At 44.6% G+C, this 72089-nt stretch overlaps 1 long non-coding RNA gene across 1 annotated transcript; it reads left to right on the top strand.

The window, feature by feature from the left end:
• The first annotated feature begins 50830 nt into the window (after window positions 1-50830).
• Window positions 50831-54579, top strand: LOC129145761 (uncharacterized). The gene is made up of 3 exons (XR_008551781.1): window positions 50831-50899; window positions 51323-51470; window positions 53276-54579. It is a non-coding gene; the product is annotated as an uncharacterized LOC129145761 (long non-coding RNA).
• Window positions 54580-72089: the final 17510 nt, after the last annotated feature.

Raw genomic sequence — 72089 nt, 5'->3', positions numbered from 1 at the left:
ACTTGGGGCAGCTTTTAGGCCTCAGTGGCCCTGACTTGGGTCAACCCTATTTGTCGGGGCATTTACCACGAGAGGATGGGCACCCTTGGGTGTTTCATTGGGAAACTATATCCTTTCTCTTCTCTCTAAGCACATGAATCCAATTAAAGAACTTTTACACCAAGAGTGAGCTTTGTCTCTATGCAGTGGATGGGAGAACCCGTTCAGAGATGCTAACTAATCCTTTCTGCCTCTTCCTGTATGTCCTCCGCATATATGAAAACCTATGTGTAAGTGTGCGTGTATGTGTATGTGCATATTTGTATTGGTCTTTAAAATCAGTACTTTTAACTCTGCACAGTCACAGCCCAATTCCCTTTGTTTGGTTTCATGTCCTTTTCTACACATGTGAAGTATGTCCTCCACAGAGAGCTCCACGTGCTCATGAAGCCATTCTGAATGGGTGTCTGGAGAAATCAGGTTAGCTAATAAATAAGTGAATGCAGGCTGGAAGGAGAGGTTGTTGGGAAAGCAACAAGTGGCGAGTGGGTATTTGGGGAATGGGAATCACAGACCGGATGGAGCCCCAGGGCACTGAGTGCAGCGTTAAGAGGAACTGAGAGGCAAGTAGGAGCGATACAGTGTGGCCGGGGACAGAACAGAAGGACAATCATGTGAAAACTCAGCTTAACTGGTCCCGACTGATCACCACCCTTCACAGTGTCGCCGTTGGATGGCATGGCAGACGCAACCAAATACCACATGAAATGGGAAACAAGAAGGAAGTTAGGTCAGTGAAAGTTTTTCAAGATTAAGAAAATTACAAAAGAAAATTGTATCCTCCTGCTAACAACCCAGCATGCTAACATTTGCAAATCCAAAATTCACAGTGATGTTGGAAGGCAAAGATGACACCATACAATTACCTTTGAACCATGCCAATGTGGCTGACATAAAGAAATGACATAGAATTAATTTGCTTTCCATGGAAATTAACTGGAAGAAAATGGTGAAAATTAAATACAGAGCCAATTCATAATTTATTTCATGTGGAAATTCACATAAAGAGAAAGACTGAAAAGATCAATTTCCTTTCCTTTCAACTTCTGGTTGACAAAAAAACATGTATTCAGGATCAAAACCCTAAAAAATCAGCTTCGGTCACCCAGGGGGTGGGCCAGTTTTATCAGATTATAATCCTGGTGGATCGTGTTTCTCACTCGGTTACGGAGCCTTAACCAGGCACCATGTGTTCAACATTATTAAAGTCAACCCACTTCTTTGCACTGTGCGTGAGAGACACCACTCAAGGGAGCTCGGGGGCATGGCTGGGCCCAATGTCACAGCCCACTCAGTGCACCATCTTCTTCCATTTCCAGTGACCTTTCTAAAGTGAAAATCTGATCATCTCACTTTCCCCCTTAAAATTTTTAAATTGCTCTATCTATTGCCTTTGGAATATAGTTCAAATTGCCTGGTCTGGCATGAACACCCTTTCTGAGATCTGCCTCCTTATCTGCCCTCTCCCCTCTCTGGCTCATCCCTCATTTCCCACCTTCTGCTCCAGCCAACCTGCTCGGCAACCAACAGGTATTTACACCTATTGTCTCCTCTACCAAATGAAATATGTTTGCTTTTGCCTTTCCTGGAGTACGAGTTTCTAATTTTTCAGGATTCTGTATAGATGGAGGGCTGTCCTGAGAACACAGGGACTACCCTGATTACCCTCTGTGTTCCCAAGACCTTGGTATCTAGCCATTTGGTCGTGAGTTAGGATGATAGGTTGACGTACACTCGGCAGACTCCTGCATAGCCTACAGGGTGGAGACTTTTCTACTTCACATCTATGCAAATGCTCTGCTCTCTTAATTGCTACACCTGGGAAGGGGGTGTCTCAGAGAGGTTTACACTATGTTCAAAATATTATCACTTACCAAGGGAAAACAGATTACTGTTTACCAAAATCTTCTTTTTCTTTCCTTTTCAGAAAGTGATTTACATATGCAGAAACATCTATGGATCTTCACCAAAACATCTACGTTTCTAAAACATCAGGGAAATGAAGAGGATGGCTGTCTTGGTATTGAAAGAGTAACTGAGAGATCACAAACATGCTCATTTCTCCAACGGGGAGTTAACTGCCCTAGAACCTGCTTCATGCTTTGTGGTAATTACTGAAACACATTGTTCTTTAAAATTCTTTCCTGTAATCAAATCCTGTGACACGATAAAATTGGGGTGTGTTTGGAAAGCACAGCATTTCCTTTTACAACATTTTTAAGTTTGCAAAACATCTTTAGGAACAGAGGTCCTCTAGAGAGATTGTTCGACTCACACAACAGGAGAATGCAGCCCAGTCAGCTTTCAGCAAAGGTTTTCTTTCTTCACATGCTTTTTGTTGGTCTTCAATCATTAATTTCATCATTTAAACATTTTCTCTTCTCAGAACATCAAACCTGTGAAAAGATGTAATTGGAAAATTCTGTTCAAGACATTTGAACTCCTTAAGCTTCCTGAATTTTACTCATTACAGTAAAATGGTCTGCGGAGATCAAAGTCTGTCTCCGTGAGTTGTGCCAGCACAGCTGGCTTGGTTGGGATTGATGCAAATCCCCCCTATGCTCATCAAATGTCAAAGGTGGGGGTGACGGGTAGGGTTGAACCATTTGGGGAAAAGATAGTCAAGTGTTGACTTTGATGAAGGTGAAGCTGGTTGGAAAGACATGGCTTGAACATGTGGCCAAAGCGTAATCACTGTTAATCAATTAACCCAGTGTTCCCCATTCTAGGACTCACTGAGTCTCCATCCTTTGGAGTGAGTCTCACTGAGACTCCTTCCATGAGTCGGAATCAAATTTGATGCATCCAGTTGTAAATAGCTGCTGTTTTAAGAAATAATAATAGTAAGTGGTTGCTGTTTTAAGATGCTTAAATTGGAGAGTAGTTGTGATACATACAGTGATGGCTGGTGCACTGAGTTGTTTACCCTTCAATTACAGTCAGAGAAACTAGAGAGTTTCAAATTTCCTTCTCTTCCCCTACTCTTAAAAGGGCGGGAAGCAACCACAGAATTGTATAATGAAGGAAGGAAGAAGGAAGAGAGAACAGAATTCTTCTAGCCCACAGGTAGACAGTCCTAAAGACATTCATAGGTAGATCAGGTCTTGTGCAAATGTAGCAGCCATTAATGCACTAGCCCCACCCAAGAGCAAAACAATATTTGAATGAAAGTCCAATCTACCAGATTCCTATGCAGAAATTTCTTCTTACATTGGGAAGTGTCTGAGAAAGTAGGGAGACAATCTTAGTTTCTTTGCCAGGAGTTATCTTCCCCAGAACTACAAAGATAAAACAAGTGAATTTCTTTTCCATGAACTATCATCCATCTGGAAGAAGGAGATAACGTGTCACACACCCAGTGTCAACCACATTAATTTATTGAGCATTTTCTGTATAAAAAGTATTATGCTAGGAGTCTACCATGTGACCTGTCATCTGCCCACCACTGTCCTACAAACTGACCCTTATGGTGTGTGACGTGGGAACACAACCCTTGCACATGAAAAGAAATCAACTCTCTCGACAGGTTTTCAGGAAGCTCAAGAACACCGAGACAGCAAACTCAAGGACTGGACTGGAGTCACATACTTTTCAAGCACAAGTCCCACGTCCTCCCACACCATACTAGATAGGTATATCCCAGGATATACACACTCACAACCTACACAAAGGGATGTGTGTGTTTCCATGCTGGGTGCTCAAGGAGAACAGATGTGTGAAGTGTCTCTGTTGGTTTAAAAAGACAAGGCTGGGCCTCTCTGGTGGTGCAGCGGGTTGAGCACACTGCTGTGAAGCTGTCCGCAGCCTCTGCAGGGTGGGTTCGATTCCCAGCAGGTCAGGAAGATGCCCACATGGCACGGGAGACCTCTCCTGTCTCGCCCACTGCTCCCCTTCAGTCTGTCTGCCTGTTCTGCTCCCCACTCTGTCCTGGTGAATCTTCTCACCCTCCCGCACCTCTGGCCTCTAACCCAGTTCTTGTATAAATAAAAATAAATCTTTAAAAAAATATAAAAAGACAAGGCTATTTGGAGAAAACAAGATATGCGGTGAGATCTGTGACTCGCACCAGAGACCACCTCCAGTGGCTATTGTGTGAAGGCCACATGGGGACCCGACCCCTTCCGCGACACGGTTCCTGACCTCGCCATTAACTGATCACATGTGGGTGTTCACCTCAAGTGACTCCCTTTCTGGTCCAGCTCCTTTCTCACAGCAAAATGCCCACTGCTTCCTTTTCCACGACTGTCTGAATAAATAACCTGCCAGTTACTAGACCAAACTTACACCCGGGACCTGCCTTTCCTTTTTGTTCTGAAGGTGGCACGCAGACTGCTGATGAAGAGACTATGCCAGAAGGCCAGTGACCTGCATCTTTTGAGCAGAACAGCAATTACGGTTTGCCAAAGGCACAAGAAAGTGGTTTTTGCTGTCTATCATGACAGAGGTGCCACTTCTTATGCCTTATTTCAAGTCGTTCTGTCCAAACTGGATGCTGAACACAGATTCAATGAAGAAATGGAAATAAAGGTAGAGAAACAAGCAATTTCCCTTGATAGAAGCCATCAGGGTCGCCTATAACAACTAGGAGACAAACTAAATTACCCTGCGTCAGTGCAGCAGCGCAACCTAGACAGTGATGCAGATTGGGGAAACCTGATCGAGGCAGCCTTGTCAGCCTAAAATCCTTCAAAGATCAAAAGGCTCAGACTCTTAAGAGTAAATCATTGCTCTTTCCTGACGTTATTAGCTGGTAATGAAATTAGAAATTAGATTTGAGTAAAAATAGAAGTGTAAAACTCTCCTCTGGCATCTTTATAGCTTAAGAATTTAAAGTATTTTAAATTTCTAACTGCTACATAAATTACTTTCATGTCCTAGATGATACCTGAGTTTTTGCTGATTACTCCAAATAGGATTTTCGAGAATTCCTTAACTTTGAATCCCGTTTTTAAAACACAAATTTAGAATTCAAAAATCTACTACTTTCTGCCCAAAGCATATCCTATTTAGAATCAGGGGCAGATTGGCTCTAAACCAAAAATCTTGTCTAAAAATCAACAGAAATACAAATTGCACATTTGAGGTAGAAAAGCTCTTTTTATATAGGACAGTCTTGCATTGCAATAACTGCCTGATATAGTCTTCCATAACGCTCTTTTAAATAAGTTTACATTAATGATTTAAACCATCTTGACCCACTGCAACTTGACCCACTGCAACAGGAACCAGCACTTTGTCCAAGTCTAAAACAACGGAGTCTTTCTGATCTGCTTTTCTTACATAAGAGAAATAAATGTCACTAAGACTTCGGCATTAGACATTGAGATTCACTCATTGACTTCTGAGCCTCTGCCCTATTAGAAAGAGGCATAAATCTTTACCCCCGTCTGGTGGACACTGTAAAAATGTCAGTATTGATGACATGCCCAGATTAAAGCCAAGTCTTTTGAAAAACAATTTGTTAGGGGACATTAAGCCAATTATTGATTATCCAAGATAATATAGAACAGGGGGAATGTCACTTATCAGACTAACCTAATGTTTTGTGGATTTGGTGAAAATTTCCACTTTCAAGCAAATGTTCAATAAGCTTCCTTGACACAGATATATTTTTAGCCCCAGTATGTGTGTTTTTATTATAAACAAATGCTATTTCCCATGTAACAGACAAGCAAACATTCTAGTAGCACTACAATTACTTGAGGAAATAAAAGTTAGGGAAACATATCTGGAAAAAGCATTTTCATATAAATAAGCATGTGTAAAATTTAATCTGGAAAAAAAAAAACAAAACACAAACGCTCTCAGCCAGTTTAGACTATGCCAGATGAGGAACACGGAAAACCTTACTATTTAAGTGTTGAATTGAGTTTTATGCCATGCATGTTTTATAGCATAATCAATCTGTCTTTAATAAATGTTATCATCTCTAGTTTAATCCTTATGAGTCCTTTCGCAAACCCATATATTAACAATATTGTATGAGTTTCCGCAACTCAGCTGAAAAACCATGAAGTGTTTAAAAGGGAAAGAATGTGTATTGGAAACTTCGCATTGACTTTTAATTTTTAGTTTTAAAATTATTTCAATCAAACTGTAACCATAAAAACAAATTCAAGTGGAGACTTGAGTGAGCAGTTACCTAGATAGTTCCTTTACCAGGTTTTCTCACAAAATAGTAAGAAGGTTAGGGAGCTTTTGATGATTTGATGATGCTGTATTTTTTTCCTCAGCTTCCATTTCTCCCACTGCTGAACAATGTTCACAGATTTCTAAGTGTTCCAGATATGCAGAACAAATTAGTTGTGTGTGGACGTGCATGCCATATTTGCTTGTGTGTGTGTATGTGTGAGGGAATAGGAATGTGTAAGATTTATCTGCAATTTCAACATGTGAATATCTTCTTGCCCAGAGATCACTGCTATCTCAATAGCTAGTTTCTCTCATCTCATTCACAGCCTTCCTGATTTCTTATTGTTACTTCCAACAGGTTGATGGTCACTTTACTTATTTTTAAACAACAACACTCAAGGAACACCAGGTTCGCTGCAGATGTGAACAAGTGTGCAGCTGCTGGAAAGTAACAGCCGACAATTCTAGAATACAGAAAAGCCTGCCTTATAGTTAGCTTGTTTCTCCTCAGGAACGCCAAGGGAATATTTAATGAATATACACAAAAGCCAGGCCTGCTCTTTCCTCAAGATTCAGGGATGATAAGGATTAGGTCAGATGACACGAGGCATGACTCCAACCCCGTCCTTTATCAGACAGAGGGTGTGAGGCCACGCTGCTGCTTTCTCTGCCTCTCCTCGTAGCGAGCTGGTCAGCTGGACTCTGTTTTATGTAATACTTCTATAGCCTCAGAACAGGCTACTGGCCCTTATGCAGAATATGATTAAACACAAAGCTAGGTTTTTTTGTGCTATCAGGGGCGAGTCTTACTTACTGAGACTCTCTTCACTACCAAGTCCACCTTTTCCCAGCAAAGCCTTGCCGGGCTCGGGCTCGGCAGAGCCGTGCAGACAACGGGCATGCCCTGGTGACGGAAGGGATGCAGCCCATGCCTCCCAGGACCTGGTCTCGTGAGAGGGATGCATGCAAAACCAGTGACAAGCCAGCTACGAGGATGACCTTCTCATGCTCCGACATGCAGCCAAACCCTCTCCTCCAAGCATGCAGCAAATCCTCCGGAGAAAGTCACTGCAGAATTCTTGCCTTTCTCTCCTATACGATCATATTTTTCCTCGTTAGAGAGCATTTCCAGCAGCACACACCTGAAGGACCTCACCTTTTCTAACCTTCTGCCTTGACACAAAGTCTCCATTGTTCGCCACGCCTCGCACAGCAGATTTCCTGCCCAGGTTGTCCAATTCCAGGGCTTCCAGAGCCTCCCCCTCACCGGGCTGCACTGCACCGCCTCTTCTCCTAGGAATGGGGCGAAGAATTCATGTGCTCCTCGGTCCAGTGGTCCAGTTCTCGGCCCTCAGCTACTCCAGGTAGCAAGAGTTAACCCCTGTGCTTCTAGACACATTCTTCCCTTGACGTAAGGACTCCAAAGCCTCGTTTCCTATTACTCGCTGGTCTTCTAACCTGAGCTGAAGCAGACCCTGCTCTCTTGCCTAGTTGTCTCCCACATCCTTAATCAAATGAGAGCCTGGGTTTAATCCTGGAATATCTTTTCTTTGCTCTTAAATTCACTCATTTAGGTGTTCATGGCTAAAACATCAGTTTGTTGGGGACTCCCCGGTGGCGCAGCGGCTGAGTGCTGGGTTGCGAAGCTGCCCGCAGCCTCTGCAGTGCCGGTTCGATCCCCGGCTGCTCCCCGGCCACCAGAGGAGGGTCCCGCATGGCGCGCAGACCCCTCCTGCCGCCCGCTGCTCCCCTCAGCAGTGTACTTTGGTCCTTCTGCCTGCTCTGCTCCCCGCCCTGGCTCTGGTGAATTCTCTCACCCTCCCGCGCTTCTGACTGTACCCAGTGCATGTATAAATAAATAATCTTTAAAAGAAAATCAGTTTGCAAGTAGCTCCCAAATCTATATCTTTTTTTTTTTTTTTTTGAGGTAACATTGGTTTACAAGACCATATATGCTCTAGGATTGCAGGTTTCATTCCTCATGAAATGTACGTCACCACACCATGCCCCCAGCTGAGCATCGATGCCTCTCCACCATGGTTTATTGGCCTCCACCCTCCTTGCTCTCCCCACACGTCCTCTCTGATCACCCCATTTCTGCAGTCAGATTTCAAGGGTTTGTCTTGGTTCTGTTTTGTCTGTCCTTTTGCTTTGTTCCTCTGTATTCCACATATAAGTGAATTCACCCAGGATATGGCTTTCTCCTCACTATGTCTCCGTTTTGTCTCCCTTCCAGTTCCATCCTTTGTAGCTAGTAGGATTCCATTGAGTATATAGACCACATCGTCTTTATCCACTCATCCGCCACGGGGTCTTAGGTTACTTCCATAACTTGGCTATTCCAGTTAGTGCTGTAGTGAACACAGGCATGCACAGAGCTGCTTGAACTAGTTTTCTGTGTTATGTAGATAGATACCTAAGGGTAGAATTGCTGCATTCTATGGCGGATCTATACATTTTCAGAGACCCCCATGCTGTTTTGTACAGGGGCTGGCTGTGTTTACATTCCCACCAAGAGGGCACGAGGCTTCGTTCTCTCTCCACATCTGCACCAACACTTGTTTCTCGTCTTTTCAATGACAGCCATTCTCATCACTGTGAAGTGATATCGCATTGTGGGTTTGATTTGCATTTCCCTGATCAAAAGTGATGATGAGCTTTTACTTCATGTACCTGCTAGCCATCTGCATGTCTTCAGCAGAGAAGGGTCTATTCGTTTTTTGACTGGGTTGTTTTCTGTTGTTGAGCTGTATGAGTTTTTAATACATCTTGAATATTTATCTCTTGTTGGGTGTATGATGTATGAAATGTTTTCTCCCATTCAGTAGGTGTCCTTCTGTTGTAATGACAGTTTCTTCCCCCGTGTAGAACCTGTTTAGTTTGATGTAGTCTTACTTGTTGAATTTTGTTTCGTTTCCCGTGCTGTTAGAGTCAAATCCCCAGCGACAACCCTGAGGTCAGTGCTGTGAAATGTATAGCCTTTGTTTTCTTTTTATATTTTATAGCTTCACATCTTACATCCAAGTCTTTCACCCATTTTGAATTATTTTTCGTGCGGTGGGAGATGGGTCTAGTTCATTCTCTTGCATGTGACTGTCCAGTTCTCCCAAAACATTTGTGTTAAAGAGACTTTCTCCATTTTATGCTCTTCATTCCCTTTTCATGAATTAACTGCACTTATGAGTGTGGTTTTATTTCTGGGCCCTCCATAATATTCCATTCATCTGTGTGTCTATTTTTATTCCAATACCACAGTATTTTGATTGATATAACTTTGTGGTACAGTTTGAAGTCTGGGAACGTAACATCTCCATTCTTTTCATTGGGATTGTTTCAGCTATTCACGGTCTTTTGTGGTTCCACACAAATATCAGTAATATTTATACTATTTCCTTGACATAGGAGTTTTAATAAGGAGTGCATTAAATTTGGATATTGCTTTGGGTAAGATGGCTATTCTAACAATGCTTATTCTTCCACCCCATGAACAAGGGTTATCTTTCAATTTCCTCTTATTTCTATTTCTTTCAACAATGTACAGCATTTTACCTTCTTTGTTAAGTTTGTTCTTTCTTAGGTGCCTAACTTTCTTGATGCTTAGTAATTGTCTTTTTTTCTTTCTCTTCCAGTTTGTCGTTTATATAAGCAAGCAAGCGATCTCTGTACATTGATTTCGTAGCCTACCACTTTACTGTACATATTCTTCGTTTCTAATAGCTTTTTATTTTTTTATTTTTTTTTTTTAAAGATTTATTTTTATTTATTTATTTATACAAGCACTGGGTACAGTCAGAAGCGCGGGAGGGTGAGAGAATTCACCAGAGCCAGAGCGGGGAGCAGAGCAGGCAGAAGGATCGAAGTACACTGCTGAGGGGAGCAGCGGGCGGCAGGAGAGGTCTGCGCGCCATGTGGGACCCTCCTCTGGTGGCCAGGGAGCAGCCGGGGATCGAACCGGCGCCGCAGAGGCTGCGGGCAGCTTCACAGCCCAGCGCTCAACCGCTGCGCCACCTGGGAGGCCCTCTAATAGCTTTTTAGTGGAGTCTTGGGTGTTCTAGGTATATTATCATGCCATTTGTAAATAGTGATAGATTTACTTCTTTTCCAATTTGGATTCATTTTATTTCTTTTCTAGCCTAATTGCTCTGACTAGAATTTCCAATACCATATTGAATAATAATGATGACAGTGAACATCCTTGTCTTGTACCTGATCTTAGAGGAAAAGATTTTGGTTTTTCACCATTGATTATGATGTTGGCCATGGGTTAGTCATTTATAGTCTGTATTATGTTGAAGTGTGTTTTTTTCATCACTGTTTTATTAAGTTTTTTTTTAATCAACATGGAAACTGGATCTTGTCAAACGCTTTCTCTGCATTTATTTATATGATCATATGATTTTTATATTTACTGTCATTGATACGGTCATTTGCATTAATTGATTTATGCAATCATCACTGCATCCCTGAATAAATTCCACTTGGCCTTGATGCATGATCTTTTTAATGTATTGTTGAATTAGGTTTGTTGAGATTTTGTTGAGGATTTTTGCATCTATGTCCATCAGGGATATTGATCTATAGTTTTCCTTTTTGATGTCTTGTCTGCTTTTAATGTAAGTGAAATGCTGTCCTCATAAACTGTTCCCTCTTATTCAATTTCCAAATCCACATCTTTTGCCTAATCTCATCTCGCTCCAATTTCAGTAAATGTATTTATCTCCTGGAATCTCTACTCACATATACAATAAACACATCCATAACTGAACTTCTAATAAACCTGATCTACTTCAGCCTTCTCCAAGTTACCCTTACTATAAGAGTAACTCCATTCTTCAAATTGTGCAGCCTGGAAACTTATCCATCATTCTAACCCTCTTTTTCTTATCCCCACTATTAATGTATCTGGAAATCATGTAGGCATGTGCTTCAAAATAAATCAAAACTCTAACCACCTCTTGCCACTTCGGCTGCCAAATCCTGTTCTGATCCATCATGTCTTGTCTGGATTCTTACAATACTCTTATAATAGGTTTCTCTGATTCTAGTCTTGCTGCCCCCTGCCCCATTTATTTTCATCCACAAACGTTCAACAGTCCCCCATTTCAGCCAGACTGAAGCCAAAGTCCTCATCAAAATTCATCAGACCTTCTGTGACCTAGTTCTTAAATGCTGTTTTCTCGACCTTTCAATCTCATCTTCGATTACCCTCTTCCCCATCACTCGTCAGATATACTGGCCTCCCCTGTGTCCTGGGAACATATCACATACACTCTCACCTACTGACCTTTGTGATGGACGCTCCTATGCATGGAATGCTCATCTCCCATCGCTCCACCTGTTAACTCTCTCACGATGACATTTCCTCCTTGAGTCTAACCTGAGTCCCTTCAAAGATTACAAACAGAACATTTTATCACTCTTATCCTGTATACATGGATCCCTTTAAGAACATTTTTGACTTCTGTCCCTACTTAGTAGAATGCAGGTCACATCATCAGATTTGTGTTTTTCAATAATCACTGGCTGCTGCTTCTGCTCTGTGTCCTCTCACATGGTGACATGGGAATTCCGTAAGGCTGGGTTGGAAAGAGACATCCCCATGTTCCTGAGTTTTTGCTTATTATTCAACCCTTGATCTTATTTCCAATTATCTTGCACACAAATCCGATCCAATAAAGCTGGGTGATTCACTTAAATTTTTATTTGACAGGCTAATCTACTCAGATAACAAGTTTGCTGTTGTTTCATTTATGTGTCTGTAATTTCTTTTGCTTGGCTATGAGTAATTCAAAACTATATGACAGTATTTTCTCAGCCCATCTCCCCCTACTCATCCCCCCACTGTCAAAAGAGGGAGATCATGGAAGACAACATTAATCGGGAGGCCTTAAAGCCTATGGTGAACAGTGCAGAGGTGCTGATCGCAATAGGAAGTTAAAGGGCTAAATGAGGGGAAGTGGCATAGGAAGGGAAGAAGAGAGTGGCAAAGGGAAGGTGAGAATACTAAAGGCAAATTTGCCACCTGGCACCATATAAAAGATAGGCATTTTGTTGGCCAAAGTCATTGACTTGTTAGTTGGAAATGCCACTTCTTACCTTTATGACTTCTGGCGAGATATCTACCATCCCTGAGTCCTAATTTCCTGGAATTGAAATAGGGATAATATTACCCACTACACAGAGGTGTCTTCATAGCCTGAAACGAGATCACAATGTGCGAAGCATCTAGTTATTGCTGGCATTTGATAGGCACTAATCAGTGGTAATTCTTCTTCTTATTGTCTTTATTACTGATTTTCTCAGGAGCAGTTGGAGCTAGTAATGTGACTCAGTGCTCTTCAATCATTTCTCTATTAGTCACTGTTATTGCATAACAAGCCACTACAGACTCTCCCTGGCATACAACTCTCTGCTTTCATTTCTTGCTCAAAAGAGGGCAGGCTGGATGGGGGTGGCTGCTCTATACTGCAAGGTTGCAGGGGCTGAGATTGACAACCCAGGTGTGCTGCCATGGCTCGCTCCACAGATCTGACCTCTCTTCACACCAGTAGGCTGGCTGGACAAGCCCATGTCATGGCAATGGGGGGCGGACAGAGGGGAGCGTACACTCAACTGAGCAAGGGGACTGTTAATATCCTGCTGGCTAAAGTAAGCCAAGTAGCCTGGCCAAAGCCAGAGGACAGGGACATATTCTGGGTCTTTTGAGGGAAAAGCTGAAAAGTTGTATGGCAAAGCATATCAGAGGGGGTGGGAGAGTGGAGAAATTGGGGCCAAATAATTCAACTTTCAACAATCAGTCTCCAAGACACAAAGTAAGACAAGACAGTGGTGACACCCTACTCTTAGATGCACAAACGGAATCCTATGTTTGATACCAAAGATCAAATGAGCAATATGCATGAGTTTTAATTAGAATTATTAAAGCAGGGCCTCCCCTGGAGGCGCAGGCTGTTGAGCGCAGCACTGTGAAGCTGTCTGCAGCCTCTGCAGCGCGGCAGACCTCCCCTCAGCAGTGAGTATATTTCATCGGTCTGCCTGCTCTGCTCCCTGCTCTGTCTCTGGCGAATCCTCTCATCCTCCCGCATATCTGGCCTGTACCCAGGTCGTTGTATAAATAAATAAATAAATCTTTTTAAAAAAGAATTATTGAAGCAGTTTACAATGTAGAAGCAAGATTTAATGCAATAAGAAAAAAACATCGGCATACCTCTATTGCTACGATTATTTTTGTGGGATACAAAAGAAAACATAAACCGGCAAGGTTCTTTATTATTGAGTTATTTGTCCAATAAAGATTTATTGAACACCACCAATGTGCAGGAAGCATAGTGTATCAATAGGCAATGATGTGTAGCAGGAGGATGCAGTAATACATGAAAATGGACATTACAGTATAGCAGGGAAATTAAGACGTGCAAAGATGAGAATAACACAAATTAATACAAAGGGGAAAGTGACATAAGAAAGGTAAGGGAGAGAGGAGACAATTATTTCCAGTTGAGAAGATGCATATATATATATATATATATATATATATATATAAAAGAATTAGCTTAAAATATATGAATATTGACAGAATATATGAATATTGACAGAAAATCATTAAACCAGGACAAAGACACCAATTGAAATGTCTTTGATTTTGTGTCAGTATCTAATGTTGCAATATGACCTCTTGATATGTGTGACTAGGTAATAAGTCAAAATTAGGACTTCAAGCTTTGTAAACAAAAACCAAATCAGGTCCTTTTAAGGCAAAATTGGAAAGGAAAAAGAATCCGAACAGGATTGAAATGGTTACCAATGAGAATAGGTTCCCATAAGTCAGCTGATTCGGGATAGCTGTGATCTCTAAGTCATTATTTCCTGTCTGCCAGTTATAATTTTATTTGGTTGGATAATCACACACAAGCCTGTGTTTTAGATGAGGATTTTTCATTTTGCCTAATGATGGACTGGAGAGGAAATTCACTTTTGTCCAATGAAAAATGCTTAGAAAAACATTATAACTTTGGTTTTAGAAGGTTAATCTTAGTAAAATAGATAGAAAATTGTGTATTTGATTTAGTATTATTTCACCATTAGAAATTAACCAAATCATGAGTGATTAGGCTCCATGCTAAGGATTATTTGTCACTTTCTACAAGCTTGTTAAGTTATTAAAATTCTGACGTACAGACTCATGCACGGTAAATTTTTAAACAGGAGGTAAAATATTGAAGCTCAGGGTATACTTTAGTTCGTGCCAATTTTTTTTCTTAAAAAAGATGAACAAAAAGTTCCTAAGTTTAATTTAAGCAGGTGTGATAATAGCTAATGATCTTTTCTATAAAGGGAAGAATGTTTCTTAACTTTCCAAACACAATAGCATGGTGAAATTATATGAACCTCTGGAAAGAAGTGTGAAAATAATTGCATTGGAGGCTTAAATATAATTCTGATGTCCTAGAGCATGTTCCTTCAAATTTAAAAGTCCATTTTCTTGATTTATAAAATTGATGCATTCCTAAACAAATTTGTATAAATCAAATCTTATTTTACCAATGACTTAGGTAATCAATTTAGAATTATTTTTGCTTCAAAATTACCTGTCATTAGCAAGAGTTCTCAACATTTCAATGAAAAATATTTCTCCCGTGGGCCTCCCCGGTGGCGCAGCGGTTGAGCGCTGGGTTGCGAAGCTGCCCGCAGCCTCTGAGGCGCCGGTTCGATCCCCGGCTGCTCCCTGGCCACTGGGCGAGGGTCCCACATGGAGCGCAGACCTCTCCTGCCACCCGCTGCTCCCCTCAGCAGTGTACTTCAGTCCTTCTGCCTGCTCTGCTCCCCGCTCTGGCTCTGGTGAATCCTCTCACCCTCCCGCGCTTCTGACTGTACCCAGTGCTTGTATAAACAAAAAACAAACAAATAAATAAATAAATAAAACATGGCTCTATTAAAAAAAAAATTTCTCCCTTGTCATTCCTAATTAAATCAGAAAGCCCTAGAAGAAGTAGATATTTTAGCCCTGCTTGATAGCCGCGTTTGTTCTTATCTAATTATATTTGTTTGCATTTCTAGAAAAACATTGTACTTATGGGGATAAATAAGACTGGGAGATATTATTAATGAGGAGGAATTAATAAATGAAAATAGAATAGATCACTTCTATATGCATTGGTGGATATAGTGGATCCATCACTATGGATAAGGATACTATACGATAATTAAAGAATTCTACATTCAAAATTTTAAAGCTAAAATGTGCAGACATATCTGGGTATGGAAACAACTGTTTACACTTCAGCCATCATAAATGCTTTCTGCAAATACTATTTATGAAATAAGTACTGGTTGTACATTGAATGTTGTCCAAGTAGTCATGGTAAAAATTGCAGTAAAACACCACGCAGTAAAACACGGCACTGTTTGGTTACGTTGCCCAAGAACTGATCGGGCTGTAAAATAGTCAAGGAAACATTTATTCAGGCATAGGGATGACTCCAGAATCCGGGTCCATGACTGACTGAGGGGTGGCCCGGAAGAATGTTCCACTGGCTGCAGGGAACCGGGAACTTTTATAGAGAAGTGATGCGAGCTTGGGTCACTTGTTTTGCATCTTTCGGGACAGTTATCAGGTTCCTCGTCTCTCACGGAGTGGCTGGCTAGGCTCTTCAGACAGGCGCTGCAGTGTGGGCTTGTCCGTAACAATCAGCACAAGGTCTGTCTCCTGGTCCCCAACAGCAGGAAGCCAGGGAGCTGCTGAGTCAGGCTGCCTCTCTCGCCAGGGAGCTGGAAGCCTGACAGAGTCTGATGTCAACACTTAATTATAATTCCCTGCCTCCCTGCTCCTCTCCAGGGCTCTACCCAAAGAAAACTGCCTGCATCCCATTCTAAGGGCTGGTTAGTTGTCCCTGGGGTTAAGTTTGATAGTCTCGAGAATATCAAACAATACATAATTTTGGCTGTAATGTTCTGTATACATTCTGATATTGACAAGAAGAAAAATATCTCATAATTATTGCCATTGCCAAAAGCCCAAAGACTATGTCAGTTATTAATCTAAACTCTTTAGAGGTACCATCTTATTTATTTCGTACAGAAATCCTGGGAGACAGACCTCACTACTCCCCCTTTTGCAGATGAACAGACTGAGGTACAGAACTGGGAGGCCTTCGCTCAGGCCTTTGCCATGGCCAGCACAGGGTCAGGATGGGAATGCAGACCACCTGAACTCCGGAGCCCAATTTCCTGCCTGTCATGTTCCAAGACATGCTCCCATTTATTTATTAGAATTTTTGAATCTGAAATTTAGAGACAAGGATGGAAGAAGTCAGCCTGGTATACTTCTTGGTAGATTTGTTCTGTGGTAGGAAAATCTGTCGCCTGCGCACGTCTGACAGACGTGGCAGTGACGCCCCTGGCTTCTAGAGCCGGACAGCTCTGAACCAGGCGGGGGTGCCCCAGTTCCCAATGGTTTAAGACGCAAGAGTGAAATAAAAGGGCAGGTGTCAACAAGCCATGAATTCGCAGGAAGGAAGCCCCCTACCCCAGATGGGCAGAGTCTTCTGTGGGACTTTAGCCTTTAAAATACCTGAAAGTGACAGAAACAAGGCCTCGCTGCCAGGGAGTGATGGCGGCACTGCCACGCAGCCGAGGTCCCCAGGCTGACCAGCTGGCGTTCGCCTTCCAGAGAGCGGAGCCCGGAGCCGCGGGGGCTGCTGCAGAGCAGAGGGTGAGCCCCACCTTCCCAAGGTGTTGCTACCCCGGCTGTGCTCCCCTCTTCCCGGCGCCCATCCAGCTTTGACAAAGCACAGAACGAAAAGATACTTTCTTTGAAACAAGATGGATGATGTCTTGTGAGTTAAGACACTCTGTGAGGAAGCCAACGCCTGCCCTCGGCAGCCTGGGTGCCAACGAGGAGAGAACAAAGGCCTGCTGATGGCTTCTGTTTTCTTTCAACTGTCAATCACTCATTTCTTATGTGAATTTTGTTCTTATATTATTCCTGGAAGTTGATTTGAACTGAGCATTAATAAACCTGACATCCAGATGCAGCAACTTATGCTTTCATGTGTTCTGGATAGTCAGACGTCTTTTATAGAAATTTTCTTGGGTGTGGGGGGCATCCAATGGAGAGTCCCTTTTTAGGAGACACTCCCTAGATCTTAGAAAAATGAGAGCTGTCTCTGTAGTCAGAATAAACTCTTCCAACAACTATTTTAAACACACAGGAAGAAAACACCACTTTTAAAAAGCTCTTCACTGATTTAGTATTTATTTCTTCTGTAATGAATGGTTACTGTGTATTTATAGGGAGCTAGGTCCATTTCTTGGGCTCTGGGAAATAGTGATAATCTAGATGACCTTGAAGTTTATATTCTAGAGAGCAGAAATAGATAATCGATGGATGTTTACTAATCAATAAAAATGTAAGCTAATCAAGCTAATCAGGGAGTTATGATTAAAAATCACCCCATTGAAAGATGTGTCGGCTTTCCTTTCTATTTGTTCCTAAGAAACATGTCTTCTAAATGTAAATTTTAAAAGGTTATGCTATTTCTATACAAAGTCCAAATAAACAGTGATACATTCTCAGTGTCACACTTTCCATGGGTCCACGCGTGGATTGGCCCGCAGGCACCCTCACTCCCGCGCCACGGCTGAGCACATGGCACGAATCCACTGGCAGGAAGAGCAAGAAACAGCCTTCCTCCACACTCACGCACCATGGGGCCTGGCTGCAGAGAACGCGGGTGATGGCTGAGGCAGGCGGGCGGTCTGGGGCTCAGAAACCAGACCCTTTGGTGTGTGAGCGCCGGGCCCCAGGCACACCAGGTCTTTACTGAAACTTCCCTAGTGACACAGCCCCGTTTCAGAGGAACAATTTCTGATCTATAAGTGTCATCATGTCCCAACGATCTCAGAAGCCAAAAACAAAGGCATCGGCACTGCCCACGTGGAATGCTGGCGTCTCCGTTCCCTCTACCTGGAGAGCCCACCGCAGCGCAGGGGGCTGCACCGCCTGCAAGAAACGGGTGACGGCCACGGGGCCCGGGCTCCGGGGTCCGCTCACTAGCAGACAGGGGAGCCCACGGGAGGGTTCAGAGGAGAGCGTTTAAATGATCTACATGTTTCTGCATAAAGACTGCTCGGCTCAATTTGCCGTTGCGCTAGGTAGGAAGAAAAGAGCGTATGTCTCAAACCAGGCCACAGCACACGGTATTAGAGATGGGGGTCAGGTTTCCAGGGGCCACAGCAGCAGCAGCCTTGAGCTCGGGCAGGCAGGGAATCGGAGGAGCAGACAATAGTCAGGCTCAGCTGGGGAGTCTAGACTGGTCCAAGGCCTGGGCCTGCGGGATCTGGCTTCACCCATGGGAAGGGTGGGGGCACGTATCAGCCATTGTCAGTAACTATGGGGTTGAGCCACTCACTTCTGCCTGGGGCTCCCGGGGGCTGTGCTGGCCGCTGGCTTCTTGGGTGGTGCAAGCTGCTGGGGGCATTGCAGAGCAGGGCACTGGGAACTGGGGCTCCTGTTGCAGAGTGGGTACAGACAGCCCTAAATCCTCTCCTTGCTTCTCGAGGTCCCCGCTTTGCAGTGTCCGCACGGGATGAGACCAAAGCAGGCCCGTCAGTGCTCTCTTAGCTGACTTTCAGGATCCGACCACACCTTCCCAGCATCTGTAAACTGCCCAACTCTCGCAGCTTGCTCTGGCCGTGGGGCACTATGTGACTCTGTCTGTGCCATCTCGCCCCAAGCCCTGCCCACCACAGGGTCTCAGGCAGGCCCCAATTCTCGCTGGCCAAATAAATACACCAATTTATGAAACAAGAGCCAGGTGTATTTTCCCAGCTTGGGACGAGCTGAATCATGTGATCAGCACGTGGCTTGATTCGTGACTCAGGGATTAGTAGGACTCGCCAGACAGAGTGGGATTTTCTGGTGACAATTTCTAATCTCTGATTCCCTGCATTCTAACACCTCTATTTTAAGTCTTTATTGCTGTTTTGAAGTTTCCAAGCTAAAATTGAATGTAACATTAGAGAATAAGAATGCCAGAGGGGCACTTTGAGCTTTTTTTTTAAAATGTGTGTCTCTTTGGAAGGTCTAGGAGATGACCCTCTGAGGTCAGCCTGGGGCTCCTCAATTGACCCATCGAGCTTCCGCTTCTGCTTTCCTGGCCTGCAGCGCCTTCCTGCCCCGACCCCGGCATATCCATCCCTCTCTCGTTTTCCAGGTCATTAGCCAGCAGCCTGCAGAGAATCACCAGGTGCCCACCGGTGCTGTCAGGGGATCCACACTCGCCCACTCCTGGCGGAAGATCATTTGTCACCTCCCAACTCACAGCACAGGGAAGAGCTAAGCACAAAATGCGAAGCCATTTCTGTCCACTCACTGGCTTTCATCAGCCGGGCCGTAAACGCCCGGAGCCTGAGATCTTTCAGGTATTTATGTGCAACTTTAACAACGTAAATGGAAATGGAATAACTATCCGGAGCTTAACTTTATTGCTGGCAATTCAATTCCAAAGACCATGTATTTAGTAGATACTCTGTGATTAGTCTTTTCCCTTCTTACTGAAAATGTTGGCTCTACATCATGGTTAAGAATTAGAGACAAGTTCATATACTCGACCTACTCAAAAACTGAGCAGACGACTCAGAAAAGCATATTTGAACGTAAAAAAATTAATTCTGGGGCCTCTCTGGTGGCGCAGGCGGTTGAGCGCAGCACTGTGAAGCTGTCCGCAGCCTCTGCAGTGCCAGTTCGATCCCCGCCAGCCTCGGAACAACCCACATAGCGAGGCAGACCTTTCCTGTCTCCCCGCTGCTCCCCTCAGCAGTGTATTTCGGTCATTCTGCCTGTTCTGTCCCCGCGCTGTCTCTGGCGAATCCTCTCACCCCCCGCGCATCTGGCCTGTACCCCAGCTCTTGTATAAATAAAATCAATCTTTAAAAAAAATTAATTCTTCCTTCAGTAATGAAAACACTAGACCAAAAGGTGTGATGAGGAGGTTTTGTAAAGGGTGGGTGATTTTGTCTGGATCCAACAGCCTCTGTGCCTGGACACAGCCACCCTATTATCATGTTCTGAGGTCGTCGAGAGAGGAACAGAGCCAGGGTGCCCATTTAGCAACTTCAATTCTAATGTCTCGCTCCTGAGAGCAGTGTGAAGGTAAGGTCGAGATTCGGGGACACTCAGGACCAGGGTTCTGTTTCTCTTCTGACTCAGCCTGGGGAGAGGGCACAGCGTTTAGACCTCAGCTTCATTTCTCACCTGTAAAAGGGAAGCACTTCTTCATTTGGGTTACTGGTCTGCAGTGCATGGTGGCTTGGAAATAGTGTTAATGCGTGAACATGAAATAATACCTATTATTTTTTCAAGACAATGTCAACATTCCTGGTCACTTATAAATCCTTTCATATGTGGGATCATCTTTTTACATTTCTTCTGTATCTCCTGTCACCTTCATTTACTTTCTAACTCTTAAACTACAAAAGACAGAAGAGACTCTGTGTAGACATAATCCATTAAAATGTGTCTCCTTAGTCTCTGCTTGGACATGTGACCTAAGATGACACCGGAAAACAAAGGGAGACCATGGACAGTATAAAATATGCTTGTTTTTTAAATCAGATTTGGTTTTAAATCTTAGGTCCACTTTTTACTAGGCTGAGGAGCCTCAGAGCAACCATCTTAATGAGCCTCAGCTTCCCGACGAGCAAAGTAGGAATACATAAAGGAACTTAACTAGTCACTAAGAGAGGAATAGAAAATTAAGGATGGTTACTCTGTAAAGTGAAATATTACTCATTGGTTAAATGAAAAGAATTAACTAACTAAATGACTACACATGCATCCATCCATGTATATCATACACATAAACATACATGTATACTTTTATATTTGTATGGATCATAGAATTATGGTTCATATATGTGATACACATACATCCCTATATATCCTTATGGGCATCTATGATATTGAATGAAAAATTCAATATATAAACTAGTTTGATGAAATTTATACAGGGAAAACAACACCGTTTATAGCTGCGACAATATTTTACATTGTGACACATAAAAGTAATACCACTTTTAAAGGCGGGTATTTTAAAAATATCAGAGTGTATTTTAAAGTTTTAAAATTTATGAAATTGTGGCTTTGGGGAGAATGTTGTAAAGGGAACAGGCAGGGTGTTTGTTGAAAGGAATTCTGTTTTATGTCAAAAATGTTATTTAAGGAAGAAAATAGTGCCAAATGCTATTATAGGATGACAGTTGTGGGTACAGGATTTTACGTTTTTGTAATATTTTTTTTTCAAGTCTAATAAATATTTTATTTTATTTTTTTAATTTAAATTTTATTTTTATATTCCCCATACAATTACAACCCCCTTATTTTGACCCCAATCCCTCCTTTCCCCGCCCCCCAACCCCCATAGAGTGTCTCTGGTTTATAGTTGCTTGTTGATTTTGATTTTTTCTTTATTATAATTAGTCTTTTTCCCGGTCCCTTATTTAGGTTTTTCTAGATTCCTGCTATGAGTGAGACCATCCGGTATTTTTCTTTTTCTTTCTGGCTTATTTCGCTGAGCAGGATCCCTTCCAGCGCCATCCATGTTGCTGCAAATGGCATGAGTTTATCTTTTTTGAATGCTGAGTTATATTCCATGGTGTATATGGACCACATCTTCTTGATCCAGTCATCTGTTTTTGGGCATTTGGCTTGTTTCCAAAGCTTACTATTGTAAACAGTGCTGCTATAAACATAGGGGTGCAGGTGCCCCTTTGAATTAATGATTCTGTGTCCTCCGGGTAAATGCCTAGGAGTGGAATTGCTGGATCATATGGAAGCTCCATCTTTAGCAGACTGAAGAATCTCCACACAGCTCTCCATAGTGGTTGGACCAGTTTGCATATTCTTCACATGATCACAGCTGTTAAAAAATTAAGTGAGGAGGGCCTCCCCTGGTGGCGCAGGCGGTTGAGCACCGCGCTGTGAAGCTGTCCGCAGCCTCCGCAGCACGGGTTCGATCCCGGCCGACCACAGAGACCCCCAAATGGCGAGGCAGACCTCTCCTGTCTCTCCCGCTGCTCCCCTCAGCAGTGTATTTTGTCAGTCTACCTGTTCTGTTCCCTGCTCTGTCTCTGCTGAATCCTCTCACCCTTCCACGCATCTGGCCTGTACCCGGTTCTTGTATAAATAAATAAATTTAAAAAAAAATTAAGTGAGGATCACTTAGGAGAAATTAATATAACATGATAAGTAAATTGATACTTTGCAGGAAGGGCCGCTGTCAAGTCGCAGGGAGTCAGGGAGCCCTCCCAGGGGTTGTGGATGTCCAGCGGGGGGGAGGCGGGCACCCTGACTGTCACCCACTCACAAATGTTTGTCTTGATTCATTATCTATCAAACATCAGACCTGCCTGCATAAAAACACCAGACTTCTCCTCCTCCTCCCCTTTCTCCCTCCTCCTGAAATCCAAAACATATTCAGACACAACTAATTTAAGAGCTGAAATACCTCATTGTTTCAAAGCACCCACTTCTCATCCGAGCCAGAGCACCTCAGGGAAGACAGCTTCTCTCACAGCTTGTGCTTACTGTTATTCACAGCGGTACTGACACATCTAAGCAAATCCAAAGTTAATGCTTAACTTAGATCTGAACCACAACTAGGCTGGCCATGACCAGGTATCATGGATACGATTATTGCTTGTTTCCTTCAACCTGATACTATTTTTTCCAGCACCGGTGGAATCTTGATGCTATGTCTCTTCCATAAACAGAAAACCTTCCCACAAACACAAGGGAGCAGTGAAATAATGTTATTAAACCACAGGGAGATATTTTGTCTTGCCAAGGCTCTGAGCATGAGGCCTCTGAGTTCTTTTAAAAAAACTTGGCGATGATCAAATACTACCAAATTGACTCTTTGATATAATTAGGATGAGTCACTGAGTGGTTCAAAGTAATTTAGTGTTATATCCACAAATTACCCAAACCATTATCCATGCTTCCCATGGGGAGTCCCTCATTTGGAAGTCACCAAAGTTTAGCCCAACACCCCCGGGCACCTGCTATTCCACATCACCTTTATGTTGCCTATGTAGGTCCTGCAGCCTCTCCTATTTGAAGAGGAAAATAGGGGCTGATCTGATCAAAATTAAGACTTGGAAAAGTGGAAAAATACATGAACTTATAATTGACAAACAAAGCTACACAGCTGACCTTTAAGCATATGAGAATATGATCATTCACCTCCAGTGGGACCGACATGCAAATTAAACCACACTGAGATACACTTTCATATCCAGCAAATAGGCGAAGATTGACAACAAACCCCTCTAAAGTCTACACAGGCTTCCTGCCCCTGTCTTCAGCCCCCTCCGTGACTGGGGAGGAACTCTGGCTCGGGAGCGCTCCAGCGGTGGTGTAGCAGAGACTCCCTGCAGGAGCCAGTGGGGTCACCAGGACCAGGATGCTTCCACAAACCTGGGCCTCTGAATCCTTCCTGACCTGGAGTGTGGGTACCTGAAACCCCAAACTGAATGCCATTTACTGCACACAATGCACAGTGTCAGACCATCTCGAGCACACACTCCGTATTTGGTAAAATCTGCCCCAATTTTTAAACTGCTAATTATACTGTGAATAGCAACAAAACTTGCTTACATATTGGTGTGTGTAGACTGCATCTCTAGGAACGACAGCACAAGATGCTGGGAGCATCTACACTGTCTTACAGGCCTTGACACCGACCACAGTGTTGACCAAAGTGTGGACCACAGGCTGGCTGGCCATAGGCATTTTAGATAAACATAGACCTATCAATGCACGCACATATGTACCACATGCATGCTTTCCAACACATGTGTGCACACACATACAAATTCATATACACATATGGAAATGAATATATGTATGTCTACATATATATTTGAACAAAAGACTCTTGATTCTCTTTCTTCTGATAGTTCAGAGATTTCTATTTAGACTCAAACTCAATGTCCGTCAAAGAATACGCATGAAAAAATTTAAGGCTTAAGCTACTTGATTAAAAATTCAAATTCTTGTGTCCACCGCAGTCTTGCTAAGTGAGGATCTCTATCTGGGGCCTGAAAATTTATGACTCTATCAAGATTTCCCCACTTGATGTAGTTTCAGGAGAGCAAATATGATTTACTGCGGCTTCCTTCGTGGCTACAACACGCTTGGCGCAGAGGAAGCGCTTGTAAATATTTGTTGATGAATGAATGAAAGGGTCTGCCAAGAGCGCAAGGTCAACTCTGCAGCGTCAGAGTAAGAACTGCCCCTATCGAGAGGCGGCTCCAAGCACGAGTGTGGTTCTCAGCCCACAAGGCAAGTCACGGACAAAACAATGCTGCCCGGGGTCCGGCTGCGGGGTCACCGGAGCTCCCTGTGGCTCCGGAGCTGTTTCCCCTTTGCCCATGGACTGAAGTTTAACATTTATGTTCATTCCCAGCCTGTTATTCTTCAATAAGCCAGTCACTAGACCTGTCACTAAAAAGAAGCAGTTCTCGATGGGGAGAGATTTTTCTCCCCAAAGGGCACTTGGCAATGCCAAGACATCTGGCAATTTGGACTCATGATTACTGCCCAGACAGGTGTGCATGTGCGTGTGTGTCTAGTGTGTAGAGAGCAGAGATCAAGCACGCTGCCGTGCCCGGACACCCCACAGTAGCAAGGAAGGATCAGATGTAAAATGTCAACAGCGTTGCTATTGACAAACTCTAGCTCAGAACAATCGCTGGACGCTGGGCAGCCTGTCTCAAATAGTACCCACATCAGAAATTATTTCTCAGATAACACAGCGCACCACCCCATCCCCGGGCCCGCTGCACTTCCCCTGAGCTGTTCCCAGCACATTCCCCCGCATCGTCATCACTCTGTACAGACACAGGTGGACTTCCGTGCCGCTCATTGCCCTTTGGGTAAAGTCCAGCGTTACACCATGACCCTTTCCTTGAAGCTCGCTCTCCTCTCTTTGCATGGTCTTTGGAAATTAGCAGAACACGCCAAACATTTTCCTAAATCAAAGCTTCCCTCTTGCCCTAGAAAAACCTCCGCCTCCATTTTTGCATGACTAATTTACAGCCAACCACCCATGATCAGCATCAGGCTCCGAACAGGGTTTTCCATACTCTTTCCAGTGCCTACCTCAGTGAGTCTCTACCACACATGGCTTCTGTATTCATGTCTTATTTCCACCACCCTGCCACCTTGCTGGCTTCGGCACACACCTCACCGAACAGGTACCACACAGGTCTGCCGAGCCGTTCTGCCAATACATCTACCCTTGCCTGACACACAGTGGTCACCACTTAATGAAGGCACGGCACTACCTACATTACATGCATCCCGGACCAGATGGCAGAGGGACTGTGTGTCGCAAACACTCAGAGAAGCAAACCCTGGAATGCACACAGACCATTCAGTGGGAACAAGACGAAATTAACCTTCCCAAACAATTCCACCCTGGAAATCTAGATCAGTGTTCAACAGCACGAGGCCTCAAAATTTCAACTCAAAACAAATCGAATAATTGGAAGGAGTTCCATGTTTAATTAAACATCATCTCTACACCTGGGTCCGCTGCATACCCTATTTAGTCTGTTAATTCTGTTGTGTGAAGAGCGCAGCAGAGAGCGCCTACTGAATGATTTATTGCCTCAAACAATGTGAATTCTTTGTTTCTGAAGACACTTTGGGCCTGCTTGAGACAAAAGAGATAATTGGTCTGTCCAAAGCATTTTGGTTGTATTTGTTCTTTACTTTTGCTGTATATGAACACAAAAGAAATCACTTTGTTTCATTTCTATGGATAGGTTTGGACTGTAAGTTAAATTATGTTCTTTGTTCTTTGGAAAGAAACAACTTTCTGCCCATGGAGAGCAGCCTGTCTGGTGCAACCCGGTGCAACTCGAAATACAGCAGAAAGCAGGAAGCTGGCACTAGAGGACCTGCGCGCTCTGCGGCTCGCGGAGGTAACACAGTCACACACTCAAGACTGTCTGTGGGGTGCAAAGGATCAGATAAATCACTGACCTGAAATTACTGGTCACTGATATGTCATGGGTCCACTTTTGCCCTTTTCTAAGGGAAATGAATTATTTTCTGTACCAAAAAAAAAAAAAAAAAAAAAAGCCACAAGCCAGTATGGAGCATGAGGTAGGTCACCTTCTGTGTAGTCTAGATGATTATACCAGAATTTGCAGCAACAAAGTTCTAATCATTCCGAGGGGTGTAAACTCAGGCTGGTGGGATGTGAGTCCCCAGACGCTGCACGGGGCTGGAGACGGGGTAGGACACTCTGCCTCAAGCTGCCCCCTTGGCTCTAGCTGAGCCCTGTGGCTTTCACGGCGTCATCTGTCTCCTCTGTGTTTCTGTCTCGTTCTCTCCGGGTGGGAAGATTTTGATTGGGGCAAGCTGGCTTAAATAATCTTTACATATTCCTAGAACATGAATTAAAATATGTAATTCTATTACAAGGCTTACCAATTCCCTCATTGGTGGACAAAATGGTGAGTGAATCCTATTGTTATGAAGAGTTCTCTTCTTATCATTGATTTGTAAGACAATTCTCATAGACATAGATGCAATCGGAAAAAAGAAAATCATTTAAATTATGAATGTCCTTCTCATTAAATAACTAAATATAAACTGTTCACGAGCCATCTGAATTGGCTGGGGGAAGGAGGGATTATATACTGTGGCCATTATAGGAAATGCATTTTTTTACCTCCCCTAAAAATAGTGGATAACTTATTTTCATGAATATTCCATTGTGATACATATGACTAAAATGATCGTATATTTGCTACTTTATAGTCAGAAACATATTAAAGTATAGTTATTGAAATAATTCTCAGTCTTCAGTTATTTTATGGGGACATACCTTCTTTTTTCCCATTTTATCTACTTAATTTCTTGACTCTTTTGAAACTTAATCTGACTTGAGGATAAAATATACAATTCCCTATATTATTTTCACAACTAATATCGAATAAAGCTTTTTCTCCAAAAATTAAAAAATATAAGCACTTCTGCATCCAATGTGCCACAAATGACCTCGCCAAGCATCAGTGAACTTGAGTGAAATTGTGACGTTCTTTTGTCTGACAGGGCTCTCTTCTGCCACTCTTGGTGACAAATTTTGGTAACATGCTGTTCCCCTTTACACAGCTGTATTTAAAAATCCAGGTAAGGAAATACTCGGAAGTAAAAAGAGTATTTGTAATTCACATTAAATGAATTGAGTATCCAGAGATTTGCAGCAATGGGGTAACATAATACAAACTTGCTTAATATATCATAAAAGTGCCAGTTACTCACAAAGCATGCTCCCACTGGTATTACTCCCATTTGCTTCCACTTCCCAATTCAAACACGGTGTTCTATATAATCCTCCTTAACATATCTATTTTTTCCTTTCCCAGTATAGCACAGCAGTTATGTTCTTATGTAGCTACTATTCAAAATAATTTACATTTTCATTTCTTAAATAACAAAATGGCAACTATTATTTCTGCAATATTGAAGGTCTCTGAGTCTAAGTTATGTCTGTGTTGTCAAGATTAGGGTATCTTTCTTTCAGTCTTGGTATCTACCACCCTTGTCTAAAATCATACAGAATATATACTATTTCATAAACTTTCAAAACATTAGATATCCTTCCACATCGCTACAAATAACATTACAGAATGGCTAATACATGGAACCCCATAATTGTCTTAACTGTTGGGCATTTAAAAATCCTCTTTGTCCCTCCCATTAACCCCACAAAGTAGATACTGTGATTCCTATTCAGTCCAGGGCACCCGGGCTCCAGAGCTTGAGACTCTGCCCTGAGACACACCATTAGGACTCGGAGGCATCAATCACACAGTCAAACACGTCTGCTCTGTTTCTGCAATGAGGTGTTGTTCTCATTAATCTATTGGGATGATTTACATATTAAGCTTTTAAATGTATTTTTTGCACTTGCATGCTAATAGTTTTAAAAATTAAATTGTATTTTTGAAATATTGTAGAGTCAAAGTTGTAAGAAATAACTGAAAGAGATCTCAAGTGACCTTTACCCATTTTTTCCCCAGGGTAATATCTTGCAAAACTAAAGTAAAACAAGACCAGGATGTTGACAGTGACACAGTCCAGCCTCAGAACACTGTAGCACTGCGCACCCCCCCCCCAACACTCCCTTTGGGTGACCCCACATGGATGGGACAGGGAGGGAGGAGGCATCTACTCCGTCTTTCTATATTCTTCTTAAAACCTGTCAGCCTTAAATCAAGTGCTCTAAGAATAATTTCTTTTTAAAAAGAAAAGATTAATTTTTATTTATTTATGCATACAAGAACTGGGGTACAAGCCAGAGATGCCGGGGTGAGAGGACTCACCAGAGACAGAGTGGGGAGCAGAACAGGTGGATTAACTGAAAATCCACTGCTGAGGGGAGCAGCGGGGAGACAGGAGAGGTCTGCGCGCCCTGTGGGTAGCTCCCAGGCTGGGGATCCAACTCAGGCCTCAGCGGCTGCAGATACCTTGATAGCGCTGAGACTAACCCAGGTGCCACCAGGGAGGTCCAGAATAATTTCTTTCAAGCAGGTGGGGTTCTGATACTCTCCCAATGAAGCGGAAGGCTCGCCACACGTCAGAGTGCTCCTCAGGGAGCCTGCAGCACCTTGGGCGAAGTCCTTTTCTGCACCCAGACCACAGAATGCAGCTCCACCAGCTGCGCCAGCAGGAGTGGGGCGACGGCAGTGACACTGCGGAGGTGCGAGGCCAGAGGGGCCTCCCGCGGCAGGATCGCGCACCCGGCACTCAGCGCTCCGGGCGCGCAGACACCCCCGGCCCCGGGAGACCCGGTGAGTGGCCGCCTGTCCCGGGGCGGCCAGCGCGAGAACCGACTGGCCAAGCCGGGACTATCACGTGGCAACGAAAGCACAGAGTGTGGGCAGTGTCCGCGCCCGCGGGCGCACCTCAGGGGCAGTCGCGTGCCCGCCGGCCAGCAGGTGATGGCTGGGGGTGAGCTGGCGCGGTTCGGGCTGCCGCGCCCAGGTCCCGCGCGGGGCACCGGGGTAGAGGCCAGGCCGCCTCCCGGCCTCGCTCCCCGTGAGAGGGAGCGCTCACAGTCTCGCGCCCCGCGGGCGCAGCGGGGCCACCCGCCTCTCCCGGCCACGGCTGCCCAGCGCCCGGCGCCCGCGAGCCCGGTGGACGCGGCCGGTCTGGCAGCAGCGGGCAGAGGCCTGCGGGGCGCCGTGCCCAGGTGCCGGCCCGCGACACGCGCCCGGCCCGGCTGTGTGCGCAGGGAAGACAGAGCCGGGGGCCTGCGGGGTGCGGTGACCCCAGCTCAGGCCGCTCCACGGGCCTGGGGGCCGTCCTCGGAGGGGCAGCGCCGCCTGGCATGGCGGGGAGGGGGGGCATGTCTGGCTCCAGCTCGCGGCAACCCCTGCGAGCGCTGCGTCTCCGCCCGGGCGGGTCGGCCCTGGCCCCCTGGGTCCGACGCCAGGGCGGGGGCGCTCCGACCCGCGCCCCAGCAGCGCGCTCGCGGGCGCCCCTCGGAGGAGGGGGCGAGGGGGCGGCGGCCGGACACCCCAGGGCGCGCGGGCGATCTGGGGGTGTCCTAAGGAGAGACGCCACCTGCCCGCCGACCCGGTGCCTGCCGGGGTGGGAAGAACAGGGGCCCGCGGGGAGCCCGGCGGGAGCCGCGGTCCTGCGCCGGGGGAGGGGCCCGTGGCGCCCGGGCAGGCCCGGCTGGGGGCCGCGGACACGGCAGGACGAGAAGGCTCGGGACGGCAGGTCTCCCCCGGATCCGAGGAGCGAGTGGGCGGGACACGCTCGTGGCCTCCCGAAACTTGGAACCGCAGATGGTCACCGCGCACCCCGCGCCCGCCCGCGAGGCCGCAGCGTGACCCCGGCGTGTCCACGGCCGCGCACCCACGTCGGGCCTCGACGCCCGCGCCCGCTGCCCCGCGGCCTGGGAGGCGCCGAGCACCGCGGGCGCCCGTGTTAAATCTACCCGTTTCCCGGAGCCGCAGCGCGTTGCTTAACCGACTGCGCGCCGCGGCGGCAGGTGTGTGCGCACCTGGCTGGCTCCCCCGGCGGCCCCAGGGCCTGCGCAGGTGTCCCCGCAGGGGCGGGCAGGCGACACCGGCATCCTCGGCCGTGCCCGGGCGAGAGCCGATCGGGGGTGGGAAGAAGCGCTGACTTCCCGGGCGCCCTCCCGCCGCGGCCTCGGAGCTGCGTCCAGTCAAATGTCCCTCAGGGGTGTCCACGCGGCGCGGCCCTTTTCTCCCGCCGGCCCTTCTTCCAGTGGAGTTCCTGCTGCTTTCAGAGATTTAAGTTTGGATTTCACTTCGGCTAAGATCTTTCACTTCTACTGTATTTTCCTACCATTAAGTGCTATCTTAGACAATTTTAAATTATTGTAAGCCTCTAATTACTGGAGTTTTCATGAATTCCAGTAATTTTGAAGCCATTTAATGACTCCATGGTATTGTTGCTGGCTTTTTTTAACTGAATAAATGGTATTGATTTTGAGAAGGAACCCCAATGCCGACCGTGGATAATGTCATTAAGACAGCAGATTCCAGGAAAGTGCTGTCTCTACCCAGTGCCTCTTTACCTCCCTCCACACAGCTGTGTGGACGTTTCACTGAAACTCTGGTGGTTGAGAGACTAAGCAGAAAGTTCACGTGTTCCACCACATTCCCCTTAGTTACCTGACAAAGATCCTCCACCGAGATCTGAAACCGCTACTTTTGTGCTCAGACAGAGCTGGACAATCGCAGAACTAACACTCAAGAAGGACCTAGACTTCGGTGGCACTAGAGAAGCTCGGGGAGCGGAGCTGGGTGACGGCTGACTGCCACCGTCCACACCAGCTAGGCCCTGGCTCTGAGAACTCAGACGAGAAATCTGACCTGACAGCCTGCTCCTAGGAGGGCCTGCGTCGCAGACTGTGGGATGGACAGGATGTGACAGAATTTATTAGGGAGTGTTCTCGGGGTCAACACAGATGAACAGAAGAAGGAAGGATCCAGGACAACCAAGGGAGAGGCTGGCTCTAAAGGAGTCGCAGCGAAGGCAGCTGACCCCTGGGGTCCCTGAGGCCCCTCTGTGGGGTCCCCTGTCTCAGGGGCGTGTCTGTGTTCTCCTGCACAGACAGCCTGGTGAAGGCTGACTGAGGAAAAGGGCGTGACTTCGGGGAGGCAGCTCCTTTCAGCAGAGAGCCATTTGTTAGTCACCAGCACAGCAGCTGTGGGGGAGACGCTGGTCAGCAGAAGGCCTGGGGAGCACATCGGACATCTCCCAGGGGACCAATATGTCACCAAGGAAAGTCAAATAGATATTAACAGTTGGATAGAGGGTGAGAAGTTAGGTCTGTAAACCCGGGCTGGGAATCCAACATCATTTCCTAGCAAATGAACTATTACTCAGTAGGTATTTCTTAAGCACTTAAAATGGAAAACAGTGACCGAGAACCCGGATGTCATACTAACCCATTCCTCTGGGTCAGAGAGCTTGAACTTCCACAAAGAATAAAGCTGCAGTAAACTCAACATAAAATAAACCAAAGTTTCCATTTGCAAAGTAAATTAAGACAATCATGGAAAAGAAGATGTGTGTATAGGTGTGCAAATGGCTCTGTGTGTGTGTATGTGTGTGTGTATGCATGTGTGTGAGGCAAGCATTTTATTTCTTTTGCTTCATCCTAATCTGGCAAAACAAAGACTGGGTGAGACTTAGGGCTCACGGAGCGATGATTAGTTGAAGGCTGCTCTGGCATCGTAGTGGAGTGAACCCACACAGCAGAGCTTCATCTTGAGTTCCAGCCCTCAACAATTTTAATCATGGGTTGAATGAAGGTGTGGTTTGCTTCTAATATTCCTTGAGCATGTGTGCATCAGGCATAATGTTAGGTGTTCTATATACATTTATCATTCAGGGAAGTAACTGACATATAAAATTTATAGATGATCCAATGCAGAGAAGAACAGCTAATGTCGTCAATGGCAGGTGGAGAATCCCAGAAGGTATCCATTAGCTCTTACCATAAGCTACATCAGGCTAGATGAAGCATAATGATAAAATCTCAGAAGAAATTTACAGATAGAAAACACGACTGACATAAAAGGCACACATGGAAAGAAACCCCAAAACATAAGGGGTTCCAGAAATCAATTAATTCAAACAGTTCAATAGTGTTGTATAAAACAGCTAAAATTATGTGAATGTAACTAGTTCCTCCTGGAACAGACTGTCCTTCTCTGTACTGAGGGAATTTTCCAGATAGAAAGCGAAGGCCCTACTTAGGCCAATCCACTTTAGGACAAACTCCAGCGTCCTGCCTCGAACCATAAACTTCCCTCTTGCCAAGCTACTTTTCAGTGGTTTAGTCTAGTCTGTAGTGATTCCTTTCCATTTGGAATCCTCAACAGTCAAAAAATACTCCAATGATCCTAAAAGGCAGGGGGAAAAGTTAATTTCTAACATTTCAAAAGAGAAAAATCAGAAATTAATTCACTAAAGAAGTTTGTCTAAAATTTAAGTTGATTTCAGAAAATCCTGCATGAAAAGGTAACAACGAGGTCACATGTGGTATTCAGGAAGAGGTTAGAAAAACATGACTTGGGCATCAAATGAGTAAATACATCAGATAACCTCTGAGGTCCCTTCCAGGTCTGTGATTAAATTGAAGAATTTTATGGTCAATTATTCTGCCATTAAAAGAGATTATTTCCTAATAACCAAAATGCTATACAATGTCTTTAAAGTATTCTTCTAAAATAAAGTGAATATAAAATCTCAGAGCTATAAAAATGCATAATCACCATTTAAACAGTCTGCCGTGTTAAGAGATGTGTTGCAGATACATGGCATTATTCTCAAAAATTATCCATAGGTTGAAATTAAACGAGAGCTGTCAAAAAGTTATGAAATTTGGGCCTCCCTGGTGGTGCAACCAGTTAAGATGCAATCAGTTAAGACGCAAACTATGAAGCTGCCACAGCCTCTGCAGCACGAGTTCAATCCTCGGCCGGCCAGGGAGCAACCCCCACGGCGCAGCAGGCCTCTCCTGTCTTCCTGCTGCTCCCCTCAGCAGTGTGTTTCAGTCGGTTTGCCTGCTCTGTCTCTGGTGAGTCTTCTCGCCCCCCCCACACACACCTCTGGCCTGCACCCCAGCTCCTATATGCATACATAAATAAATCTTAAAAAAAAAGTTATGAAATCTCACAGGACATGTCACATGAAAGAAGACCAGACTCTGCTTCCCCAGTGTCCTTAAATAACTGCCAATTTGGAGTGAGGGAGCTTTTTAAAATCTAATTTGATCATATAACCAGACTGCCTATAAAAAACATACAATAAACATTCCCCTTCAGCAAAGAACTGTGAGGACATAAGGAGCACTTTTCCCAACTGTAAAGTGTTGGAGGATGGAATCTAAATCATACGTTAATGATGAATACTTGCATTCCCTGCGGCACCCGAAAGACACCTGTTCAGAACAGATGAATCAAAAGACCTCTTTTATTTTTTTATTAGAATAAAATGTCCTGGATAAATGGGAAGACCATTTCCCTCAGGAGACTCGGCTGGTAATGAGGATCATATAGGAGATATCTTATTTTGTATCATTAATGAAAGACAGAATTGGGCTTTCAGTGGTGAACTTAACAGAGTAGATACAGATGCTGATTTTTAATGATGCACACAATGCTATAATGTTATTATAATGCAATGTGACTTCAACCAATAATAAAGGTAATAAATATCTTCAAGTTAAGATATTAATTTTTTCTAATGGAAATAGAAAGTAGGGTCATTTGAAAACTTAAACTATTATACATTGAAAACTAAGAAATAAGTAGAGGAGAATAAAATTCACTCATGAACTGTTGACTATGGTTATTATTTTTTGCAGATGAGATTTCTCCATATACTTTGCCTTCATTTCTCAGTCAACATAATTTCAAAAACAGTCTCCAATGTCATTACATAGTCCCACAATTTTATTGGCATAATTTCACTCCTTCATCTGCAGTTGTTTGTTTGGATAGAATCATAGATCTCTTTGACCATCTGGTGAAAAGGAAGGGCTCACTTCCCAGAAAAATACAAAGGTAAAAACATTTGTACATAAAAATAATATTTCTAGAATGCATGGATTTCCCTGAAGATTATGGACCCCAGGTGAATAAGCCCTGATCCAAAAAGACTATTCTTTGGTAATGTTCTGATTTATGATGAGCACCGCATAGAATATCATCTGCTCCTAGGTCTTTTAAGGCAGAATAAGAATAAACCCAGAATATTTATTCTACTTCCTTTGCACATAGTACATTTTAAATGTATTGAATTCTTCACTTTTGTTTTCATTATTATTTTAACCATTCTGTTTGCCTAATATAAAACATACTCAAAATTTCTGGTATATAAATTATGTCTGGGGAATAGGTTCATCACTTCCTATCAAAAATTTGAGATATTCCAAGTAAGTACAATTTCTGTCTAAGAAAAAATTAGGACTTATACAAAATCCAAGCTTTGCTAGCACAAATCTCTTTATTCGATCAAAAAAAAGGTTCATGTGAAATCACGTCCTTACCAAAGGAGATTATACTTGGTACATCCAATGAATCTAGATGCTTCGATGTTGTTACTAACACAGATTGAATGAGCTACAAATACCTTAATATTCTAAGAGCAAATGAGTAGTGTGGAGACAGACTTAGTTGGCACCGAAGTGCCAGTCCTCAGTTTCTCTTACTCTTTCTTTGCTTTACTTCAAGTAAACCCACTGGAAGGGGTTTTGCGAGAGTGGACAGAATAGTCCCAGGAGCACCTGCATCACCTTGGAGAAAGAGCTGCACCCACTGCACCCGGCCTTGCAGAGACGAGTGTGTGGACAGAGAGCTAAGGCAGACCATTGCCCTGAACACACACATCTCCAGGATCTCAGCTTTGTTGGCCACAGTCACAAGGCATTGCGTGGCCTGGTGACGTAACTCTTACCATCACTTCCTCTTCTTCTTCTTTGTTTTTAAATTTTACTTCAGAAGGAGGGACTGAGGTGGTGCACATTTCACCCGATTATCCTCTAGTTTTTCTTGAGTCATGAGTTTGTTTTTAGCTCCTGGAAGGAATGTGTGGATGTATGTTGCTAAAGCAAAAATACCCGATAGGGAGGTGGGTGTGTTTCTCAGGGAGTGCCTGTCAACATACTTGCTTGTTCCCCAATCCTGATCCTCTGAATTCAGATTAGGAGGAAATTTGCGATGAAAACGCCAAATTGCAAAGATGACCAGTTACTTAACAATTCTGTATCCTCCCCACACTATTCAACGCCACCCCCATGAAATCAGACCCAATGGGGGGGGCAACATACAAACATGCCTTCCACCGTTAAGGTGACTCATTCAGGGGATGGAGCATTCCTGCTGCAGGCTGCATCCTGATAAACCACTCATTTAGCCAATCTTTGCTCCAAGAGCTACCATGGAGGGGCTCTCTGTTGGACTGTTCCCGCACAGTCATTCAGCAGGTCACCTCTGAGCCCTTAGACCAGAGCCTGGCATACACTGCACATTCAAACATTGTTGGCAAGGACTCAGCACAGATCAAGCCAAGTGTCTGCTGGGAACCAAGGTTCCCACGCAGGTCTGCCTGACTCCAGAGACCTCAGTTCACCCCTTCCTCCATGCCACTGACTGGTGCGAATGCCAAAACCATGAAGGCACACCTTTCAGACAAAAGGAAAAAATAGAGCCTTTAAGACAGGCAAAACTATAGGGGGAAATGTGCTCGCTAGCACATCAGAGTGAGTTTACAGTGTTATGCGGGCTCTTGACAGGGCATTTTGAGGCCAAGGGAAACAGGCATGTCCTTGAGACAAAGCTGATCAACTATCTGAGGACGAGGAAATGCCAGGAATTGAAAATATCCCAGCTGCTGGACTTGAACCATAAAGACTTTGCAGAGATTTGCTTTATGACAGCCACTAAAAGAAATGGTGAAGGTGGCCAGTAGAGCAGTGGCTTAAAAGAATACAAAACACACTCTTCTCTGCTGCCCGCAGAGGAAGCATACCACACAGAAAGGAGGGAGACGCGGCAAGCTATGAGGATTATAGAGGAAAGTGAAGAAAACAGCAGAGGACTGTAAGCTGCAGAGTTTTTTGTTTTTTTTTTTTTAACCGAGTTATAATTTATAATCATGATTTACACTTCCAGCTCAAAGATAAATATACAAAGAATATATTTTAAATGGCTCCAAGAAATTTACACAAAAGGTGTCCATAGTGCTCGTGTTCACAGGGTTTTTTCGAGATATTTTGGTCTTTCGAACTGGTCAGCATAGAGACGTTGGAGTAGATACCCACCATCTATGCGCGGTCCCTCTAAAGCATACAATAGGTAAGTGTGCCAGTCCACTAGTGTTTACTAGACAGTCTAACTAAATGCAAATAGAGATTAATATTGGATGATTTAAAATCAAACACAGGACTATTTTATTTTATTTTTAAGATTTACTTATTTATGCATACAAGTGCTGGGGTGTAGGCCAGAGTTGCAGGGGGTGGAGGGGTGAGAGGATGCACCAGAGACACAGTGGGGAGCAGAACAGGTGGATCTACTGAAATATGCTGTTGAGGGAGCAGCAGGCGAGACAGGAGAGGTCGGCTGTGCCATGTGGGTCAACTCCCTGACCGAGGATCAAACTCGTGCTGCAGTGGCTGCCGATAGCTTCATAGTACTGAGACTTAACCCCCTGCTCCACCAGGAGGCCCTAAAGGTCTATTTTAAATACTACATTTATTATTAATATTGTAGCTTTTTCTCACCAAACTGATATACATGACATTTTGTTAATATTTTTTTTTCAGTGACAGCAACCACATTGTATGTGCTTTGTAACTTTAAAATAAATCTTGCTTGAATACTTTTAATAAACCCCTGAGAAGCCCTGGTTCACACTCACTGTGCTTAGTTACTCAGTCTTAATGGCTCTAAGTCACATCATGGAGGCACTTGGACCCACTGCTGGATGGGGCTCCATCAACTGTTTTCACTAAATCATAAAACTCACTTTCCAGCCTCAAGCACCAACAAGAGTAAGGTGCTGATTACAAAAAGACCAGTGAAGTCCCTCTCTCTTGCTGCCTATCAATTGCATTTGCATTTTCCTGTTTGATTAGAGTGATGAAATCATTGAAACGGCTCATGTAAAGGATATTGAAATCACTTAGAAAGTCTCCAAACCCCAGTGCTGAGCATAACTGGCCAGAGATGAGAGGTGGAACAGGTGTTACACTTCATATTTTTAAAAAACAAACTCACATAATGATGGAAACCTTTGTCTTTACGTGCTTTCTCCATGCCGTGATTTATCTTCCAAGGGTAGTAATTTTTCTCACTCACTGTTAAAACATCATTTTTACTGTGAAGATACAAATTAAGTGTGACAACAGCATAAAAAAGACAATTTCCTTCTTTGGAGAAGTGAGTCAAGCTTTACAAGGTGTGGTTTGGGGGATGCAAGAAACAGGGCTGACCGCTTCCAGCAACTGCCTAAGAAGCTCCCACATAGTGACAACCGCAGCCTTTGACAAGGGAGACCGTCATCCCTTTCTACTCTAAGCAAGAATACATGCTTACACACATGATATAATACACACACATGCATGTGTGCATATGCTTATACATGGAACAACACACGTATTATGTGCTTACACACAACAAATACATGTGTACAGCCATGTGTGATCACATGTATCATGCATGCAAATACCTGCTATTGCTACATGTGTGTAATGCACGCCTGGTATACATGCAAACACGTAAGCATGAGTGTACACCCACCGTACACAACACACCTCATATATCATACATGCGCCCGCACACGTACACACACACACACAGTTCTGGCTGAGAGTCAAACCTCCCTTGGCCCGGCACTCGGCATGGCATCCTTCACGCTCCTCTCACAAGTCTGTGGCACCAAGTTCTCTTAGCACCCCACTTGCGGACACGCGGGAGGGAGTGATGGGGCGTCAAGCAAGTGGCCGTATTAACCAGTGAGCATGAGCCACACCACAGTGACGTCGGGACTCGGTGCTGGACTCGGAGGCACCTGGTGCCGAACCCGGTGCCGAGCCAGCTCCGAGCATGTCAGCGGCGGGGCTGGTGGGGTCGGGGCTGAGAGCTCAGGCTCGGGGAGGCTCCGACCCACGCTCCGTGTCTCAGATGGGCTGAGATCGGGGTGCAGAGGAATCGGGACTGCAGAAGGGCTGGCAGGGCTCTGCAGCGGGCCCTGCGCTGCGCTCGCACCGCACCGTGGTCCTGCTCCGCACGGCGAAGGGGCGCAGGTACGCGCGCCGCAGGACAGAGCCCCGCAGGACAGAGCCCCCCCAGGACGAGCCCCCCAGGACAGAGCCCCCCCAGTACAGAGCCCCCCAGGACAGAGCCCCCCGCAGCCCCGGCGCGCGGCTCCAGCGGGCGGAGGGCGCGCGGGCACGAGCGCTCCCCCTCGGGCTCCGCTGCCCTTACATTTTTCCAAAATTAAGAAAATGAAGTCACCGAGAAAGTAAACCGCGCGCGGCGCACTGCGGCCCCCCACGAGGACAACACCCAGCTCCGTGGCCTCTGAGCGGCCTCGCGCCCAGGCCGGGGGCTGCAGAGGCGCCCCGGGGCGCACAGAGCAGGGGAGCCAAGGGCAGGCCCCCACACCCCACCCCAGCACCCCAGCGAGGCCGGCCGAGGGGCGGCGCACACCCCGCAGCCCTCCTGACCCCGAGGCCAACGCGGGGCGCGGGCGGGGCGACCCGAGAGCGCAGGGCGGGCGCGGCCCCGCGGGCACAGCAGCGCCTGGCGGGCCTCCGGCGCCTCCGCACACCCGGCGGGGCGGGACTCCAGGGCGCTGGTGACCAACGCGAGCTCGGGCGCAGGCCGGGGTCCCGAGGGCTGGTGTCCAGCGGGCCTGAGGAGCTGCTGGGCAGGAGCGCAGACACCCGAGAGGCCGCTGCGAGGCCCACCGGGCAGACCCGGGTGGGGCGCTGTGTGGCTCCCCGGAGGGCCACGGGGGAGGGCCACGGGGAGGGCCACGGGGAGGGCCACGGGGAGGGCCACGGGGGAGAGGCACCGAGGAGGGAGCACAGCAGCAGCGGGGGCAGCTGGCAGGGCCGCCCCCAGAAGCCCCGAGAGTGTCCGGGGTGCGCTGACTACAGCACGCTGGCTGCCAGGCTTCCCCCTAAAAATAATCTGACGATAATCACTAAATATGCAGATAACCAGAATTTGTTCCTGGAAATTATGATTTAGAAGGTCTGGATCGGATCCCAGGCAAGTGTTTCTAGTTTCTTTTTTTTTTTTTTTTTAATGATTTAAAGTTATTTTTACCTTCAGAAAAATTTGAAAACCAGGATTTAGACTATATACGTATCTACTATATATGTTCAATATGTTCTTTTACCCTGTCAATAACGATGTTGGATCTACAACCAAATATATTTCTGTAGACTAAACAACATGTATTTCTACATTCTTCACAGATATTTCTATGTTCTATAAATACAAACAGCATATTTCATAAGTATGTATGTGTAGGCATGGAACACTCACATGTTCTACATGTCACTACAGAGTGACTATAAGTCTACACATAACACATTTCTGTATTTGATATGTACATAAAATTTGAGGAATGATTTCTACGCACGTAAATACACAAATGTAAATATGGCATTTTTGTATTTCCACTACATTAGTCAGGACTGCTCAGGGAAACAAACAGGACACACACGTTGATATAGAATTTTCCAGAAAAACCAGCTCACACAGTTATGGAGACTGCGGTCCCACGACCGGGGAGGCTCAGGAGAGCTGCTGGTGCATTTCCAGCCAAGTCCAAAGACGTGAGACCTAGAAGAGCCGATGGGGGAAGTTCCTCTCTGAGGACAGAGGACAGATGCCGGGCCCAGCTGTCAGGCCAACAGAGAAATTCTCTCCTTTGAGGAATGTTTTGTTATATTCATTTCTTCTGCATTGGTGGAGGCCGCCCTCTCTACGCTGGGGGAGGGTTGACTAACTCAGTCTGCCAGTTCAAATACGGACCTCACCCAGAAACACTCACAGACACACAACCTGCTCAATGTTTAGCCAAACAACTGGACACAGCCCGGCCCGGTCAGTTGACACAATTAGCGTCACACGACATGCAAAGGTGGAGTATTAGGCTTCATGCTACTTGTCTGCTGTTTGGGTATCTGCAGTTGGGTGAGAGGGATCCTACTTTGGACAGTATAAGCACTTGATACTGAGCCCTCGCCGATAAAGGCTATTATGTGATCACTGAGTGATTTTTGAACAAATTGCTGAAAATCCTTACTGAATGCTTGAGTTTTCTAACCTGCCACCCACTGACTCAGCGAGTGGACAGACTGGATTGGAACCTGGCCAGGTAAAGGGAGTCTGAATTGTTGCCAGAAATTCCCTAAATCAAGATGGCACCTTGTCTCCTCAACTGAATTGTGCCTTTCTTTTGGGAAATGAAGTCTTCTTCATCCCTTTCAAGATCCATAGCTGCCAGTGTGCGCTGCGGTGCCAACACTAAGTCAAAGGTTGGTAAGGGGGAAGGAAGCACGTAGCTGGAGTGGCCACACAGTGTTAACTGGACACATCCAGGGTGCAAAGAATATGTTCTTATGAACGAAACAGGAAAAATAGCTTCAGCTAGTAGGAAGTGATGCAACAAAACAAGCGAAAATAACAGAATGAAAAAGTAAAAAAAAGTGCCCTTCCAGAGACACGAAAGCCTCAGAGCCAGTTCCCGGCAGGAACGGCAGGAACATGTCAACGATGCAGGTGGGCAAAGGCGCTCTTGTGCTTAGTTTAAGGAAATGTGTTTCTTGGAGACAGTAATTTGTGCAACTTTATTATATTAGAAACCAGCTTTAAAAACATAGCCAAGACGCAGACCGAGTCAGATTGGTGGAGTCCGGAGCTGTCTTATCTGAGGGAGGTCAGCTTCACCAGATAAGAACAACTGTAAGGATTATGGTCAAGAAAACACTTGGAACTGATGAGGAAAAAATGAACTTTAACGTTATCACAGAAAAAAAGACAACTGGAAAGTACTGCTGGGGGGAAAGGAAGGAAACGTGTTTAATAGTCTCCCTGTCTGCACAAAAAGTTACTCTTAAAAAGTAAAGCCATCTCCTCTACCTGACAGCGTCTGTCGTTGCCTTACATTATCAAGCGCAGTCAGCCAGCCTCCTAACTCCCCTCTTACTACCCTTTCTACAGAGCCAGAGTTTTAAAAGGCCATGCGAGGAAAAAGAAAAAAAAAAAAAACAAAAACCACACTTGTAATGTCAGTCTATATGCAGAAGTTTCCAGAAAGCTCCAGAGAACCATATCAAAAACATAAGTGTCCTCTGTTCGAAGATCTTAACATAGGGGAAAGAATGTATGTACCATTTCTTGCCTAAAAAGAGAGCTTTGTTCTACCTTACAAAAGGCAGATTTCTCCTCCCTTTAAAAAGAACATCATTTTGAAACTTGGGGAAACAGACAAATAATTCAATGGAGAAGCACACAAAAAGAAATTAGAAGCCATGTTATGTGCTGCACAAGTTGAATAAGGAGAGGTGATAGAGGCTAAGAAAATCAGAAATGAAATTGAGTTTGAGAATTCACTACTTAAATTTGAACTAGAAATATAAAATAGCAAGATTTGTGGCTGGAAAGAAAAGGATAACAAGGCACACAACATAACATTGCATAAAAATTCATAACGGAGTCAATTTTGCTTATGTCATGCAACCATGAACGTGACAAAAATAAGGAAATAAATGGAAGGTTTTGCCCATTAAGATCAACACCATTCAACTTTGGGCCGATGACAGGGAAGCAACATTAGTGCCTTCGTGAGGTTTCTTGAGTTGTAGCTGAAATGCGGCTGTGAACTGCTGAACATGTTTAAATTTGTAAAATATTTATTACCTGACACATTGAAAAGAAAATGATACAGAATCCTACAAACTAGAAAATTAGGTAATAAATCTTTAGAACTAGCTAAACATTTGTCTTCTAATACATAAAGATACATATGATGGTCGATAACTCACTCCCAGCTAGCCTCAGAGTGGGGGCCAGGGGCCTCCCTGGTGGCGCAGGGGTTAAGTCTCAGCACTATGAAGTTATTGGCAGCCTCTGCAGCACGAGTTTGATCCCCAGCCAGGGAGCTACCCACATGGTGCAGCAGACCTCTCCTTTCTCCCTGCTGCTCCCCTCAGCAGTGTATTTCAGTAGAGCTGCCCATTCTGCTCCCCACTCTATCTCTGGTGGATCCTCTCACCCCCCACACCTCTAACCTACACCCCAACTCTTATATGCATAAATAAATAAAATAAATCTTTAAAAAAAGCGGGAGCCGAGTCTGACACAGGAGGAGAGACCAGGCAGTAAGGAAGGCGGGGGCTGCACATGCTTTCTGTGGCAACAGGCTCATCTCCATCTTATGCCAACAAGTGTGTTCACCACATGCCTATGCCAGCCAGGCCCACTGTAATATATTTATCCTGCTACTTCCAGGCTTTCTGCATAAGGTAAGCATAAAGCACAGGTGGATTCTCACACTGTGTGCGTATCGTAAAGCTTCACTTAGTTCTCCACATCTTCCCTGGTGATTTCTGACCCAGTGTTCAGTGCTGAGTCAGCAGGTGCACGACAGGCAGACACTCTGCACAGGTGTGTGTGGCACCTGGGGCCATTCGGTTGGCAAGTGATGTCAAAGGATATCCCTTGATGAGTCCCGCGTTGTAATGAGATTTCAGGTAGCAATGCAACAACTGCCTTGCAACTATTTGCTGTTTTAATTGTTTGAAATTCTCTGTGTTTAATGTTCAGTGGCATATAAAAACAGTATGACACACACTACAAAATGCTGCCTGTCTAAACAGAACAGCAAGGTGTTTAAAACCGTCCCTACCTGGTTAGAAATAGAGGCAAAGAAAACTCAGCATACACATATGAACATAGAAAGCAGCTATCAAGATGTACTTTCTTCCAAAAATTTTGTAGCAAAGTATATTGTTTTTCTACATCTGCTGATTATACAAGGAAAATGCATATATCTTCTATAACGTAGTATATTATATGCTAGCAGCATGCTTAGACTCCATGCTAATCACCACCTATAGTGCAATTGCCATTAAGGTCCAGAGAAGACCTCAATTTCTACATCTCTGACGTGACAGACGTCGACCTCTGCCTGACATCATAGTTGGCATCGCAGGAGAGAAATCAGATGGAGAGAAAAGGTAATAAAGAATTTCCCCTGATATATTTTCTTGTTTTACTTTGATGAATCAAAACAGATACTAGGTGCAAATAAACAATGATTACTTCATTGACATTTGATGCAAATAAAAAATTGTTTTAAAAATGGTTCATTAGGTTAAAGGATAGTTAAAAGTGATGCATTGAAAGACAACTTTTAATTGTTCATTCTCATTTGGATAACAAATATTTCTAGTGCATCACCATAATAATGCTGAGTATTTAGGATCACAGGATGATAAAAGGTAAATATATTTTAATGACTACATTTACTCGACAGTTCAAGAAGAGGGGTGTGTGTGTGTGTGTGTGTGTGTACACATGCCCAATTGCCTATCTATTGAGGGAGATAGAGAAAAGCAGGTCCCCATATCCTATCTGACAATTTTTCCAGGTCTGAGCAGGTAGAGACAATATTTTCATTGAAATAAAATTATCTCAAACAGGTAACATTTCAAAATACCAGTAAGCTTTCTGGAAGAAATCACCAGAGTGAAAAAACTTAAAAGTCTGAACTCAATGCCTCCACTTATTTTGAAGTCAGATTTCAAAATCAAATCTTTTTTTGTTCCAATACCAAACTGTTTTAATTATTATGGCTTTGTAATACAGCTTGAAGTTTGGAAGTGTGATACCTCCTTTCTCCTTTGTTTTCATCAGTAGGGCTTTGGCTATTCATGTTTTTGGTTTTTTTTTTTTGTTTGTTTGTTTTTTTGTGGTTCCATATGAATGTCATCAGTATTTGTTCTATTTCTTTGGAGAATGTCATTGAGATTTTTATTGGAATAGCATTGAATCTCTATATTGCTTTTGGTAGGATGGACATTTTAATAATGTTAATTCTTCCAATCCATGAGCAGTTGATGTCTTTCCATTTCTTTGTGTCTTCTATTTCCTTTCACAGTGTTTTATAATTTTCTTTGTATAGGTCTTTCACCTCTTTTTTTAGGTTTATTCCCAAGTATTTGATTTTTTTTGCTTCAATTATAAATGGGATGGTTTTCTAGATTTCTTCTTCTTCATATTGATTGTTTGTGTATAAGAAGGCTACTGATTTTTCTGTGTTGATTTTGTATGCTGCTACTTTACTGAACTGGTTGATTATTTCGAGTCGTTTTTCTGTGGCGTTTCAGACACACAGACCAATGCAACCAAATAGAAAGCCCAGAAATAAAACCACACTTATATGGACAATTTGATCTTTGACAAAGGAGCAAAAGAACATGCAATGGAACACGGACAGTTTATTCAACAAATGGTGCTGGGAAAACTGGACCACCACATGCAAAAGAATGAAACTAGGCTACTACCGCTCACTGTGCACAAAAATCAACAAAAAATGGATAAGAGAACTGCCCCTAAGATCTGAAACCATAAAGTATATAGAAGAAAATACAGGTAAAACACTACAAGACATACATCACAATAGTAGCTTTAAAAACTCATCACCCAAAGCAAAGATAATCAAAGAAAGGATAAACACCTGGGATTACATCAAACTGAAAAGCTTCTGTACAGCAAAAGAGATATTAACCAGAGAGACACCCCACTGACTGGGAAAAAAATCTCTGCACTCCATTCAACTGATAAGGGACTGATCACAAAGATATACAAAGAACTCACAGGACTCAAAAACAAAAGAAGCAAACCAGTCAAGAAATGGGCAGAAGGGCCTCCCTGGTGGCGCAGGGGGTTAAGCACCACACTATGAAGCAATCCGCAGCCTCTGCAGCACGAGTTCTATCCTCAGACAACGAGGGAGAAAACCACATGGCGAGGCAGACCTCTCCTGTCTCCCCGCTGCTCCCCTCAGCAGTGTATTTCAGTCAGTCTGCCTGTTCTGTTCCCCACCTGTCTCTGGTGGATCCTCTCACCCCCCGCATCTCTGGCCTGTACCCCAGTTCTTGTATGCATAAATAAATAAATCTTTAAAAATAAAAGAAAGAAATGGGCAGAAGAACTTAAAAGACATTTCTCCAAAGAGGAAATGCAAATGACCAACAGGCATATGAAAAAATGCTCAACATCCCTTATAATCAGGGAAATGCAAATCAAAACTACATTGAGATACCACCTTACACCAGTGAGAATGGCACATATCAAAAAAAAAAAAAAAAAAAAGCAACAACAAAAGTTGGCAAGGATGTGGCGAAAAAGGAACTCTCCTGCCTTGCTGGTGGGAGTGCAAACTGGTCCAACCACTATGGAAAGCTGTCTGGAGGTTCCTCGGTCTACTAAAAATGAAGCTACCATACAACCTGGCAATTCCATACACACTAGTTCAAAAAACAAACAAAAAAACAAAATCAAATCTTTGAATTAAAAATTTTCCATGACAGTATCTTCTGTAGCTCATTTCAGATGAAGAAATGCAATGGCTCGACAAAATACATATCCTCTCAGAGTCTCAAAACACAATGCGGTTTCTTTACCCTACCCTTTTATGTGAGTCTCCTCGCGATCAAACTGTTCTGTTGTGCTATGACCATCCCCAATACCTAGAACATCATCACGTGAGCTCTTGAAACTATGTATTTCATTTTCATTAGATACTGTGATTTAGAGAAATAACTTTCTGGAGAATTATACTTTGAAACCTTAAAATAAACTGTTATATTTTGCAGTCTCATAAACAGAAAACACTATATTCACTAGCTGTAATATTCACAACCCAACGTTCCTCTACCTGCGGCAGGTTAGATGGGTGGGGTTAGTGGCCTAAGAGACTGAGAACACAGGCGAACTCCAGCTCACAGGCTCTTACAACTGCTTAAGGGTTTGCACAGCCAACACATTTGAACACCAGTTTGAGCATTAGTAGCCAATAAAAGCAGACACAGTCAGTTCTCGTATGTGAGTGAGTAAAATACTCAATTCCCCTAGGGTACCCAAAGACCAAAATATTTTGTGATGATACAATAATGTCCTTCTGCGAGGCAGGGTGGGGGCTGAGGCCTGGAATGGAAGGGCACCCATAGAATTTAAAATCACAAGTAGGCCCAGCTAAAATCTTTATATCCCAAAGAAATAATGGGTAGTAATTGGTTCTGTCTGTATAAAGTTAAATTGCCTGAATGAAAGTGGTGGCAATAAAATTCATAAATCTGCCTTGTTTTACTTGTGTAGTTATTTTGTAGGTATAAATTCCAACAGAACCATCTATAAATTTTAGTCATATAATAGCCAATTGAAAGTTGTCACAAACTATGAAATTTCTCCTAGAGTGTTTATTTTTCCTATTAAAAAGTCCATGAGCATTGAAGAAGCAATGGAAATACATTTCATAAACGTATTAAAATGTGTCTTGTTAGCAACACTCAAGCGTGCATCGACCTTTCTCAAGGTCCTAGGTTTCCTCTAGTATTCAGAATATTATCATCTTAACACAATATTTCTTAATGTCTGCTACATTTCCTCAGTATTATTGGGCCATGAACTTGACATTAATTGAAGTCAGTAGGCTAACAAGCTAACTCGGAAGCAGCTGTCTCTACCAGCTCCCAAGACAGACACCACTGGTCATGTGACTTCTTACACCTTCCTGAATATAGAACTATTCTAAATCCAACCTCTGTAACATCTGCAGATCTTTCAAGTAAATATCTCAATTTAGGGAAAACTCTGTGTGTGTGTGTATGTGTGAGTGTGTGTACGTGCGCACATGTGTCTTTAAACAACACAATCCAATTGGGGTTTAGAAAGTATAATCGTGGCAAGACCTTCTCATGTTAGTAATCCTTCCAATTTTAATAAAATCCTTGCACTTCACACCCGTATTTGTCCCTTTGTATATAATACATTTCATTGTCTTTTTTAGATTATGGAGATATTCATTAGTGTTGTAGAAAACAGAGACAAGCATCCAGTAAAGGAAATAGTAAAACTTGTAACTTCCCCAATGATAGCACATAGCAGACTTGGCTCCGTTCGCTTGACCCTTGAGAACCTCTTTTGACCTGCTTCTCGTCTCCTCTGCACCTGCATCACACATCGCACCGCCCACCTGCTCTGAGCTAGCCATGCGGTCTTGTCTAATTCTTTCAGCTTTAATTCTTTCATTCCTCCTGCTCTTACCTGCCTGAGCTGGCTTCAAAAAAGCCTTTCTTCCATCCTTCATGAAAGACTGGGTGGTGATGGGCAGTGGAGGTATTTCTCTTTCCTGAACCAGTTCTCACAATAAGCAGAGGAGCCCAGTGTCAAGGCCAGTGCTAACGAACATCCCAAAACCGTTGAGTTTACACTTGGCTAGTGTAGAATGAGCCTCAGGGAGCCCCAGGTGGACTCTCTCACCCCACTCTCAGCCTCAACTTTGCTTTGATAGCAGAGACCTGGCCTCCTTGAGCTCCCGACACTGGTGGCTCCACAATATCTCAGCAAGTTGGGGCATTATTCTTGGGTCCCTAAACAGCACTTTTCCTTGAAGGGCTGCTCCCTGCTGTACTTTCTGGCTCAAAGCAGAAAGTTACTGATTAGTCAGCGCGATCCCAAAGTTGAAACCATCCATGTTTATAACTCTGGTTAGAAAAAAAGCATAAAATCAGGCAGAGAATTAATACATCATTCAAAAACATAGAGAAGCACAATCTCACTTATTCTAGAAGACCATCAGGTCGACCGAAGTGTATGTTTACTTTAAGCTATTAGGTCAATATGCATTAAGCCATATTTCTTTCTTTGGAAAGTTCTTGGTAGAAATTTCAGGGTAAGAAAAGGCAGTATGCTTCAGCCTGCTCTTTTAAAATTGTTTGGTACTTTATTGAGGTAACACTGGTTTACACACTGTGTATGATCTATGCATGCAGACTCACACCTGTTCGGATGCATGTACCACCCCACAGCCACCCCCTTCAAAATCCTCCACCACAGTCTCTGAGCCCCTTCCCCGCTCTGCTCACTTTGTTTTAAAGTGATGAAGTAAGTGTGCTGTTTAGGCCTGGAAAACAGAGGACAAGGCATTTTCTTAGGTAATGCTGCAGTCTCTGTCCATCTCTGCAATGAAACAGAACAACAGCTAGGAGCAAACACCTGGCGCTCATGGTGGTGCTTTCTTCCAAAAGTACTGAATAGGCAAAAGAATTAGGGACTCTTGTCTGGATATACTAGCCCAGACACTTAGGCCAGGATTCAACATGTCTGTGCCTTCATTTCTCCTATGATAATAAGGAAGTCTTAGAATCCTAGGAGTCCATGATTCTGTTTCTGTTACTCAAGAAACAAAATGGACAATCATAAAGTTGTAAAGTTTACGATGCACTTTACTTTCAAGTCAGAAGAAAGAGTCTCCATGGGCCCGAGGCTCTTTGCCTGTAGTCAGCTGAGTGGATTGGGATAATGTTACCGACCTCGCAGGTAAGATGGGCCCTACTAACCTCAGCATGCTTCTGATGGTCTGGGGAGCAACCGTTCTCCCTCACCTGTCCTCCACCCAGACTGCCCACCGGCGACATGCTCCACCTCAGAACATGGCGACCTCGGAATGTGGTGGCTTTGGCCACCACATTTGATCGAGTTTGACCTTCTTTCTCTTGTGCATTGTCTCAAAAGCTCACACTCTGCAGCAGCCTGGAAGGGTCTCTGCAACCTGGCTCCCAATGGCGTTGGGTGCACCCACGCCCACTCTCCCCAGGGCGTGGTCCACCCTGCTCTGCGCTCTCGCTCTGCTAGTCGTGTCTTGACCTCAGGGCAGTTGGAACACTCGCTCTTCCTCTTGTCCCTGCCACCAGGGTAGACCCCCAGGGTCTGGCTACATTCCCTCCTTAGTACTGAGCATCTCCTGATGCGCTTTTAAAATGTGTTTGTCTCTCTCTACCCAACAGAACGGACATTCCATAAAATAGGACTTTATATTTCTTACATATGTATTTCCTCAGTGCAGCTTCTTAGCAGGCTTTCAATAGATATTTCTTGAAGGAAAGAAAGCATTAACCATATTTTAGAGAATGCCAAGTCAGCAGACATTACAATCTCTGGAGGAGAAAGAATCAGGAGGCTTCCTCATAAAGACATCCTCTCTCACCTGACCCTGAAATGCTAGTAAACACAATTAGTCATGAGAGCATGTATGTGTGTGTTTATTAATTTACATTCTGTTTAATAATGTATAAGCTGTCAACTTTGAAAGCTTTCATCATGGGAACTGAAGGAGAAAATTGGCTGCCTTGCGTACTTGCATTCTGTGAATTGAGTTTGGGAAATCCCTATGATCGTGCCAAACGGGTCCTGCTGGGTTGAGTCGGCTCACACACGAGTCTACAGCTGTGTATCTCCCTTCACTAGTTTTAATCCAACAGCCTTATAAGCTATGGAATATTAATTTTTCCCAGGTAAAATGGATTATTGTGCACTTGAGATGATCATTATCTCCTTGAAAAAAATCATGTCAGAGAAACCCTCACTAACCCAGGAAGGGAAGCTGCACGGTACAAGATGACATCCTGTCACTCTGAATGTGTCCACTGAAGGTGCCTGATCACCTCAGAACAGGTCTTGGGCAGAAGACACAGTCACCGGATCCATGTTAGCGCTTAAGTTCATTCGCTCATTGATTCATTTTGCCTGAGTTCCCCAACTGTTAGTTGTGCATCTACTAGGTATCCTGTCTGTGATACACCCTGGTGGCGTGGAGCAAATGGAACTGGATGTGGTCAGTATGATGATGGAGCGTAATCCTGCTAGACAAAATTTTAATATAGAAACAAAAGCTACACGTCAGGTGGTGACTATACGCGTGATGTGTGGAATGTGTGTGATATGAGGTGCAGGAGGCTAATAGAGCCGCCAGTGAGGGCTCATGGGGACGTGTCTGCTAACAAGATGTAACCCACCTCGTGAGAAACCCACATGAGAAACCCACATGGCAGGAATAAATACGCATATATCCCACTATTGTGCACTTTCATGGCTAACACACCAAGTGGACTATTTATCCCATGCACAGAAACGTCACTATTTAATTCTGAAATGAACAAGCAACTGCTGTAGAAATGTAGACAATAGAGGAACACGGGAGTTAAACCAGACCAGTTCCTTTCCCCACCACCAAAAGAGACGGCGATGAATTTCTATGCACATAAAAAGTGTTTGTACTTTTATTTTTCATAACACAGCGGTGATCATGCTTTATTACCTGTATTCTCTAAGAGGAAAAATCCCATAAACCAGACCTCAGGTTTGGTCTACGTGATTATGCAGATCTATGTAGTAATTCTAGAATTCCGACAGGAAGACTATTAGCTCACACCCTCAATTATGGCATGTTTCCCCCATTCTGATGTAATTTTATTTTCATACACATGAGGCACTTAGTAAAAACCATAACTATATGAATAAGGGAATTCCTACAGCGCTCCTTCCACGCCTGCTCACACAATGTCAGAGACCAGTTGCGTTAGTTTCTAGTTTATCCTGCCTGCATTTCTTTCTAGAAATATAAACAGATTAGAGTTTAACTTTGGACCTTTTTATACATAACACAGTATACTGTGTGATCTATTTTCATCATGCATTTTTACATCAAAACAAATCCTATAACTCATTCTGCATCCGCTTACAGGAATCTTTCTCATATTTTTAATTTATATCGTTGCATAGTACTCCAATGATATATAATGATATTTTGGGTATTAGCACTATTTTTCTATTGAAATAATAGCTAAATGAATTAAAAACAATATATTTTGTTGAAGTACATTTCTGTATCAAAAGTTAAATGCATGTATCATTTTGCTAGTTACCACCAAATTCTTCTCCCAGAGGGTTGTACTGTTTTTGTTCTTACTAAAATCATGTGTGTCTTCTCCCACAGCTTCATCATCAGGACACACTGAATATCTTCACAAGCAGTGTCTATCTGCATGGAACTCAGTGCAGTTCTAATTTGTACCTTAATTATTATAAACTTGAGCATCTTTTCATGTTTAAGAAAAATTTTTATCTTTTACAATGCAATTTCTGTAAGTATCTTTTCCCACTTTCATTTGGTTTTATCTTTATCTCAGTTTTAAGACATATAAACATATACATACATATTTAATGCTATTGGTGATGTGATTCTCAAGTTTGTTCTTCCAGATTATGTATTATTTTTTGAATTTATGATTTTTTTTGCAAGAATTGGTGTTTGTTTAGTTTCAGTAAGTAGGCAGGAATGTATATCCCCAACACATCTGCCTAACGGAAAGACCCCACTTCTTGGTGGGCATAAAGCTGCTAAGTTACAAAGAGCTGGTAAAGAAGATATGTAAAGGAAACTGCATGGTAAACTGTTTTACGAAGGATGATGTTTACTATTGAGCTACATAAAGAACATAATACCTATGAATGAACTCTGTGAAATTAAAGAATATTCTGGATAAAATAATCCTCATTAATTACGGTTCTAAATGTATCAGTATGTTGTTCGGCTGACAAGATGGAAGAATTACTAAGATCTGAGGGATCTGGAGTTAGTACCAGATTTACCAAGATGGCTGACAGTGGACCAGTTTCTGTGCCATGAATCTGTCATGTATCACAAGGGTTCATAAGTCCTATCATCGGTACCTAGGGGTGTTATAAGAATTAAATGCAGGGTTTATCTAAAATTGCTTCAAATATAGTCAGTTAACTATTATACTGCAATGAGTGAACTGGGGTATTTATACGAACAAATACTAAAAGTCAAACATGCTGTATAACTGAAGATAGAGCATCCCTATTTACATATCTGAAGTACATGAAGCAATAAAGCACACAAAGTCATCACCCCAGTTTTTTTGACTATTACATCCCATTTATTTGAAGTCCCAATTTTGAATCAAAATGTTAAAATTATTCTGGGGTAACTTGACACGATCTAGAGACGACCTACAAGGAGGGTCATCTGCGGTTTCCCTTAGGACTTGATGATTTCAGGAAGCAGAAAGCAAAACAAACTTGCTGGAACTTCTGCTGTTGTTTGCTTGTTTAGTAGAAATTCTTTAGCAAGAGATTTAATCAGTTGTTCATACTGATTGGCTCATTGGAATGCACTTAACTAAGCACAAAACATCGGGTCATTTTGATTGAGTCCATTATTCAAGCTGCTAATTTTACTGTAGAGAACCCTGGTGGCCGCAGTGGATCAGTCTCCCCAGCCCCATGTTTCCAACGGGCTCAAATTGCTCCCTTTCCTCTTTGGATGAGAATATTTGTGTTCAAACCCAAATGACGTAGGTAGAAGTGGGACCCCGATTCTGTATGCTCCATATGAAATATAAGTTGTCAGTACAAGCGAACATGTGGCTACAAATCACTGACTCTCCTCTGGTCCCTCTTGCGGACGGGCTGAGCCACACCAGCGCAGGGACAGCCACCTAAGCTTTCCTGACAGGGTGAGTCCCAGGCCAGCTCTCCCAGGACAAAAGAAGAACGAGCTCTTTCCCTGCCAAGTCTACACAAGTCTACAGTCTATCTCACAGAGGTTCTGCTAGTGAACAAGGCAGATATGTGATGTAGAAATATTAACCCCACAGTCAGCACCCATGGAAAAAACGTCCCAGATAGTCTTAAATACGTGTTTGAGTTCATATGTCAACCATCTCTCTCTCTCTCTCTCTCTCTCTCTCTCTCTCTCTCTATTTTTTGCTACTGTCCATTGAAATAAACTTGAAGAACTTGAAGAATGAGTGTACAAATAGGTTGTCAATTCACTTTACTCCCCACGATACCAGTAAAAACCACAAATAACATGCTTTGATTGTTTACATGGTTCAGCTCATCTATTATGTCCGTTTCACAGATGATGGTACCAAGGCGCAGAGGGGACTAAGAAACTTGCCCACAGCTGGAGAGTTATTAATTGGTGGGCACGAGTCATGCCATCCAACTGCACCCTTACGCACATCCGGACAGACCTAAAAACACTGATGATAAACTAGGGTGAGCCCTGCCATGTTCAAGAATAAGCATTTGACAATTAGACCGTCATGAAGTGCCACTGCCATCTATCAAATGAAACTGTGACGTGCGTGCCAGCACATGTTGAACTACTTTTGATCTAACAACCTGCCTCGATGCTGACAAGCTTCCTGCACAAGATTCTGTTAGCCAACAAGGTCCTGATTGTCTACCTGCCTGTTGTTCCTTCGCGATCTGGAGGGCTCCAAGGACAGGGGAAATGTTGAATTATTCTCATGTTTCCAACAACTGTATAGTCTCAGAAGCATGGAGTGAGTGACCGTTAAATACATCTTGCTACTAGTTTCAGGATAAGCAAGATGCCCCTCTGAGGATCTCCCAGCTTCATCATTCCTAGGCCTGCGTCATCAAAAGGAACTTACTACTCCTGAAAGCTGTTTAAAACACCAAAATTCCTCCCATCTGGGATATACAGAAGCAAAGCAAAGGGACAGATAAAACCAAAACAAACCCCTGTGTTCTAACTGCAGAACTGAGGCGACCGGTGCGGGGGGAGGGGACCCCAATGGACTAGGGTGGAGGCTTCTTGGGGCTTCTGTGGCGGCCATGGTGTGATGACACACATGTAAAGATGTGAACATGCCTGTATCCTAAAGTATATACAGTGCTGTAACCAGCATCACCTCAGCACACATAATTTAACACAACACTGAAATAGCTCACGGGAGTCCAGACTCAGGCAAGCCCATGGTCCAGCTTCACTGCTGCTGACCAGTGACTACTCCCCATCGCGACGCAGTGTTCTGTCTGTCGTTACAGCAAGAGGCTGCAAAATTGAGCACCGACACTGACGTCCTGAGGGCAAGACACTGTCCCTAGGTCCCTGGCAGGGCCTGGCAATGCTCAGAGCCACGCGGTCCATAAAAACCATGGTCACGACGAAGGAGCCCTCCCCGCGACGCAGATGGGACAAGGGAGCCACGCTGGACGCAAGCGACCCTGGGCTGAGCTTGAACCTGAACTTAGCCCTTTCTGATGCAGAAAATAGCGTTTTTCATTCTACATGTTGAGGACATTTGGAGACTCAAGCTATCTAAGGGGTTTCCTCCTCCCCCTGTTTAGAAAGCCCATCTCGAAGCGCTGGTGTCACTGTCTAATAATTTGAGCACGGTGTCGAGAATAAACAAAAAATTAATATTTCAATCAACTCACAGTACCCAATTACTTTGTGGTTTCTCAACCAACAGATCCTAAAAATACCAGTGCAATTCTGTCATCGAGAGGGTGTCCTCTCGCCCTACGACAGCTCTTTCTCTAAGACCTGGAGGACAACACAAGCGGGGGAAGAGCCTCCTGATGAGCTGGAGGGGGCGCTGCAGAGGCAAGAGGAAAAGTGAGCCCCTTAGAGTGAGTTGTGATTGAGTGACTGGATGAGTGAGCACGCGTCCAGGTACACATGCAGAAAGGGGCTGGCCAAATGCATGCATGGGTGACTGGATGAGCATGTGAGAACACATAAACAGACCAGACATGTAAGCAGAGCTTGTGCTCACAGCCCATGAAGAAGCCCAAGAAGAGCCCCTGACCCTCGAGGAAGCTGTAACCCCTTCTCTTCCCTGACGTGAGCACATCACAACTGTCCCCGTGAAGGTCACTCCAGGAAGGGGTAGACTGGCATTTCTTTAGGAAAAGCCTTGCGTGGTCAAGAAAACATGGCGTGTCCTGTAGTTTTCACACATCTCTTGGGGATGGATCTTGCTGAAACTTACGGTGATAGGGCCTCCCCTGGAGGCGCAGCGGTTGAGCGCTGGGCTGCAAAGCTGCCCACAGCCTCTGCAGTGCCGGTTCGATTCCCGGCCACCGGCGAGGGTCCCACATGGTGCGCAGACCTCTCCTGCCGCCCGCTGCTCCCCTCAGCAGTGTGTTTCGTTAGTCTGCTTGTTCTGTTCCCCGCTCTGGCTCTGGTGAATCCTCACCCTCCCGCGCTTCTGACTGTACCCAGTGCTTGTATAAATAAATAAATAAATCTATTAAAAATAAAAAAAAATAAATAAATAAAACTTATGGTGAGAACATCTGGAAAGGCCCTAATCCCTCTGATTCCAGAAGCCTTTTGTGGCATCACAGCCGCAAGGCTCCTACAGAACTAGTAATCCCGACACGTTATTTGGAAAACAATCTCTGAGATTATTTGTATCCATCAAGGTGTTAGTCCGTTCTCTTCTGATACTTGCAGTGATTAAGTTGTTAAATGTTCTTTTTTTAATTCAAAATATGAGAGGCCAGCTGAGGTCTTAGTCAAAAGGGGGAAAGAGCACATGTCCTGAGGTGTGTCTTTAAGTCTCAAGGCAAGCCCCTGCCCTCTGTACCCACCGCTCCAGCTCCAGGGCAAGGCTTCATCTTCCCAGCCCCCTGCTCCGGCCTTCAGTCTCAGCTGGAGAGAGGCCCCTGAGGCGGAAGTGGCTCTGGGGTTGGGTAGAAGCCACACGGCTGGGAAAACAGCAGGGTTGCTGGGTGGAAATAGCTGAAGTAGCTCACAGGAGTTCAGACTCAGGCAAGTCCATGGCCCAGCCTTTGCCAGCTGGGGAAAATCAGCAAACCCACCGGCCACGCCTGGGACTGGACGGCTCAGTCCGTCAGCAGCAGGCAGCCTCGAGGCCCCAGGGCCCTCCGCCACAGCTGCCGCTCCCTGCCAGCCCTGCGGCCATGCCACTGGGCAGAGACTGTGAGGCTTTGAGGCCAGCCGTGCAGGGCATCCCGGAGGGCGAGAGTATGAATCACTCCTAGTGGGTGACCGGTGTGTTACCTCCAAATCCCTTTTAAGAAGCCAGAAGATCTGATATCCAGGCTTATGGCCTGATCCTGGGGCTCCCGGGAACATAAAACATGGATGAAAAGCCACACACTGAAACTCTGATCTCATCCACAAACCATCACACGGCGCTCACTGTTCATGCATTTTAGGGACTTCCTAGTCCTTCTGGCCGGGGAGAGGAGGAGCAGGGCACGGAAGGCTCTCTGCCTCCACAAACGCACACGGTAACTCGGCGAGGCATCACGATCATCCTAAAACAATCAATAACCCTGTGACAGATGCATCACATGACCAGGTGAGTGCCACAGGGGTCACAGCAGAAGGAGCATGGTCCCGGGAGGAGAAGGCTTTCAGAGCCAGGGAGGAACAACAGGCCTGCTCGGGACGCGGGAAGGGTCTGGCTGGCAAGCTCCAGGGGAGGCTTCATGGAGGCAGACCTTGGTCTGTTCTGGAGCCAAGTCAGCCTCACATCTCTGACGCCCACGCGCTCTCCCAAGGTCTCAGCCCATGTGCTTTCCAGTGTTTTTCTCTTCAACATTTTCTCACTCTGAGGTCTTTCCCAGCAGTCGCCAGAGGCCCTCACCTGCGGCTCCCAGCACACAGTGCTACTGTGTAGGAGAGGGGAGGGTTTCTATCTCCCTCTCTACGTCTTTTTGTTAATTTTGGGGTGGGATGTTAACCCAAATGTAGGCATCCCAGCCACCCTTTCATTGAGCACAATCACAGCCATGTAACATCAACACTCAAACACCAGAGCCCATGACCTTGCACGACACCGGTGCTTCCAGCTATTTCTCAGGATGCTCGTTAAATGATGACGATTCAACCTCCTTGGCTTTGACCCGCTGTGGGAGTGTCCCCAGTAGAGCCAGTCGCAGGGACACCCCCCCTTCCTGTCCACTTCTTAAAACCCCTTTTATTTCGTTAATTGCTCTCCCCAATTCCCTGTTTCCCTTCAAGCATCCGGGGCTAGAGATGAGGGGCCACGTCTCTTTCCAGCGAATCACAATATCATGATTATCTGTCATCTCTCAGTCGCCTCTCCCGAGAGTTACGCCTCACAGGAATAAGGCCTCCTCGTAAATATTTGTCAGATGAATAATTCAGTAAATATTGGAAGAGGCGACTTAGACACTGTAGTCCTTTGGCAAAGATACAGGTAGGTCAAAGGGGAGAGATGACAGGAAAAGCTGAGTTTTATGTCAGCCAGGCCTTTTACATCCCAGAAACCATTATCAAAAATTTCGTGACGTTTACTTTTCCACCCGGCTTAAGGTAATCCGCAAAAGAGGCTGATGAACATGTTCTCTGGTCCAGGAATATGAAATCTATCACTGGTAAGGCTGGCAAGGAGCACAGGTAACGCATAAGCACGGAGGCCAGTGGCACACCTGGGTGGCTCCTGCGGACACGCAGGCTCCTGGCTGCAGGCCACAGGGGTCTGAGGCGAACAATGGGGGAGGGCAGCAGGGGGCAGAGACTCCACTTCTAATAAGGCAGATGTGTATAAAACTCAAAAGCCTAATTCAGAGGAAAGTGGGCGGTAGGAGCTTTCCCACGGAAGAAAACATGGCACAAGTGATCAACAAATTCTTTTGTAAACATTGACCACTCACATTGAAAAAAGCAATCAAGAAAAGCCGAGGCTTTGTAAATCCACTCCCCGCGCCCTGGAGAAGCCCCACGTGAGTCCAGTAAGAGCGGGTCTGTCTGTCTCGCGGGTTCATTTGGAAATTGGAATGTCCCTTCAATTCGCAGACAGAGACGGGGCAGCGAGGGCACCTGCTCACAAGTAACCGGACAGCCGGCCTGGGAGACGGCGTGCAGGGCGGCCCCGGGAGGGCACACGCCAGGCCTCAGCTGCCTGCCAGGCGCCCGGCAGTAGAAGGGACTCCCATTTTGCTTCCACACTGTCCTCTCCCCCCGGGCGAGGTCACTTGTAAGGCAGATAGCCCCGCCGAGGAGCTAGTAATCAGAGGTACCTCAGCACTTGGAGACGAATGAGACACGTCACCCCACACCTGGGACTGCAGCTGCATCCGTCGCGCTGCAGAAAACAATGATGCACTTCGGGCAAAATGTAAAATAGAACTCCTGGAAGCGGCTGAGAGGAAATCAAAGGAGGCGGGAGTTGGAGGTGGGCCAGCTTGCAGGCTCGTCCCTGACAGAATCCCCAGTGTTCACAGCAAAGAGCAGCTTAATCTTAAACAAAAGTCCTGTCTCGATTTGCTTGGGGCATCAGAGGATGGAGCAGTGCTGTCGACGAGGTGAAAAACAATTGCAAGCAAGTTTGAAAGGAAGGAATAAGAGGTGAGGGGAGCCCCAAATCCAAGTATAATCTGCCCTTGAATTCTTGCTTGACCCTTGACCTGTTCCTGTGTGGGAGACTCTGGTGTGCTCTGACGGGGCGAGAAGGCGGAAGCCTAAGTCGACGGGAGAGATTCCAGTTGCTCCAACCCTCGCAGGAGGCGTGCAGAGTCCAAATTCCTCCAGATGAAATAAAAACAGAGCCCACAAGACCAGATTTTAGAATTCGCAGAAAGGAACTTTGAAAGAGCGATTAGGAGTATGCTCAGGGATTAAAAAGCATCATGGACACACAGGACTTGTATTTCAGCAAAGGAAACCATTAATGAAGGAACTGGAAAGTGCAGAATGGCAGGATGCATTATCCAAAACTGACCCAAGAATTTATAAGCAGATTGGAGATTAAGACAACAGAATCGTGAATGTCAAGAAAGATATACACGGAGACGAAGTCATGAGTTAGAACAGAATGAACAAGAACAAGGACTCGGTGACATTTGAGACATTATTAAATACATATGTGTGGATTTCCCCCAAAAAGAGACCAAGGTGGGTGGCAGAAAAAAACATCTGGAGAAGTAACAGGTGTTTTCTAAACTAGTCGCTATGTGGTATTAAACAAATCTAGATGACTAGAAGTGAAAGGCTGGGGAAAAATAAACCATTTGAACAGTAAGCATAAGCAAGCAGGTGTGGCTCTGCTAATATCAAACAAAATAGACTCCAATAAAGCTGATTTTCAAACATGTATTCTGTATTGGAGCGGGGCTGTCTGCAGATGTGAAGCGGGTGCAGCTGCTGGCAGTGTTATACAAGCGTCACTATTTTTCCTTTAATTGCATATTTTTTGAGGCAATGTCGGCTTCCGGTGTGTGCACTGATCCGGGGACACACCTCTGGAGGTCAGTGTCACCGCCAACGCACCCAGAGGCCTTTGCTCTGCCCACTGTGCCCTCTCCCCTCCCCCTTTGATTCCCGCTCCTCTCTCTCTTCCTGGTGGCCTCGATTCTGCAGTCAGATTTCTAGGATTTTTTTGGTTATGTCTGATTCTTTGTTTTGTTTCTTTTTATTCCACATGAATGAAATCCTTAGGGATCTGTCTTTCTCTTTCTGATTTACTTCTCTTAGCATAATCCCCTCCAATTCCATAGTGCTGTTGAAAATGACAAGGTTTCATCTTTTTTTTTTTTTTTTTTGGAATAGCTGAGTACTATTTCATTGCATATATACGCACACCACATCTTATTAATGCACGCAACCATGGTTGGGCACAGTGACTGTTTCATAACTCGGCTATTGTAAATAATCCTGCAATGAACATAGGAGTGCACACAGCCCCTTGCAAAAGTGCTTGCATTCTTTGGCTAGGTACCAAAAAGTGAAATTACTGCATCCAATGGCAGATCTATTCTTAATATTTCGAGAATACTTCATAGCGGAGCACTTGTTGCTTCTGGTCTTTTTGATCTGAGCCATTCTCACAGGTGTGAGGTGATGTCTCCTTTGGTTTTGATTTGTATTTCCCTGATGATGAGTCAGGATGAGCTTTTTTTAATTTTTTTTTTCATGTGTCTATTGGCATCTGTAGTCTTCTTTGGAGAAGGGTCACTTAGCTCTTCTGCCCATTTTGTTAATTGTGTTGTTTTCTTGTGGAGTGATATGTGTTTCTTGTAGATCTTGGCTGTTAACCCTTGTTGAGATACACATACGGTGTGTGCAAATACTGTCTCCCATGTAGCTGGGTGTCTTTTCACTTTAATGACTGTTTCTTTCACTGCATAGTAGCTTTTTAGTTTGATATGGGTCTGTTTGTTATTTTTTTTAATCTTTTTTTAAAAAATTATTTATTTATTTATACAAGCACTGGGTACAGTCAGAAGCTCGAGAGGGTGAGAGGATTCACCAGAGACAGAGCAGGGAGCAGAACAGGCAGACTGACGAAATACACTGCTGAGGGGAGCAGCAGGTGTGGCAGGAGAGGTCTGCGCGTCATGTGGGACCCTCGCTGGCGGCTGGGGATTGAACCAATGCTGCAGAAGCACGGGCAGCTTCTCAGCCCAGCGCTCAACTGCTGCACCACTAGGGGAGGCCAGGGCCTGTTTGTTATTTTTACTTTGTTCCCCTTGCATTTGGAGTTGAGTTTCTGAAGATATTTCCTCATGTGACATTGTAGAGTATTTTCCTCTATGTTCTTTTTGATACAGTTTTCCTCATCTTTTTGTCCACTTGTTCTATCAACTTCTGAAAGAACAGTCTTTAATTATAATGATGATTTTGTCCACTTTTCCATTTAAATCTTATTAATTCTGCTTCAAGTGTTTTCAAGGTCTGCTCTTATGTTTGTGCTTTTTTGGGTTTGTTATGTCTTTTTTTAGGAATTGATGTTTTTCCATTATTCATTCTCATTCCTGGCATTAGTTCTAAGTCTGACGTCTACTTCACTTTAGATGTAGTGAAGTCTAGTGAAGATTTATGTAGCTACTTCAGCTTCCCTTTGATAAATGTTTGCACAGAATATATTTCCTATCTTTTCACTTTTAATAAATCAGTCTTTTTCATAAGCAGAGTATAGATGGATCCTGTTTTAATCCACTTGGATTCTGCATTTTAATTAGGATGTCCACAGGGTTCATGTTTAATTGTTGACATGGCTGGGTTTAGATCTATCATATTGTTTCTTGTGCCTTCAAATATTTAATTTGCCTCTATATGTGTTTTGTTTTAAATGTAACTTTTACATTTTAGGATTCTATTTTATCTCCATGAGTGACTTACTAGTTATATTTCTCTGGGTGGTTTTCTGTGGCTTTTAGGGTTTACTGTACACATATTTTATTTAGGGTTTACAGTATCCTCCATATTCATATTTATGATGTATCTTCACTTTTCTTGTCAAAGCCTTATGGCATTGTTCTTCCACTTCCTCCCTCCCATTTTTGTAGGACTATTGTCCTGTATTTTAATTCAAATCATTTATATTAAGGCTATAAACACCACTATAAATTTCTTCTTTCCTTTAAGTGCCTATTAGATAAAAAGGATAAAAATGAGGGGAAATGAACTGTGTAGTTGCCTATATTTACCATCTGTGGGGTTTTCATTCCTTTGTGTGGATCCAAATTTTCTTCTTGTGTCTTTTCCTCATCCTTAAATAATTTTCTTTAGTATTTTTATAGTGCAGGTTTTATGACAATGAATTCACCCAGCTTTAATCTAAAAAAGTCTGCATTTTGGGGGGGAAGAAAATTTTAAGTTGACACTCCTGGGTTATTTTTAAATTATTATTCAGTACTTTAAAGATTTCTTCTAGACTGCCTGAATTCTGATTAGTAGCCAGAATAAATCTCAGATTTATTCCTCTGTACATAATGTGTCTTTTCCCTTGGACATCTGCTTTACATATTCTGCTTATCACTGGTTTTCAGCATTTTCATTGTTTTATACTTTTCTGTGTCATGTATTTAAGGGTCATTGAACCTCTTGGACCTGCGAGTTTATAGTTTTCATCTAATTTGGAAGCCTTTGGCTATTATTTCTTCAAATCAATTTTTCTGCTATTCCTTAATTCCTGTTTCTGTGACTTCAAATTTACATTACACGACTTGATATTATTCTTTCCAACTTTCAAAACGATTTTTACTTCAGCCTGTTAGTTAATGTTGCAATGTCTTCAATCTCACTAATGATTTCATCTGCAGTGTCTAATCTACACTTAGTTTCATCCACAGTATTCTTTATCATAGGTATGTCTTGTCATTTGTAAAATTTTCTTTTGTGTTCTATTTTATCTTTTACTCCTCACTATGCCCATGTTCCCCTTTATGTCTGTGGGCATATTCACTGGATCTTGTCACCCGCCGCAGGAGGTCTCGTAAGAGTCTGTTTCCATGGATCACGTTCACTTTTTCAGACATGGACTGCATTCCCCTGCCTCTTTCCACAGCAAGTAACATCCAATTTGGTGCCTCATGTTGTAAATTTTATGTATTTGGCTGCTGAGTCTGTTCTGTTTCTTTAACAAGTATAGGTTTTGCTTTGACTTGCAACTAAGCAGTTTGCAAATCACTTGATCATTTGAGATTTGCTCTTATACTTGCTGTGGGTCTAGCCCCTCTAATAAGGAATGGCCATGCTAAGAACGCAGCTATGGGGGCATCCCATCCTTCAAGACTCATTCTGCTTCTTTCTCTAAATTTTTCTTGATCACCCGGTAAGACTCATCCTTTCTCCAATGTTGTGGAGCACAGAACTTTCTCACCACCCCTTAGGCACATTCATTTCAGTACACTATGTGTTTCTTAGGTGTTCTGGATCATGATGGATTAATTTGCTCTTCACCACATCCTCTGTGGCACTGGAGAGTAATACCACCGCTGCAGACACGTACATTAAAGAGATACAGCCACAAATTTAAAGCACTGTCCTTTTCCCTTTGTATAAATTTTACTTTTGGCTTTGGAAACCCTGTAGTTCTGTCTCCTCTCTCCTGCTGTGATTCCTCGGTTCCCAAGGACTGTCTCCCAAATTGTCCAGATGCAAATCCTACATGAATTGCTGCCTAGAAATTTTGTAATTTCAAGCTCAGCACACGTAATGAAAATGCATCCTTGAGACTATTTTCCATTTCTTGAAATCCCGCCTACAGAATGAGGGTAAATTTTTGGGTGGAACACAAACGCTTTGGTTCATAGACATGTCCACAGACGCCCGTGTGTGTTCATATGACACTGAACATATACTATACACTGGTGATGAGTCATGGAACAGAACACCTTTCTACCAGGTGCTCTGGTCAAAATACCTGAACAACAGTGGTCCATATGGGCACAAAACAGCAGGACTTACAAGAAACATCAAAATCAAGAGCTGATCCTTCAAAACCGATGCAGTTTGTAAGCAGCAGCATAACGCTGGTCCTCACTGACATCTCCCACAACTGAGGCAAAGTACTGTGAAAATTTTTAGAAAATCCACCTACAACAACAGTCTTGGGGGTGATGGCCTGGACAAGAGCAGGAGGAAGTGGAGCAGGGGTGCTGTCAAGGAGAAAGTGGGAACAACTGGAAGGTGGGGTTACCTCTGTGGGGAAGGGGGTGATGATGGGTAGGCAGCTATTTTTAAAGGGCCATATCGTCCCTAAAGCCCTTCAGTGCTGAAATCATTTCTGTGCAGCTGTCAAGCTTGGAACTTGCCTCCTCCTGATAAAATATTAAAGCTTGTGGCCACCAGTTGGGTTCTCCTGGCCTTGGAAAACCGCACATGGGCAAACACCAACTCTCTGCTCTGGCCTAAGCCTGCTGTCTTGGGATCATTATTAACAGCCTCCCTTTTACTCTCAAAAGCATCTGGGTTTCAACAATAAATCGTATGGTCACTTTATTTTGTTATTTACCAACATGTTACTGTACAGCACAGGAAAGCCTGTATAATAAGTTAGAGTGAATGCAATGACAATGGCATGCAATGACAGAAACGACAGGGAAGACACGCAGAGACAGTAGTACTACCTTCCAAGCCGAGGGGCATTTAACCTGAAGGGTAAGCAGGTCCAGCAATGAAAGCGTGGTCGGGGTAAGCACCACACTATGAAGCTGTCCACAGCCTCTGCAGCAGGAGTTCCATCCCAGGCCAGCCAAGGAGCAACCCACATGGCGCAGCAGACCTCTCCTGACTCGCCCACCACTCCCCTCAGCAGTGTACTTGGGTCAGTCTGCCTGTTCTGCTCCCCACCCTGTCTCTGGTGAATCCTCTCACCCCCCACACCTCTGGCCTGTACCCCAGCTCTTGTATGCAAAAATAAAAAATAAAATAAAATAAAATCTTTAAAAAAGAAAAAAAAAGATTCCTGAGCCAGGGCCAGAACCACTGAGTCAAAATTGTGTGTGTGTGTGTGTGCACATGTGCAAACATGCATAAAGTTTCTTAAGGCTTCGTGCACACAGATTTCACCTAGGGGGCCTGGCTAAAGACGCAGGTTGTGACACATGAGAAGGCGCGTCCCCAAGCTCCCCGGCAGGCGGGCACCCAGGCCCACTGGAGGAGCAGGCGCTGCGGCCGATCATGCTCTTCAATAGTCGTCCTCCCACCAGCTCCATTTCACAGGTAACTGGCTTCCCGCCAGCACCAGGAAACAATACGCGGCAGAGAGCGCTTCCCTGAGGAGCTTGTGAGGAGGAGCCGGAAAGCGCAGTGATCATTTTCACATTTTGAGAAGCCCATTCCATTCACCTTCCCAACACACCAGGCTCACCACGGCCGGGCCGGGCACCCTCCAGCTGTGTGCTGTTCGATGCCAAATTTGTTTCCTGAGCAATCTTCGCCGGGCATTGCTGTACCACCTTCTTCCCATCATGCAGAGTGGAACGAACTGTCATAAGTTCTTCTAGACACTGATCAAGGGAATCACGGCTTCTCATCTCTGATTGCCCCCCAACAAAGCAGCACGCTCAGCAGCCAGCCTCCTGTGCTCAGACTCGGCTTCATCTACTCCTATCGCAGCTCTTTTGCCATGGTGTTCACTACCTGACAGGCCGTCTATCCACTGTTTTTTGGGGAAACCATTTCACATGAACGGGCTCACAGATCCAGCAGGCGCCTTCTGCAGCACAGGAACTGCCGCTGTCAGGAAACAGATGTCAGGCACACACAAGGGATCACTCATCACATGCAGAGCCCGCCCGCCCTTCCCTGTGTGATGTTCACAGTCTACGCCGCCGTTACTGTCCATTTCCAAAAGTAAAAACCCTCGGTCAAGAGACTAAAAGGAGCCAATGATGGACCTAGTAATGGAAATGGAACCGTCCAGCGTAGCTACCTCATATGCAAACCATGTTGTTCCTCTCAAAACCGCCACCACCCTTGACGCCAGAGTTCAGTGAGACGTTGTTGACCAGCTGTCAGGTATTTGCAGGAGATACTTAAGTGGGAGGCATTTTGCCCAAACGATCCCTTCAACATCAGTGTTCTGCTACTTGCCAAAGAGGGGCCGGGACCCAATTTCCAATGTGAGGAAGCAATGCTTGGGCGCCCGTCAGGTATTGAAGAATTCAACTCAATTTTCACTTTCTACCCAAAGCTAGGTTCAGATCACACAAGTTAAGGGGTTAGTCCTGAACCCCTCCAAGATGCTTGCCCTTCTCACCAACTTATTATAAATCAGAGGTTCCCATGACCCCCCCTCTTGGGTTCAATTCACTTGCTCGAGCAGCTCACAGAACTCAGAGGAAACCCCCCACTTACTAGGTCACTGGTTTATTATAAAGGGACAGACAGATGGAGGGGTACACAGGGCGAGGCTGGGGAGGTGGGGCTTCCCTGCACTCTGCACCCCCCAACACCACTTGCTCACCATTCTGCAGGTCACTGGCCTGGACACACTGCAAACCCCTTCTTTTTGGGCAAGGTTGATGAACTCACTGGCCTCTGGAGATGGATTACAGGGGTGGGGGGACTGGTAACTATAACCTCTAATCACAAGGTGGGCGCCACCACTCCCATCTTAGGCAGGTCCCCAGAGTCACCTCATTCACATAACAAAAGGCACCCTCATGTCACAGTAAATGCCAGGGTCATTAGGAGCGCTGAGCCACAGTCCAGGATGAACTGTGTGAGTACATGTATTCATAGTAAATGCATAAAATATAACAGGAACACTATGAATAAATGAAAAAAGTATTTTATACATTATGAATTGTCAACATTGTATTCCACTGAAGCACAAGCTTAAATAAACAAACAACATCTTAATCAGATAAGTGATTTAAATTAGAGGGAGGAAGAACAAAATAGTTCATCCTATAATATCAGAAACATGAATCAGCACAGGGCAAAGGAGAACCTGAGGTTTGGTAGCAAGTGACCTGAAGACAAACAGAATCCTCAGTTTAATTGATCTCAAATTAAAAATTATCGAATGCTAAGATTTTTAAGTCAAGAGCAGCAAGGATTCCCCTACAGAGAAAGCAGTGTCTCGCCCATGCCACCGAGGACTTCTGGAGGGGGGCGTGAGGGTGGGTGCACTATGGTACCGACACCCGCAGGGGGACCCCGTATTCCCTCAATACAATCAACAGTGTAAACCAACATTACCGTAGTAACACTTCTAAGACAAAGAGAGGACAGTGTGATTGAATCTGAGGCTGGTTCTTAACCATTTATAGAATGGGTGTGACTACAGCAAGATCACACCTGCCTTTCAACCCTGGGTCTTTGCCATTATAATGCCACACTCAGTTCTTGAACAATATAAAAACACATTGAAAAACTCGAAATCGCTGAGCATGTTTATAATAGCGGGAGGCAAGGACTATAAGCTTCAGTGCTGATGGGGAGGAGGGTAGGTAGATGGAGAAACAGCTAGTCCAGTGAAGACCGGGGCCCACTGGAGTGTGCTATTCCCATCTCAAGGAGCCGGCCAGGACCCCTAGTAATCGATGTATTGAAAGCAATTAGCCAAAGTCAATTTGTGAGAACAGCAAAGAACAGAACACCTGCCCCTCCAAAGATCTGTCTTACACGATGAATTTATTGAGAAACGATTTACCAAATGGCTGGTTCATCAGAAATTTATTTCTATTAAACAACTTTGAGGGTTAGAACAATTTATATGGCTTGTTAGGTTCTAAAATCAGTCTTTGAAATGTTTTTGCATAATTATGGGGATAAGTTTCTTCTGAATTTCTATGTTAAATGTCTTTCATTGTTAAAATTGTCAAAGATTTTATAAATGGTAAGTAGGGCAGATTTCCCTTTTCTGACCCATTTTTAGGTGAATCCACTATATTTTGCACTTGTCTTATTCAGGGGCTTGCTTTCTTGAGTGGGCCCGGAGGGGAGTGTTAACAGTCAGTGCAGAGGGAGTTGGGCTGGTGGTATGGAGAGAGTAACCGCTGTCTCAGAGGCTTGTTGGAAGAATCACATCAGGCAAGTTACACGAATGGGGCCATTACTAGTCAAAAGGGTGGGAAGTAAATATTTAGGCCTTCGCTCATTCGTTGGCCAAGGACAGAATACTAAGTGAGGTATTATCTAATATTAAACTTGCAAAGAGAACCCCTTCAATTCTAACTTTGCATTAATTTCTCCACCTTTCATATTTCTGCTCTCCAGAGGGATGGCTGAGCCTCGCAGTGGCAAGCAGCAGCCTGCACGCAGATATAAAGAAAGCCTAAGTATCGGGAGCAGGAAGCACACACAATAGCATCGTAGAAAAGTCTTCAAAAATAGGAAAACAAGGCAAACTGATTATTTAACAAGTATCCAAAGAGGTTAGGAGGTTTTAAAGCATATAAAGAGATAAGAATTGAAGAAATAAGAGTGTTAAGAAACGATAAAAGACAATGCAACAGAAGCCTGAAGAAGGAAGAGAACAAAAATTAACTTCTGACAGATTATACACTGAAATATTTAAAAACCGCCTCTAAAACCCTAAGGACAAAATATGGGAAAATAAGCTTCGGAGATTACCGTAAGTAAAGATTTTCTAAAGCAGCCACAAAGCCCACAAATACGACAGAGAAGACTGATGAGTTGAAGCACGGAAGTGACATTCTTCTCTGCACAACAGAGGCCGCAGTCACCAAGGCCACAGCCAGCCACAGCTGGGGGAAGGCGTCTGCTGTTTACAGTGCACCATCGCTGACGGCCACATGTGAAGAACTCGTGTAAATTAATTTAAAAGGACAAATGATCTAACAGACAAAAATGAGCAGACAATGAGTGAGCAAAATCCTGAAGAATCCTGCCTGAACCACAAGCATGTGAAGACTGTGCCGCTCAGCAGTGAGCCGGGAAAGGCACATCTTCACAGGGCGACCTCTCGCTCCCATTAAATTGGCAAGAATTCAAGGAAACCGCACCACCAAAGCCTGGATAAATAAAGACACAGTGATCTGAGGGTTTTATACTTTTGCACAAATTCTTTCATACGTGGGCAAAATCAGGTAAGAAGTAGCTCAGCGGAACCAGATGATGGTGGTGGAGAAATACGGGCTGGATGAGAGGTGGCGCCATTCCAGTGACGGTTGTGACTCTTCACTCACTCACGGTAAGAAGGGAAGACTTGTTTTTTGGGGGACTTCATAAGCTACGTTTTAAAAGTTTGTTGACTGTAGCTATGCTTAAATAGCCATGTAGGAAATTAGGCTGGTTCTGTCTCTATGTTGTACTTTCAAAAGCACTTTTCATAATATTCTAGATCGAGTATGAGCTGAACTTTTCCAAAAATGTCAAAGATACTGGTACAATTAATAATCATAGACAAACAAAAATCTCCACCAAGTTCTCTTTATTAAAAATTTAACTCAAATGTGTCAAAGACTTTCTTTTTTTAAAAGATTTATTATTTATACAAGCACTAGGTACAGTCAGAAGCGTGGGAGGGTGAGAGAATTCACAAGAGCCAGAGCGGGGAACAGAACAGGCAGACTGACAAAATGCACTGCTGAGGGGAGCAGCGGGCGCGACAGAGAAGTCTGTCGTGCCATGTGGGACCCTCGCCGGTGGCCGGGGTTCAAACCGGTGCTGCAGAGGCCGCGGGCAGCTTTGCTGCCCAGCGCTCAACTGCTGCACCACCAGGGGAGGCCCATATGTGTCAAAGACTTAAAAGTAAAGTATAAATACACAAAATGTTTGGAAAAATATCATAAGAAAAATCTCTGGGATCGAGGGCTACATAAGAGCTCTTAGGCTTGGCACGGAAGTATAAACCATGGAGGAAATGCTGCTGAAATGCACTGTGTTAAAATGACAAACTTTGGTTCTTTGAACTGTCCTGTTAAGAGAATGAAAAGACAAGCTAGGGAGTGGGAGAAAATATTTTCAAACAATATTTCCAACAATACAGTCTAGCAAAAGATAAAGAACCATCAAGACTCAACATTTTAAAAAGACAATCTAATTAGAAAATATGCAAAAGACAAGAACAACCACTTCACCAAAGAAATTTATGGTTAGCAAAAAAGCAAAAGGAAATTCGACATATTTTACCATTACCGAAATGAAATTCAGACCACAGTGAGACACTACTACCGCCCACCAGAAGGACTGAAATAGAAAACAGTGGCACCATCAAATGCTACCAGGATGCAGAGATACCAGATCACGCCACCACTGTTGTGGGGTGCAGAGCGTCCCTGCCACCTTGGGAGACCATCTCCCCATTTTTTAAACACTAAGCACTCACCTAGCGTATGAGCCAGCGTTGCACTCCTGGGCAAATCTCTGAGACAAATGAAAACACAGACACCGGCACACAACTGTGCAAAGCAGCTTTGTTTGTGATAGACAAAAGCTGGACACCGTCCAGATGTACCTCCAAGGGTGGGTGATTAAGGTAAAGACACAATGGACTAGTACACCATGGACTAGCAACACAAAGGAATGAAATTTTGCTCCACAGAACAAGCTGGATAAACCTTGGGGAATTATACAGTTATACTAGGTGAAGAAAGCCAATTCCAAAAGGCAACCTGGGGGGGCGGGCGGGCGGGGGGAAAAAAGAAAACAAAAGGAAAAGGCAACCTGCTGTAACCCCATAGAGAGCTGCATTTCCTAAAGTGACAGAGGCAGAGAGAAGAAGGGGCAGGCGTGGACTGCAGGGCTGATGGCGGGCTGGGGACCCGCAGGGAGGCGGGCGTGGCAGCTGAGTGCTCCTTCTGGGGCTGGAACTGCTCTCCCTATTGACGCCACCAACGTCCTGGCGAGGGTGCTGTCTGTGCGTGGAAGGACACCTCTGAAGCGGAGCAGGGGCTCAGCTCCTGGAGGCATGTCAGGAGTGTTCATGTCAAGCTGCACGCAGAGGCGGGTGGGCCTGGAGGCCGAGGCCCGTGAGCCGGCAGGCGGGACTTGCTGGATGACGGGGTTTATTTGGGTGAAGGAAGCAAGCCCGGGGGGTGCTGAGGGGCTGGAGAGGCTGATTTCCACCCCGGACCTCACACCCCGGCCAACCGGCGCCGGGAAGCAACGCCGCAAAGATCAGGAATCACTGATCGCACCTTTGTGAGACGCTCTCAGCAGGCGGGAGATGAACAGCCGTCCTCTCCCCTGGGCGGCCGACCGAGGAGCTGTGCGGTCACCGGCACGGCCAGCAGCCGAGCGGGCCCGCCGAGCCTGCGTGACCCCGGCCTGCAGACCTGGGCTCCCTCTGCTTGCAAACCGCCTGGCCTGCCTATAGTCCTGGGGTGGCGGGGAGAGGAGTCGCTGATAAAGGCAGGCAAAATACACTGCAAACAGAAGCTGAAAAATATCCTCAGAGAGGAAAAGAACTGAGTTGGGCATTGGCAGAAGAGCCTGCCCTGCTCTGAAGCGGGCAGCACCTGACCGAGGCTAAGCCCAAGCCCCTTGGACACAGGATGGACCCAGTGAAGCCATCAGCCCGCGGCCGGAGAGGCCAGGTAGTTCTTGGTCATCAGTCTGTCTGGCACCCAACTCTCTGGCCCATCCATCTCTCCACCCAACATCTATCACCTATCAATCTAGTCAATCTATTATCTTTACCTATTTATCATCTATTTTTCCAAACATTGCATTATCAAGCATCAAAAACACTGAAATTTTATAAAACCTTGTATTCCTATTTTCTACCACTAATATCTCATTATATTGTCTTTACTATCCATGCATTTCTGTATCTATCCATCAACCCCTCTTATTTTGATGCATCTTAAAAGTAAATTTCAGAGGTCAAAGATCTATGCCATGAGCAATACACATTTCTATCAGCGAATTCAGTATTCGATGATCCTTTTCCTCTTCTCACATACAATTTATGTACAATGAGATGCACGAATCTTCAGCATGTAATTGCTGAATTCTGAAAGGCACACGCATCTCTGTAATGTAAACCCTAAAGAGATACTGAGCATGAGTGACATCCCAGAGAGATTTCTCATCTCTCTTCCCAAATTCCATCTGTGCTCCTCCAGGCAACCACTGCTGTAATTACTTTCCAGCACGGACTGGTTCTCCCGTCTTGATCTTTACGGAAGTGGAATCCTAACAATGGACTCTTGTGTAAGGCTGTCTCCAGCTGACATAATATTTTTCAGGTCCTTACATATTGTCGGGTGCGACATTAACGTGTTCTTTTTCATTATTAAGCAGTATTTCATCGCAGGAACATACCAGTTTGTTCACCCATTCACTTGCTATGTGACACCGAGTTACTAACACTCTTTTACAGCAAGGGGTCAGGGGAGGCATAGAAAAGTCTGTCCCCACACAGTGGGTGATTTTAACACTGATATTGTTTAGAGATGCTAAAATACAGTGATGACTATTACACTGATTTTACTCCTTTTTATTCCTGCTTTTCAATTCTCTCCATGCAAGGCACCCACTGTCTCCTGCACCAGGGTGAGCAGCTCCCCCTATTTATCATGCCCCTCCCCTTAAAACACCCTTAGCTGAGACCACACCTGTGCACCAGGTTGCTCCTTACTAGTCCACTGTGCGGTGTCTGGCACACCCATCGCTCAGCACATATTTGATTGATGTGGTGAACGAACGATCTGTCACTGACAATGATGAGAAAAGCAGAAAAACGCACCTTGCTTACAAGCCTCTCCGATAGCCT

Source organism: Talpa occidentalis, unplaced genomic scaffold (assembly GCF_014898055.3).
Source record: "Talpa occidentalis isolate TD23 unplaced genomic scaffold, MPIMG_talOcc4v2.1 talOcc4.10, whole genome shotgun sequence".
NCBI classification, from domain to species: domain Eukaryota; kingdom Metazoa; phylum Chordata; class Mammalia; order Eulipotyphla; family Talpidae; genus Talpa; species Talpa occidentalis.
Note: the sequence above shows the minus strand (reverse complement) of the source record. Positions and strands in the feature narration are given on the sequence as shown.